This window comes from Pelmatolapia mariae, linkage group LG18 (assembly GCF_036321145.2).
Source record: "Pelmatolapia mariae isolate MD_Pm_ZW linkage group LG18, Pm_UMD_F_2, whole genome shotgun sequence".
Taxonomy (NCBI): domain Eukaryota; kingdom Metazoa; phylum Chordata; class Actinopteri; order Cichliformes; family Cichlidae; genus Pelmatolapia; species Pelmatolapia mariae.
In genome coordinates this window covers 31,737,634-31,809,722 of record NC_086243.1, presented here as the reverse complement: position 1 = coordinate 31,809,722, position 72,089 = coordinate 31,737,634, and the positions used below count along the sequence as shown (strand labels likewise).

The 72,089-nt window shown below is 40.9% G+C and overlaps 4 protein-coding genes across 10 annotated transcripts in view; 2 read left to right on the top strand and 2 right to left on the bottom strand.

The window, feature by feature from the left end:
• The first annotated feature begins 11,713 nt into the window (after positions 1-11,713).
• Positions 11,714-13,387, top strand: LOC134616972 (tripartite motif-containing protein 16-like). Its single transcript, XM_063462108.1, has one exon. The coding sequence runs from the start codon at positions 11,714-11,716 to the stop codon at positions 13,385-13,387; it is 1,674 nt and encodes a 557-aa protein (XP_063318178.1).
• A 5,210-nt stretch (positions 13,388-18,597) lies between these two features.
• Positions 18,598-39,655, bottom strand: LOC134616962 (piggyBac transposable element-derived protein 4-like). Of its 7 annotated transcripts, XM_063462093.1 has the most exons (10): positions 39,516-39,655; positions 36,745-37,003; positions 35,911-36,088; positions 35,523-35,764; positions 32,156-32,320; positions 31,605-31,813; positions 31,126-31,303; positions 29,287-29,419; positions 21,107-21,395; positions 18,598-19,072 (listed from the first exon to the last, which is right to left on the bottom strand). In XM_063462093.1, exons 2-9 carry the CDS (start codon positions 36,986-36,988, stop codon positions 21,143-21,145), a joined length of 1,602 nt encoding a protein of 533 aa, XP_063318163.1. In that variant the 5' UTR covers positions 36,989-37,003; positions 39,516-39,655; the 3' UTR covers positions 18,598-19,072; positions 21,107-21,142. The 7 variants fall into 7 exon arrangements, with proteins under 7 accessions (XP_063318163.1, XP_063318164.1, XP_063318165.1 ...); XM_063462094.1 differs by lacking the exon at positions 32,156-32,320; XM_063462095.1 differs by lacking the exons at positions 18,598-19,072; positions 21,107-21,395 and adding an exon at positions 26,234-26,295.
• Positions 39,656-43,853: 4,198 nt separating this feature from the next.
• Positions 43,854-53,116, bottom strand: LOC134616988 (zinc finger protein 771-like). Its single transcript, XM_063462131.1, has 3 exons — positions 52,992-53,116; positions 50,516-50,774; positions 43,854-46,096 (listed from the first exon to the last, which is right to left on the bottom strand). The coding sequence occupies exons 2-3, from the start codon at positions 50,757-50,759 to the stop codon at positions 45,111-45,113; spliced, it is 1,230 nt and encodes a 409-aa protein (XP_063318201.1). The 5' UTR covers positions 50,760-50,774; positions 52,992-53,116; the 3' UTR covers positions 43,854-45,110.
• A 2,343-nt stretch (positions 53,117-55,459) lies between these two features.
• LOC134616980 (zinc finger protein 664-like) overlaps positions 55,460-72,089 on the top strand; it is a 17,758-nt gene continuing 1,128 nt past the window's right edge. Inside the window, exons 1-3 of the mRNA XM_063462120.1 lie at positions 55,460-55,574; positions 57,146-57,409; positions 63,891-64,089. Coding sequence (XP_063318190.1) covers positions 57,161-57,409; positions 63,891-64,089 — 448 coding nt within the window. The 5' untranslated portion in view covers positions 55,460-55,574; positions 57,146-57,160. The remainder of the gene's footprint in view (positions 55,575-57,145; positions 57,410-63,890; positions 64,090-72,089) is intronic.

Below are 72,089 nucleotides of genomic sequence, written 5' to 3'. Positions count from 1 at the left end.
GGCTGCTGCCCCTGCGACCCGGCCTCGGATAAAGCGGATGAAGATGGATGGATGGAGATGGACTAAGCCAAGATAAAGTATCATGTTTCACACACTTTATATTGTCACAATATTGTACAAAGCTTTTTGCCAATAGATTTAAACAAATGTTATTATTTATGCACCTTTAATGTGCATATGACTGAAGAGGTCACTTGGATTAGTGACATAATGTTCATACTTTTTTTTTTAAAGATATGGAAATTGAGTACATACAATCTGTATATGTATTTTTATAATCACAGTGACACTCATTATACTGATTGATAAATTGACCAGTATCCAGGGGTTTTTTTTTAACTGTTGTCATGTGTTTTAAAGTGTAGATACGGCAGTCCTTTAAACATATCAACTGATCTACGATTGATGATGCCAAAATTGCCTTTATTCCTGAAGTTGGGCTGCAAGCAAAAACATTTGCATTTAATAAAATTGGATAAACAAAAACTTTACTTTTCTATAGATTTCTTGTAAAATAAACAACTTATGCACAAGAAATACTCACTTTTCTCCATAGCGCTCCATTAAGTGTAAAATAAGTATCCGGACCATGCATCTTTCATGCATGGATATGTGCTGGTGTTCCTCAAGACTGGCAACCTAAGATGTCCCCCTCAGGCATACCTCACGGATGTTCTAAAGTTAAACAATGAAAGTTAAAACATTTTTAATGTCAATTTTAGAATAATTGAATCTACTTGTGATGACAGTTACAGCCACACAGTAGTAATATCTACCAAACATCAGTGTTACAATAGAGGCTTAACCATAACACTACACTTATATTTTTCTTTCTTTAAATATAGGATTTAATTTACAGGTTAATAAAGAATTGGTTTTGGTTGGCTGATCAGCCACTGTTTAAGTTTCCCCTTTGTCTCGTTTAGGTAGGTTAGTTTGTTTGAGTTAGTAGTATTGTTTGTTACTAGCTTTTGAGAAGAGTTCTGTCACTTTGACCTCTTTTATATGGGCTCAAGATAGTAAATTTTCTGTATAATTTAACCAAGTTTGTTTTAGGGTCAAATAAAAAAACTTTTCTTGCACTTTAACCTTTGCCTGACGTTCCTTGACTGCTCGGTCCATCACAATACTCAAAAGTTAGCAAGGATAAAATTTCTCAATTTTAATTTTCATTAAAGTGAATGTACATAGATATAGGTTAAAAAAAATATAAGCAAGTGTGATTGCACAGCTTGTGTACCCTGGACCGAGCATTCAGACAATGAAGTCGATGACTTTCGTCTTTGAATTATTGACAGGCTGCTTTCACTCAGTGTCATAGAAAAGCTAGAACTGCCTCCATCTAAAGCTGGGCACACACTGTGCCAGATATATATATATATATATATATATGTATGTATATATATAAAACACCCATCTTGCCCCTGCGGGCGGTTTATCCTTCAAGCTCGGGTCCTCTACCAGAGGCCTGGGAGCTTGAGGGTCCTGCGCAGTATCTTAGCTGTTCCCAGGACTGTGCTCTTCTGGACAGAGATCTCTGATGTTGTTCCTGGGATCTGCTGGAGCCACTCGCCTAGCTTGGGAGTCACCGCACCTAGTGCTCCGATTACCACGGGGACCACCGTTACCTTCACCCTCCACATCCTCTCGAGCTCTTCTCTGAGCCCTTGGTATTTCTCCAGCTTCTCGTATTCCTTCTTTCTGATGTTGCTGTCATTCGGAACCGCTACATCGATCACTATGGCTGTCTTCTTCTGTTTGTCTACCACCACTATGTCCGGTTGGTTAGCCACCACCATTTTGTCCGTCTGTATCTGGAAGTCCCACAGGATCTTAGCCCAGTCATTCTCCACCACCCTTGGGGGCGTCTCCCATTTTGACCTTGGAACTTCCAGGCCATACTCGGCACAGATGTTTCTGTATACTATGCCGGCCACTTGGTTATGGCGCTCCATGTATGCCCTGCCTGCTAGCATCTTGCACCCTGCTGTTATGTGCTGGATTGTCTTAGGGGCATCTTTACACAGCCTGCACCTTGGGTCTTGCCTGGTGTGATAGACCCCAGCCTCTATGGATCTTGTGCTCAGTGCTTGTTCCTGTGCTGCCATGATTAGTGCCTCTGTGCTGTCTTTCAGTCCAGCTTTGTCCAGCCACTGGTAGGATTTCTGGATATCAGCCACCTCCTCTATCTGCCGGTGGTACATACCGTGCAGGGGCCTGTCCGTTCATGATGGTTCCTCGCCTTCCTCCTCTTTCTTGGGTTTCTGCTGCCTGAGGTATTCACTGAGCACGCTGTCAGTTGGGGCCATCTTCGTGATGTATTCGTGGATGTTTCTTGTCTCATCCTGGACTGTGGTGCTGACACTCACCAGTCCCCGGCCTCCTTCCTTCCGCTTAGCGTACAGCCTCAGGATGCTGGACTTGGGGTGAAACCCTCCATGCATGGTCAGGAGCTTTCTTGTCTTTATGTCAGTGGCTTCTATCTCCTCCTTTGGCCAGCCTATTACCCCAGCAGGGTACCTGATCATGGGCAGGGCGTAGGTGTTGATGGCCCGGATCTTGTTCTTACCGTTCAGCTGACTCCTCAGGACTTGCCTGACCCTCTGCAGGTACTTGGTGGTTGCAGCTTTCCTAGCGGCCTCTTCATGGTTCCCATTCGCCTGCGGGATCCCCAGGTACTTGTACCTGTCCTCTATGTCTGCAATGTTGCCTTCTGGTAGTTCAATCCCCTCAGTTCTACCTTCCCTCTCTTTGTTACCATCCGACTACACTTCTCCAGTCCGAACGACATTCCAATGTCATTGCTGTATAGCCTGGTAGTGTGGATCAGTGAATCGATGTCTCGTTCACTCTTGGCATACAGCTTGATGTCATCCATGTACAGGAGGTGGCTGACAACCGCTCCGTTTCGTAGTCGGTATCCGTAGCCAGTCTTGTTAATGATCTCACTGAGGGGGTTCAGGCCTATGCAGAACAGCAGTGGGGACAGAGCATCTCCTTGGTAGATCCCGCACTTGATGGTGACTTCTGCTATGGGCTTGGAGTTGGCCTCTAGTGTTGTACGCCACATCCCCATTGAGTTCCTGATGAAGGCTCTTAGAGTCCTGTTGATCTTGTACAATTCTAGGCATTCCAGTATCCAGCTGTGGGGCATTGAGTCATAGGCCTTCTTGTAATCCAGGCAGTGCACAGGTTGGTCAGTCTGGTCTTGCAGTCTCGACTGATTGTTCGGTCTACCAGTAGCTGGTGTTTTGCGCCTCTGGTATTCTTGCCAATCCCTTTCTGTGCCCCGCTCATGTAATGACCCATGTGCCTGTTCATCTTAGCCGATGTGATGCCTGACAGGAGCTTCCATGTAGTACTGAGGCAGGTTATTGGTCGGTAGTTGGAGGGGACCGGTCCCTTCTTGGGGTCCTTGGGGATCAGGACCGTCCGACCTTCGGTTAGCCATTCCGGGTGTCTCTCGTTAACTAGCAGCTGGTTCATTTGTGCTGCCAGACGCTCGTGGAGTGCAGTCAGCTTCTTCAGCCAGTAGGCGTGAACCATGTCGGGGCCTGGTGCTGTCCAATTCTTCATACTGGAGACCCTTTCTTGGATATCTGCCACTGTGATGGTTACTGGACCCTGTTCAGGGAGGTCGCTATGGTCTGCCCTCAAATCCACTAGCCACTGAGCATTGCCGTTATGGGTTGCGTCCTTCTCCCATATGCTCCTCCAGTATTGCTCCGTCTCCAACCTTGGTGGTGCTGTTCTCTTATTGTTCCCTTGCCACTGAGAGTACACCTTTGCTGGTTCTGTGGAGAACAGCTGGTTTATTCTCCTGCCTTCTATCTCTCTGGTGTACCTCCTCAAGCAGCTGGCCAAGGCTGTGAGTCATTGCTTTCCAGTTTCCAAGGCCTCAGGTATGGACAGCTTGCTGTATTTCTTATGCACCTTCTTTGTCGCGCCTTTCTGCAACTCCATTAGTTGGCTAACCTCCCTCCGTGCTACTTTGATCTTGCCCTCTAGCCTCCTTCTCCATGGAGGGTACTGCCCCTTGTGGCTGTTCAACTTGTAGCCAAGCATCTCACTGGTCAGCTTGTTAGTGTCGGTAATCGTGGTTGTAGGTATCATCCGTAGTGCTGCATTAACATCATCTACCAGCCCTTCTGAGGGTACTTCACGTAATCTTGGTAAGCGGCTACGGGGGGTCCAGGTTTCAGGATCCTATCTTTCAGGTCAGTTCCCTTTCGCACTCAACGATCCTTCTCCTATCGCACTTGGGGCTATGTACCCAATCTCGGGTGGGGGTGATAATATCTCCCCCCTGACCTGGCGTCCTGACTCCTCCTTGCCGTAGCATTTATGTTGTACCTCGTCAATCTCTAGTTGTGAGAGCAGTCCCTTCTTTCGAATGTTGGAACACTGAGCTACTAGTTGTTTCGCCGTCATTGTGGATGTTGGGTATCGAGGAATCCATAGGTTCCTCATCCTATTCATGTAACCCCTTCCGCCAGGGTTACTTGCGTAGTAGCATTCCAACAACGCCCTATTTTCGTCTCTTGCCCACCGATGCCTTCTTGTTCCAGTAGCCCACTTCTCGTCAGGGTGCCCTGGTTCCTCAACACCTGACGCGGACCTTGTTGCTCCGGGCGACGCCCGAGCCGGCATGCCTTCATATTTATCTGTCTCGCTCATGTAGGTAGGCTCAGGTAGGCTTGCTTAGCATAGGGGGTCTAGTCTTAGGACCCTTACTGGATACAGATGCCCCAGGCGGGAATCGAACTTGTGTATATATATATATATATATATATATATATATATATATATATATATATATATATATATATATATATATATATCTGTTTAGTTATATATATATAATCATTGTTATTTTTTTTTCCAGTCGCGTTATTCAGCTCCCGCTCAAACAGTATGATTGAATCACCACCATCAAATTTGCTAAATTGCTAATGAAAAACATTGACCAGGCAGCTGCAATTGAGCAGCAATGTCCACCTATTTTCACGGTTGTTGGTCATGATAATTTTGTGAGGCCACATCGAAAAGACTCGGATGAGCTTGCCAAAGTTCTGCAATTTGTGCCTCCATCGCTTGTGTCCAGATCACACTGCCATGCTATTCCATCTTTTTCACTTCCATTGCTGTGTTTGTGCTTGCGCAGTGTGAGAGGTTGCGTTAAATTGGCTTGTGGCACTGCTTCAACAGTGCGATACCCTCATGAGGGGCGACCAGGATTTCAAAAAGGTTTGATTTTCTTGCGACCATACGATTGCTGGGGAGCTGGTCGTGAGGTGTTAATCGCTTCTCCTTACCCCATGTATACTACACGATGCACGACACACGATTAAGGCGAAACTCGGGCCGATCCCCAAAACAGTCGCACGACTGAAAAACCATCTCAAAACGGGCCAAAAATCGCACAGTGTATGCCCAGCTTAAGTGAAGAGCAGATTAGCTGTATACTGAGGAGGGTCCGAATGCAGCCAACATTCCCAGCCCTGCCAGGTTAACCCTTTAACAACTTAGCCTTGTGTGTTGACTAAGAACCAAAAGGCTTAATACAAACGATATTTAGAGGGCATTAAAGTTGTGTTTTTTATTTTACTTTGATTACACGTAAACTTCGGAGAGGCGGACCTTAAAACTACCAAGGTCTCAGAGTGAGGATCGAAGATGGTGGCTAAATATTGGTGGTGGCAGTATAAATACTCACGTGTGTTGCTGTCACCTTTGCGCGCTTTAGTGAACGAGGTAAAAAAAGAAAAGGGGGGTCAAAGTATTAGCACAATCTATCTTTTTCAAAAAAAAATCTAAATGAGATATCTGAGTCCAGTGATATCTGATCAGGTCATTTCTAGTTGAACATGGCAGTTTGTGAAGACTAATGTGGCTTCTTCTGAGGCTTATCTTCAACCCAAACAATTGGGTAGAATTTTGACCCAATATTTGATAAAAGCTACCCAACCTATGACCCAACAGAATTAGTCAAGCTGTGGAGTGTGTATTATCTTAGTCTGGGTACCAAGCTTATTATTAAATGCACGCACACACCGATCTCTGCTGCGATTCCCACTTTATTTCTCATTTTTTCTTTTTCTTCTTGCTCGCGGGTAGAATACACACATTGCAGCAACACAGTGCCATCTAGTGGCTGATGCGAACATAGGTCAACATGTTACATCTCCCTTCTTAAAAAAAAACAACAACAACAACAAAAAAAAACTCAGGCCTGTAAAATTTGTAAGGCAACTGAAATTACGAGAATAACATCCTGAGTAACATCCATTAATAACATAGCATTCGACTCAATACTGGCTACATCATTACCATAATAAACAGATGCATTTAGTGACATCATTGGAACAACAAACATGTGAACAGCCTTTTCTTTCTTTTTTTTAGGGCAGCGATCCGCCTGCACCCTTTACAATATTACAGGTCCAGAACCTGTCTTGGTTTAGTAACACGCCCATATCGAGTCGTGTATCCGGGTGTTGTAATGTCTTTATCAGGGGGCTCCACAGACGGGGGCTGAGAAACCACAGCGCTGTCATTGCTGTTAACCGTTGGTTGAATGGACTGCTCACCTCCTATGCTGTTTCTGCTTTTGCGGAGGTGTCGGCGGTTACGCCGATAAACTTGTCCTGTATCTGTGGTTATGTTGTAGCTTCTGGACGTGTCGGCACAACTTGTGACCACAGCTGGTTTCCAGGAACCATCTTGTTGCCGGAACCGGACCGGTACGCCGGGACATAGTTGAGGCAGAGGTCGGGCTGCTCTGTTGAAATAAGTCTGCTGGCGCTGCTGACAGACTTCTCTCCTCTCACGCACTGTTTGCTGGCAAACTACTTGGGGTTCCAGCTGTTTTGGTGTTGCAGGGAGGATGGAGCGGAGTCTCCGGCTCATGAGTAGTTGTGCAGGCGACTTTAAGTTGTCCACAGGGGTGTTCCGGTATTCTAATAGGCTCAAGTAGGGATCCTTATGTTCAGCTTTGGCCTTGTCCAGTAGTTTTTTTGCTGTTTGGACAGTCTTTTCGGCTAGGCCGTTGCTCTGTGGGTAATGGGGGCTAGTAGTGCTGTGGGTGAAACTCCATGACTTTGCGAACTGTTGGAACTTACTTGAAGCATAGCACGGGCCGTTATCACTAATCACTGAATCTGGAATACCATGCCTGGCCATGGCTGACTTTAGTTTGTGGATCACTGCTTCTGCAGTGCAGCTGTGCAGTCTTTCCAACTCGAAGAATCTACTGTAGTAATCGACGATGATGATGTAGTCTTCCGAGTTCCAAGTGAACAGATCGGTGGCTATAACCTGCCATCGTCGTTCTGGTATTGCATGTGACAGCAGGGGTTCCTTGGGGTTAGCAGCTTGTCTCTCCTGGCATGTGCTGCAGGCTCCGACTGCTTCCTCGATCTGCTTTCCCATGCCTGGCCAAAACAGAAGGTCTCTGGCTCTGTTTTTACTCTTTTCTATGCCCATATGGCTGGAATGAATCCGATCTATCATGTCCTTTCTGAGCCTTTTTGGGATGATCATTTTCTCTCCTTTAAACATGATCCCGTCTATCAGTGAGATCTCATCCCTGTGGTTCCAAAACTCCTGGATGTCAGGCGGACATTGAGACCTTTTATCCGGCCATCCACTCAATGTGGTCCTTCTCAGAGTGTTGAGCTGAGGGTCCTGGGCTGTTTCGTTTTTTATCTCTGAGAGTCTCTGATCACTGACAGGCATGTAGCTGAGGACTGCGTGGATCTGCACATCCATTCCGTCACATAGCGATTTAACGTGGCACTCTATGGATTTCCGGGAGAGCGTGTCGGCTACCGGGATGTCTTTCCCTGGCTTGTGGATGATGCTGATGTTGTATTTTTGCAGTTGTAGTATCATCCTCTGTAGCCGTGGTGGTGCTGATGCTAGTGGTTTTTTGAGTATGGACTCTAGTGGCTTGTGGTCCGATTCAATGGTCACATGTCGACCGTACATGTACTCGTGGAACCGCTTGCAGCCAAAGAGAACAGCATACAGCTCCTTTTCTATTTGGGCATAGTTCTGCTCGGTGCTGTTAAGTGACTTGGATGCGTAGGCAACTGGCCTGCCGTCCTGCAGCATCACAGCACCGAGGCCACTTTTGGATGCGTCGACCTGGAGTCGTAGCGCTTTCGTGGGGTTGAAGAAGGAGAGAACTGGGCCTGGTTCTGTAGTGATCAGCTCCTTCATTTGTTGAAAGGATCTGTCATGGTTCTTGTCCCATACAAACTCACTGTCATGCTTTAACAGCTGGCGGAGCGGCGCGTTTATCTCTGACAGGTGTGGGGCAAATCTTGCTAAATAATTAACCATCCCCAGCACTGTTTCCAGTTCTGCCCTGTTCTGTGGGGGCGCCATGTCTTGGATTGCTTTTACTTTATGTGGATCTGGTTTTAGTCCTTCGTGTGACAATGTGTGACCGAAGTAACTGACCTCTTTGACGCAGATGGTGCACTTGTCAGGGTTCAGTTTTACACCTCTCTCCCTGCTGCGCTGCAGCATGGCCCTCAAGTTGTCGTCATGCTCCTGTTTGGTTGCTCCGAAGACTAACACATCATCCACAATGGCTGCCACGCCCCTCAGGCCCTCGTAGGTCTCATCCACGCGTCGCTGGAATTCATCCTGGGCTGAGATTATGCCGAAAGGAAGCCTGAGGAAGCGGTACCTGCCAAACACAGTATTAAATGTGGTTAACAGAGATGATTCGTGGCTTAGCTTAATGGCCCAGTAGCCTGATCTGGCGTCCAAAACACTAAAATACTTGGCCCCAGCAAGTTTTGTGGTGACATCCTCCAAGGTGGGTAGAGGGTAATGGGGTCTTTGTATAGCCTTGTTGAGGGGTCTGGGGTCCAGACATACTCTGAGTCTGCCTGTCTTGGGTTTTTCCACGGCAACAAGTGCATTCACCCAGTCCGTAGGATCTGTCACCTTGCATATGATTTGATTCCGTTCCATGCTGTCGAGCTCGTCTTTGAGTCGGGCTCGCAGAGCGATGGGAATCCGACGAGGTGGGCTGACTGTGGGTGCGACGTCTGGGTTTACATGGAAACTGCATTCACCAGGAAATTCTCCTATCCCTTTGAACACGTCAGCATACTCATCTAGTATTGCCTGTGAACTGTTGGTTGTCTTGTCTCTTTCCTCCGTCACTGCCATCACGATCCTGACCAGGTTTAGGTCACGGCAAGCTTTCATTGCTAATACAGGTGGGGCGCTCGTTTTAACAACGTGGAATTCCAACGTGCTAGTTTTGTCTTTGTGTTTGCATTTTAGCTGGCATTTCCCCTCCACGCTGAGTGAGTGTCCCCCGTAATCTGTGAGCTTGTGTGTGACAGGCTTCAGTGTCACATGTGGGAAGAGCGTCTGGAACATGTTGGCTGGAATTGTGTTTGCTTGTGCCCCAGTGTCAACTTTAAACCTCACTGTCTGTGGGGGAAAACCAAGTTGCATGTCTGCATATGCTTGCTCATCATTTCTTCCTTCATTTTCTATGGTGATGCTATCAATGTAGAAACAGTCTTGCTCCTCATCTGTGTCCTCAGTTGTCACTTCTATGTTCTCTCTCACAGTGTGTACTGATTTGAGGTGGGCTTTTGTCTGCGAAGAGAGTTTTGACCTGCATGCTCTTGCAAAATGGTTTTTTTTCTTGCATTTTGCACATTGCTTTCCTTTTGCTGGGCAGATGTCTTTATTACTGTGTTGTCCGGCACAATAGCTGCACGTTTTTAGTGTTACTTTAGCGTGTTCTTTTGGTTTCACGCTTCTTATTTGATTTTCTTGTCTGTGCGGTTTCCTGCCGATGGCGTGCACAGTTTCCTGGCCCCTAGAGTGGCCCGTAGATTTTAGCTGTTGCTTTGCTAGCTCGTGTGATCGTGCTATATCTATAGCTTTCTCAAGCGTGAGCTCTGCGCCTTGGCTGAGTAGCTTTTCTCGGACGTGTGGCGAATTAGTGGCAAATACGATGCGATCCCTGACCATTTCATCTGTATTTGGGTATCCACAGTCTTTAGCAAGCAGTTTCAGTTCTGTAATAAACTGTTCAAACGCCTCATTTTCACCCTGCATCTTTTCATGGAACTTATATCTGGCGTAGATTGGGTTCGCTTTCGGTGTGATGTAATCAGTGTACTTATCGTAGTACGTCTGAAGCTTTCGGGAGTCGTCTGCGGTGAGCGTCCACGTGTTGTAGACGTCCCGTCCTTTCTCACCGACCCATAGAAGAAGGTAGCTGCATTTGTCTGCCTCCTCCTTCCCCCGAAGAGGACCAGCGAACATTAGCTCGGCGTGCTGCTTGAAGCGCCGCCATGCCTCGGGCAGGTTGCTAGAGTCCCAATCCATGCGCGGTGTGGGAACGCCGTAAGCCTCCATGTCTGCGCTGTCCGACGGCGAGGGATTGCGTATAAAACCGCTACTCTGACACCATGTATTATCTTAGTCTGGGTACCAAGCTTATTATTAAATGCACGCACACACCGATCTCTGCTGCGATTCCCACTTTATTTCTCATTTTTTCTTTTTCTTCTTGCTCGCGGGTAGAATACACACATTGCAGCAACACAGTGCCATCTAGTGGCTGATGCGAACATAGGTCAACATGTTACAGAGTGAACTGAAGAACCCGGCACATCATCAACCCAACTCCTGAGCCATGACTTTTGAACCAATATTTGGTCACAATAACCCAACTTACAAACCTACAGCTTTTACCCAGAAGTTGAGTTATGAAAATAACCCAGCATTTTTTAGTGTGTATGAAAAGTTTGGAATAATCTGTAGATGAGACATGTAACTTTAACAGTTATAACGAGCATAATGCACTTAACCTGCCAATGAAATAACACTTACTGACTGATTAACACACAACACAATCATATGAAACTGCGTGACAGCTTCAATGTTTTGCAACCACCCCCTTACAAATATCCACTGTGTGCTAAGGGCATGGTCACTGAAGCAAAGTTCCTTTGAGTGCGCTTGATTATTGTCTCTAGACATCCTGAGGCCAAGTCAGAGGACGAAAATTTAAACACCTCCTGCTATGAACATTAAAGGCGTGTGCTCTATATTGTCACACAAGTTTTGTTACTATAAGAACTAACTGTCACAAGCAACTTGAAAAACAAACAGGGGACAAAGGAAGAGACGTTATAAATCTCTGTTAGTGTTGCTCAGTTTTCTTTTAGGAGCATTTGGAATTTTATGTTTTGTAACCAAAAATATAAAAAATAAATGGACTAGATTTGCTCTCAGCTCAGTTTTCACAAGTTATTCATTATGTTCTCTCTTTATATGGAGTATTTCAATTACTGAAATGAATACAAAGATGAATTAATTTAGCAGACTTAGATTATTTTAAAAGAGCTTTTAAAACACACTGTTTAAAACAGTTTAAAATGCAAAACAAGCTCTGTTATAAGAAGTACTAATCACACATTTTTCCTCTTCTTAGAATTAATCATAGCCTGATGACCCTCCCTCCTGTTCCTGCTCTCTGACTCAGCACCTACTGTCTGTCCATATATTTCGTTCCTCCCTCCCCTTCAGGTCTGCACTTTGAACAAGCCTGTAACCAACGTGCAGTGACGCAGAAGAGCTAACTCATGTTGTTTAGATAAGAGCTACGAATGCTTTCAATTATAAGGAAGTGAAACTCACAAAGTCACTGATACTGAGAGGAGAAATGGCGCAGAGAGGAGTTCAGCTGGACCAAGAAACCTTCACTTGTTCGATCTGTTTGGATCTTCTGAAGGATCCGGTGACTATTCCCTGTGGACACAACTACTGTATGAACTGTATTAATGGCTTTTGGGATGGAGAGGAGGAGAATAAAATCTACAGCTGCCCTCAGTGCAGACAGACTTTCACACCGAGGCCTGTCCTGGTGAAAAACACCATGTTAACAGTTTTAGTGGAGGAGCTGAAGAAGACTGGACTCCAAGCTGCTCCTGCTGATCACTGCTATGCTGGACCTGAAGATGTGGCCTGTGATTTCTGCACTGGAAGAAAAATCAAAGCTGTGAAATCATGTCTAGTGTGTTTGGTTTCTTACTGTGAGAAACACCTTCAGCCTCATTATGATGTGGCTGCATTAAAGAAACACAAGCTGGTGGAGCCCTCCAAGAAGCTCCAGGAGAACATCTGCTCTCGTCATGATGAGGTGATGAAGATGTTCTGCCGTACTGATCAGCAGAGTATCTGTTATCTCTGCTCTGTGGATGAACATAAAGGCCACGACACAGTCTCAGCTGCAGCAGAAAGGACTGAGAGGCAGAGAGAGCTGGAGGTGAGTCGACAAAACATCCAGCAGAGAATCCAGGACAGAGAGAAAGATGTGAAGGTGCTTCAACAGGAGGTGGAGGCCATCAATCAGTCTGCTGATCAAACAGTGGAGCACAGTGAGAAGATCTTCACTGAGCTGATCCATCTCATCCAGAAAAGAAGCTCTGATGTGAAGCAGCAGATCAGATCCCAGCAGGAAACTGAAGTGAGTCGAGTCAAAGAGCTTGAGGAGAAGCTGAAGCAGGAGATCACTGAGCTGAAGAGGAAAGATGCTGAGCTGAAGCAGCTCTCACACACAGAGGATCACATCCAGTTTCTACACAACTACCCCTCACTGTCAGCACTCAGTGAGTCTACAGACTCATCCAGCATCAATATCCATCCTCTAAGCTACTTTGAGGATGTGACAGCAGCTGTGTCAGAGGTCAGAGATAAACTACAGGACATTCTGAGAGAGGAATGGACAAACATCTCACTGACAGTCACTGAAGTGGATGTTTTACTGTCACAAGCTTGGCTGCAGACCAGAGCTGAATTCTTAAAATATTCATGTAAAATCTCACTGGATCCAAACACAGCACACACACAGCTGTTATTATCAGACGAGAACAGAAAAGTAACATTCATGTATCATCAACAATACTTTTGGGATCATCCAGACAGATTTACTGGATGGTGGCAGGTCCTGAGTAAAGAGAGCCTGACTGGACGTTGTTACTGGGAGGTAGTGAGGAGAGGGGGAGTTTTTGTAGCAGTTGCATATAAGAATATCAGCAGAGCAGGGACTCGAAATGAATGTGGATTTGGTCGTAATGACAAATCTTGGGCACTAGATTGTTCCAAAAATAGTTACACATTTTGGCATAACAACATTGAAATTCCCATTTCAGGTCCTCGTTCCTCCAGAGTAGGAGTGTACCTGGATCACAGAGCAGGTATTTTGTCCTTCTACAGCGTCTCTGAAACCATGACTCTCCTCCACAGAGTCCAGACCACATTCACTCAGCCGCTCTATGCTGGGCTTAGGCTTTACAACAATTATGGAGATATTGCTGAATTCATTAAACTGAAATAGACTGAAGACTTTCATTTTGTGGGTTTAAATCTGTATTTTAGTTTCCATTTTATTTTCTCTCCATCATTTCTGCACTGAGATCAGCTGTCAGTCAAACATTATGGGTGGTACCTCGACATCTTCTTTTTGTTCTCTTGATGTTTTTGAATTTTTGAAGGGGATCTTTCCTGTGTCTGTTTGTCCATGGAAGGTACCAGTGATCAATATGAATTTTATTTACACAAATATTTCTCCACCTTTTTTTTTTGTCTTCTACTTCATGGGCTTTAACAGAGAAATTAGCAGAACATTCTTTGTCAAGCAGTTGTTTTTTTTCCTTTACTTTAGAAAGAAACAAATAAATGTATCTGTTTGGTATATTTAAATGTATTAGTAAATACAAAAACAAATTAGTAACAAATGATATTATAAAAATATATTTTGAATTATTGTAATTGTTGTTGAGATCATAATCTTTTTGGTATTTAATATGTGAACAAACAAAAAAGGTTTTTATTATAAATAAAACTTTGTTCAAAGTCTCTTCTTCTGTCTTCATTCCAGGATCTCATTCAAATCTGATGCAGAGACTGTGAAATTAATCAGAGACAATCACTTGAGCACTTTTCCTCCTGAAGCACCACAAAGTTCATGTTTTTTATACGATTTGTCTGTCAGTTTGTGGATCAGAATCAGAATTGTGTTTATTGGCCATGTATATGTGCAGACACATACAAGGAATTTGGTTCTGGTAGATGGTGACTCTCAAGCACAGTAATGTAAATCACACACACACACACACACACGTGTCTATATATACATTACACATGCATACACATACATACACAAAGCTGTGTAAACCAACTATAAATAAACAATCTAAACGTATATACATTAAATACAGAAATGAAATGAGGTGGAATGAATACTACAGAATGTACATAAGGTGCAGTTGCAGTCTGGCAGTGGGAGCAGTGTGACAGGTCAACTGTTTAGAAAGGAGATGGCGAGGGGAAAGAAACTGTTCCTATGTCGGGTGGTCCTGGTCTGCAGGCTTCTGTACCGTCTGCCAGAGGGCAGCAGGTCAAAAAGTCTGTGTCCAGGGTGTGAGGGGTCTGTGATGATTTTCCCTGCCTGTTTCCTGGTTCTTGAGAGGTACAGCTCCTGGATGGAGGGCAGGGGGCGCCTATGATCCTTTCTGCTGCCCGTACAGTCCGCTGCAGTCTGCTCCTGTCCTGTTTAGTGACTGCACCATACCAGACTGTGATGGAGGAGCACAGGACAGACTCAATGACTGCAGTGTAGAACTGGATCAGCAGCTCCTGTGGAAGACTGTACTTCCCCAGTTGTCTCAGGAAGTACATCCTCTGCTGGGTCTTTTTGAGGATGGAGTTGTTGTTGGTCTCCCACTTCAGGTCCTGGGAGATGGTGGCACCCAGGAACTTGAAAATCTTCACAGTAGACACCGGGCTGTCTGATATCGTAAGGGGGAGCAGAGTTGAGGGATGTCTCCTGAAGTCCACTGTCATCTCTACAGTCTTGAGAGTGTTCAGCTCCAGATTGTGTTGACTGCACCAGAGTACCAGCTGCTCAACTTCCTGCCGGTATGCAGATTCATCACCATGAATGAGGCCAGTGACGGTGGTATCATCTGCAAACTTTAGGAGTTTAACAGCCGAGTTCTTGGAGGTGCAGTCATTAGTGCAGAGGGAGGACACATCCTTGAGGGGCACCAATACTGAGGGACCGAGTTTCAGAGGTGATCTCCCCCAGCCTCACTTGCTGCTTCCTGTCTGTCAGGTAGCTGGTGACACGCTGAGCTGGGAGAGTTTAGAGGAGAGAAGTTCAGGCACGATGGTGTTAAAAGCCGAACTAAAGTCCACAAACAGGACCGTGGCATAAGTTCCTGGGCAGTCGAGGTGTTGCAGGATGTAATGCAGCCCCAAGTGACATGAGACAAACTTAACTGGAGGACTAATTATAATATATAACAATATAAATATAATATTTCCTCCTAGAAGAGATGAAAGACAACATGCTTTTGTGTGGATGAGTGTAGCATTTTACTTTTCTGAGGGCCTTGCAGAAGCATCACTTGGTTCATAGGCCTTATCTTCTGAAAAGCTCTGGAATGCTTTACTGAATAATACAAATGACTGAGCTCATTTGACTTCAGTAAGGCAGACTGGGAAGCATTTCCTTCTAACTGTGAAAAAGCCACAGAAAAATTTGAGAAAAGCAGGATGGATGAATGGACTTACAGTTTATCTGAAAATATTGTTTAGTGCAAATAGCTCTATCCCTGCTAAGAAGAAAATTAGTGGAAATGACAATCATAGTAGCTGCTAGAGTGATTAAAAGAAGTCTAAAATGAAGTTCAAGTCTGTTCACAAAGGAGCTCAGATATGTGTTAAGGAGTGAGGAAAATGAATGAAATGATAAGGAAACATACAGAAACTTCAGTTAATGAAGATGACACTAAAATCAATCTAAAGGCTGGAGAACCTGTGGGGTTTTTTTTGTGGATACCAAGATAAGATGGGGAAGATCGGACTCAAGTTGTAGACATTGGAGCCAAGAATTTTAAGCGCCTTGAGGTGACTGTTGTTGTGATTTGGCGCTATATGAATAAAATTTAATTTAATTTAATAAGCACTGGGTCTTCGGAATGTGGATCCATCATCAAAGAAACAGCATGTGGCAAAACCAATAAGAGAATAAAAAGAATGGGTGTCATTACTTTACATAGCATAAGATAAGATAAGATAAGATAAGATAAGATAAGATAAGATAAGATAAGATAAGATAAGATAAGATAACCTTTTTTAGTCCCACGCATGGGAAATTTGTTTTGTTACAGCAGTGGACAGTGCAAAGTTGCATACAAAAATTAGAGAAAAACACTGGAATAAGACATCAATAAGATACTGTACACAATAGAATAGAATAGAATACTATATACAACTGAATAAAATACAATAAAATAGAATACAAATGCTATATACAATATGGGTATAATACAACGATGCCAGAAAGAGTATTGCACTTAGTGTTATTGCTATTGCACATGTGTGGATGTGTGTGTTTGATCAGTTGAAGTCTTTGCTGTGTAGTCTGACAGCAGTGGGGAGGAAAGACCTGCGAAACCTCTCCGTCCCACATCGTGGGTGTCGCAGCCTGCCACTGAAGGAGCTGCTCAGTGCTGTCAGAGTCTCCTGCATGGGGTGGGAGATGTTGTCCAACAGGGATGACAGCTTAGTCACCATTCTCCTGTCACTCACCACCTCCACTGGGTCCAGAGGGCATCCTAGAACAGAGCTGGCCCTTCTGATCAGCCTGTTCAGTCTCTTCCTGTCCCCGGCTGAGCTGTTGCCACCCCAGCAGACCACACCGTAAAAGATGGCTGAGGCCACCACAGAGTCATAGAAGGTCTTCAGGAGTGGGCCCTTCACTCCAAAAGACCTGAGTCTATATATTTATATTTATAATATAAATATATGTATAATATAAATATATGGTGTTTCAATATAGAAACACCATTGTTATCTGTAAACAGAGAGGATAGGGTGATTTTGACCAGACTAAGGCCAAAGCACTGAGGGTTGAATTAGGGGTGAGCATTCTGATGTAAAATGCACGTGTAGAAAGACAGAAAGTGTTAAACATGTTTAGACAGTCTGTTCCAGCTGTGCTGCAGAATATTACAGACTGTTTAAGTCAATATTCGGCTTCGCTCACTGGGGAACTAAAATTCTTTATTCAGGTTTCTGCAAAGCACTAGACTTTATGGAAGGACTTTTATTTGGACTACGAATGACCTGAGGAGGGCAGTAGTGCGCCAGTTCTACTCGAAATTCTAATAGAAGAAGTATAGACGTCACTCTAACTTCACAGCAATAGTTTTCAAACCAGTGGTTTGAGAGTTTGTCAAGGTAGAAATCTGCTCGGAGGTTAGGAAACAATCTCCCAGGATGAGATCAACCATCAGCGCAGACTAAATTCAAGCAGCAGCTCATCACATAAGTGCATCCCTTTGATTTAAACGGTAAGATTTTAGTATTAAACACCCGGACGAAAGAATCTGTGAGAGAAACCTTCAACTCTAACCACGTGGTTACCGTGCAGATGTTTTAGGTTATTTATTTTAAAACTGTGGAACGCGTGGTACTTGGGCTCTTTCTGGTGGTACGGATGAAATCTCATTTTTTTAAAACATTAAATAATATACCATTGTGGAGGTATGCAAAGACAACACGAGGGTTCTCGAGGCTCTTCTGGGAGTCTAAGTAGAGCCGAATAGTGGAATTGTAAAGCGCTCTGAGGGTCTCGAAAAGCGCTATATAAATGCAATCCATTATTCCCATTATTAAGTCGACCATAAAAACCCGAGCGTGAGTCCTCTATGACGAGCTACCTTTCCTTATCGCCAGTGGTCGCGGCCACTATTAAGGGACTGGCGGGCTCGTTTCCCTGAGCCTTAAACTGCGAAGGCTACAATGGCTGATGATCGTGCCGCAATCCCAGCCACCATCGATGAGTCGGAGGCTCCCGGGAGAATCTGTGGGGGCGCGGGAGATGCCGTCGGTAAGTCGGGAATGCACGAGGCGATCGCGAAAACGCCAAACAAATAAACGTCTCCACGTCGATGCTGTTCACAGGACAGGTGGCAGTAGTGGACTGACCTCCATTTGAGACTGCTCCAGCTGCTATGTGATAGTCAGTAGATCTGCTACAAACTGCAGATCATATGCAAGTTTTGGAAATTACATTATAAATATTCCTAACTTAGAATTTCTTGGTTTTAAAGCTAACTCTCCTCCACACTCAAAAACAGATGACACACCAACTGACACACCTGAGTCACTCACTTTCTTAAATGTACTCACTCACACTGGCTCTGCGCCACCTGTGGTCAAGTGCCTAAAACCTACAGTCAGATTAACCTGTGACACACATCTGCACCTCGTTTGAATTTGTTTCATGCACAATCCATTTGCCATGTTAATGTATTCCCTACATAGGCAGGCTATGCTAACAGGATCTGAAATATTAATGTGTCATATATTTGTTCAAGACGTATTTCTTTGTTACGGTAAAGAAAATTAAAATCATGCTGATCAACAGGAGTGGTGATTTCGAAAACTTTGTGTATATAATTTGGCATTTTCTACTGATGTAGGCCAAAAATAAATGCATAATATAATTATATAATATAAAGTTTATTTGCAAGACACAAAAACAGACAAAATTGAAAGTTACAAATGTATTGTGCATGAAACAAATTCAAACGTGGTGCAGATGTCTCAAGTCACAAGTTAATCTGGCTGTAGGCCATGGTGCTTGGCCACAAGGGGCACTAGCTGACTCAACTCCACTTGAGTGTACACAAAGTAAACTGCACGCTTTAGTTGTGAAGCGAAAACCATGTAATCATACATCACAGCAGGCCTCACTACAATCTTGTAGACCTTCTTTTTCCCTCTTGCTGCCATCCTCCACTCACAAATCACCTCTGACACTCATCTTCACCCACTCCGCCCTGCCTGCACTCTCTTCTTCACCTCTCTTGTACACTGTCCATTGTTTTGGGTGCTTGACCCATGGTATTTACACTCAGCTACCTTCATTGTCGGCTTCGCTGTTACACCGTTCCTCTCCCCACAGCAAACCTCAAACCTGTGCAGGGTCACTTCCAGCTGTTTCTCACTGAATTAAGAAGAAAACAATAATTTAAGATGAATTAATGACACATGGCTGGCATAATACTGCTTATTCACACATTCATGAATTCAGTTTTGCTTAAAAAAGTTGTGAAATCTTTCATATTTTAGGTGATAATAGGTTTCGTAAACTGCTACTCTATTAGCTTGTTATTTGCTTTTGAAAATAAAATGTCATCTGCTTTCATTTATAGGGTTAGTTATATAAGTCACTTAGCTTATAAATGTTATTGTTTGACTTTTTCAGTGTTTTATTTTTTCCTGAGTAAATCAGTTTGGCTGAGATTAAAGTTACAGTTTTCACACAGCTGAATAAACATCAAACAGAAAACTGAACAGAAATTTTACTTAGCACATACCTTAAACACTTTAAGCTGTAAGCTAATGATAGTTATATAAGAGCAGATGCATGCTGGTGCAATAAGCTGTACGTTTTATAACAATGGATGCATGATGTGATTAGTCGACTATCTCAAAAATAATCGTTTGTGGCAGCCCTAGCTGGAGTACCCAGAGAGAACCGACACACTGAGGAGCAGAACATGCAAACTCCTGAATCGAACTAAGAATCTTCTTGCTGTGAGGCAACAGTGCTAACCACCATCCCAACATGGTGATTCTATATTTTTACTTAAGTACAGTTTAAATAAGTTACATGATATTAATTAATTATTGTGACTGCAATTAATTCATATTTTGAAAATAATGAAAAACAAAACAAAATACTGGTAAGTGTTGCAACTTTAAACATAAATCAGTAAACAAAGTGAAACAGCTTTTAATTTGAAATTTGGACTCAGATCATAGTCAGATGGTGAGAAAGACTCTAAAATTCTCCATCTAAATAGGGCTGCCACAAACGATTATTTTGATAGTCGACTAGTCACCGATTATTTTTGCGATTAGTCGACTAATCAGGTCATGCATCCATTGGACGTAAAACGTACAGCTTATTGCACCAGCATGCATCTGCTCTTATATAACTATCATTAGCTTACAGCTTTAAGTGTTTAAAGTTTGTGCTAACTAAAAATAAAGACAAGATGATAGTTTATTAAATTTTAATGAAATTTGCAGATTGTTTCGGTGAAGTTTAATAAACTCCTTGCTATCTAAAATATAACAGGACACCGGAGTAAATTCTCGAGCATCTCACACTTCTGATAACCAGCTGTCTGCTTGACGTTTATTCAGCTGTGTAAAAACTATAACTTTAATCTCAGGCAAACCGATTTACTCAGAAACAAATAAAATACTAAAAAAGCCAAACAATAACATTTTTAAGTTATCTAAGTGACTTATGCATGTTTAACCTGAGTAGCGAAAGACGGCGGTGGGTTTGAAAACGATTTGCCGGGAGTCCGGTGTTCTCAGCGGCTCTAGTGAGCCTTGCCCCCGGCTAACTATCGAGCTAGTGGTTAACAGACGTCTCCGAAAACGTCGGAGCGCTTTTGAAAATATGTGGTGTCTTGATAAACTGAGCAGATATTTGAGGTTTACACAGTTACATTCTCGCCTGAAAATATGTTAAACGTTTATTTTGTGACCCAGAAAGAATAATAAGAGTAATATTAAAACTAACTAGCTGCCGCCATTGTTGACAACTGAGCTGGGCTGCGCTATGAATTCTGGGACAGAGCTACTTCTTCTTCTTCGGGGTTTAACGGCAGCTGGCATCCTTGTACATGCAGTGCTGCCATCTTCTGTTTCAGTCCGTTATTACACTCTTAAATCCTGCTACTTATTCCTGCGTCTTTTGGGATCTTACAAAGCTTCAAACGAAGCGTCGACTATTAAATCAGTCGTCGACGATTTTGATAGCCGACGTAATCGTGACTAGTCGACTAATCGTGGCAGCCCTATATCTAAATATACATTTTAATGATATATTTACTTTTGGTTGTCACTGTGGCAAGTTAAAAAGACAAACAGTTGCACAACTGTGAAGCTGGCAGCAGCTACCTGAATGTTTTTTATTCTTAATTTTGCTTATAAAAGTATCAGAACTTGAGTCACTCACACGGTACTCTTGAAGCATTTGTCACATTTGTTCATTTTAAATTTCTCCCGTTATCACTTGTGTCTCTTTGTCAAGACTTCTCAAAACAGAATGAAGAGTAAGGATGAGGAGGGTCTCGCAGACCATCAGGTCTATAACCAGGAGAGGAGCTCCAGTCTGAAGCAGGAGGACCCAGAGCCGCCTCAGATTAAAGAGGAACAGGAGGAACTCTGCACCAGTCAGGAGGTTGAACACATCATCGTCTGGACCGGGCAGGAAAGGCTCAGACTGCTGGATACCATCTGGAAACCTGAAATAAAGATACAAAGCAAAGGTATGTAAAACTCAGGAAAGCAGGAAATGACCAGTGAAGCATCAGTGATGTCTGCACTGGGAAGAAGGAAAAGGCTCGCAAGTTTGCTAATAGTAAAGCACAAATATTGCAAAACTAGCAACAGCTAGAACAATTTAAGGTCCAGGCGCAACACGTTTAAATGACTAAAACTAAAAGGAACAAGCTGAAGTGTGTTGGTTGAGAAAGTAGAAACAATCTTGAGTCTAGTTAATGTTAAAACCTGAAAATGAGATCATATTATGATGCTGATTGGCTTTATTTGTTAATGGATACAAATTTTCTACAGATACAACCCCAATTAAACCCGCTGGGACATTGTAGAAGAAAATGGGGACTTTTAAAAATGAAAAAAAACAACAACAAAACAAACAAATATACAAAAACATTTGCTTATTTTGAAATTGATGATAGCAACAGAAAAGTCAGGACGGAGCCATGTTTACCACTGTTTCCGTCTTCTTTTAACGACAGTCGGTGAACTGAGGAGACCAGCTGCTGTTTTGAGTTTCTTCCCATTTTTCTCTGATATAAGATTCTAGCTGTTCAACAGTCCTGGGTCTCCATTTTCATATTTTTCACTTCATCATATGCAAAATATTTTCAGTGGATGAAAGAAACATTTGCCATGTCTGCAGGTAGGCCAGTTCACCACCTGGACTCTTCTACTACAAAGCCATGCTGTTGGAATAGATGCAGTATGTGGTTTAATATTGTCTAGCTGATGCAAGGCCTTCCCTGAAAAGCCCGTCGTCTGGAAGGGAGCATTGTTGAGTTAGAAACTTGATCCGTAAGCTGCCAGTTCCATAGGCAATTCCATCAGAGAAGCAGGTTTTTGAACTGAGCACTGAGAACAAGCCAGTGATCCTCATTAATCCAAAGGATGTCATGTCCATGTTTTCCCCCCCAAAATTCAAATTTTAATTCATCTGAAGAGTTTCAACAGAAGAGTTTTCCACCTTGCCTCAGTCCATTTTAAGGGGCCTTAATCCCACAGAAGATGGCAGTGTTTCTGGATCATGTTCACATATGGCTTCTTCTTCCCATGATAGTTTTAGCCTGGGTTTGTAGATGGCATAGAGAAGAGTATTCACAGACGGATTTCTGGAAGTGCTCCTGAGCCCATGCAGTGATTTCCATTACAGAATCGCACCTTTTTTCACTGCAGTGCTGCATTAAGATCTCTCCAGATTCTCAGTCTCTTTTGATGTATCGTAGATGAGATATTGAAGTCCTTACAATTTTATCTTGAGGGACATTGCTGCCATTAAATTCAACAGGAAAATGTCAGTTTAATGTATGTTATGAGTAAAATATAGGTTTATTAGATTTGCACCTATTGTATTCCATTTTTCTTTACATTTTCCACAGAGTATGCCATTCAGAATTTCTAACCTAAAATGTTCCATTGTCATGACAGTTGGAGCTGAGCAGCCAAAATATTTCCCACTGTGTAAGAAAGCATACAGTTAGGTGCATATATATTTGGACACTGACACAAATTTTGTTTGTTTTGTTTTTTTTACCTGTTTTCTGAAACATATTCCACTGCTAATTATACAATCGACATGGACATAATGTATAGACGCTTGACTTTAATTTGGGTTTATCCATATTATAATTGGATGAAAGGTTGAGGAGTTTTAGCTCCTTAATATGTGCCATGCTCTTTTTAAAGGAACCAAAAGTAATTGGACAATAATTGATTTAAATACTATTTCATGGGCAGGTGTGGGCAATTACTTCAATATGTCATTATCAGTTAAGCAGAAAATGGCCAGGAGCTCTCCATGAAGGTGAAGCAAGCCACCCTTAAACTTAGAAAAAAACCCATCCAAGAAATCCTTTCTGAGCTACACTATTCGTAGTGGCAAACTCTACAAAAGATAGCCCTGGTGAACTTGGCAATGCAAAAAGACCTGGACATCCAGGGATGCCAACAGTGGTCGATGATTGCGGAATAATTTCCATGGTGATGAGAAACCTCTTCACAACACACAACAAAGTGAACAGCGGTCTCCAAGAGGTATCTGTATAAATATCCAAGTCTACCATAATAAGAAGACAGCATGAAAGTAAATACAGAGGGTCCACTGCAAGGCGCAAGCATCTCATAAGCCTCAAGAAAAAAAGGGGCTAGATTGGAATTTCGGCTAAACAAAACAAACACCTAAAAAAAAAGCCAACACAGTTCTGGAACAACATTCTTTGGACAAATGAAACCAAGATCAACCTCTACCAGAATGATAGCACGAAAAATGTATGGAGAAGGCGTGGAGCAGCTTGTGATCCAAAGCACACCACATCATTTTTAAAACATAGCAGAGGCACTGTTACGGCTTGGGTGTGCATGGATGCCTATGGCTCTGGGACACTAGTGTTTGTTGATGATGTGACAAAGGACAAAGGGAGCTGAATGAAATCTGAAGTGTTCAGAGACATACTGTCTGCTCAAATCCAGCTAAATGCAGACAAACTGATTGGGCAGCGTTTCATGATATAGATGGACAATGACAAAAACCATACAGCCAAAGCAACAGTCAACTTTCGGTCACCTAATCTTAACCCTCTGGGGTCCAGGGTATAATTAGCCATTTTTACTTTTGATTTGACCTCTGTATTTCATCTTTAAAAACTGCCTTAGCTTGCCTTGTTTGGTATCATTCTTTCAGAACAATCTCAAATATCTGAAATTGGAGTTATTTTTTGATTTTGACATACTGTATTCATACACTTTATCTAAATTCAGGCAAAAAAAACTAAAATCTGAGTAGAAAAAAGTTTGTTTTTTTTACTGTAAAAACAACAAACATGTTTAACAAATCATTTTCAAAACTTGAAATGCAAATAGAAATTGTACATTTCTAAAAAATTGTCAGAGTCAGAGATTCAAGGGTTAATTAAGATTAAGATACCTTGCCGACCGTACATACAATACACAAACATCACATTGGGGAGACGGGTCAGGCTAGGTAGCACTGGCCATTCGGCCACACAAGCAACGACCCAAACCGAAACAATGGAAAATGCACAACATGAGGAAAGATGAGGAGAAAAAAACTCACCCCAGACTGAGCTCCAACAGGGAGATCAGTTTGAGAGCAGAAAAAAAACACCTCAGCACATAGCACATGAATCATCACATCTCACAACATAGAAGACATAAGCTTCGAAGGCATTTTGGAGGGGGTGGGGGGGTGAGTGTAGGTCTTTGTCAGTCTACAAGCGTATGTGTCCGTGTGTGTGTGTTCCGTGTTCAGCCGAGAGAAAGTGTCCTTTAACTCGGTTAGGCAAAAGTCAACAATCTTCGGTCGACGCGGGTTGTTTTGGTTAGTGTGAACTAACATCAGGTCTCTCAATTCCCGTTGTTCTTCTCCAAGATCTTATCGATATTGCAGAGCCATGAGCTTCTCCAAGATCTTGTCCATATTGCATTCAATAAACAGTCTGAATACTCACAGCCCTACCATGTCGGCCAGCCTTGTGGGATTTTAAACAGCTGTAGCCGCTTCTTGTTCTTCAATAAGCCAGGTCCGTGCCAGCTCCAATCAGCAGAACTCTGTTATAGTACTTCCGCACAAAACATTATGCACAAGTTTTGCAAATAACATCGTTATATGGTACTGTTTACCTAGAAATGCAAGCCAAATCCATTTAAAACTATTTACAGAACAATCAGGTGTTCTGCATCAAATAATATACCACTCTAATTATTTATGCAACTCCAAAAAGTAGTTTCTGTCCACTATGAGACAGAGAAGAACACCACAGAGATAAACACTGCAGGTATGACAACATGAGGTGTATCACTCTTGTTTTCCACATGCGACAGCGTTTATACTACAATCTGCCTTTGGTGGCTTTTTGGAGCAACTGTGACATTCACCAGTAGAACTGACACACAAAACAAAACAACGACTACACTACACATTAACTATAGCCTCCAAACACGCTTACTGTCACAAATCTCTCACGTAGTTGAGCATGCATTTCTAAGGTTGAAGGCTAAGCTTAGGACAGAAAGGCCCACAAACAAACAGGAAATGAAAGTCACTGTAATAAAGGCCTGGTAGAGTATTAAAAAGGAGAATGCAAGCATCTGTATTAGAGATGAACATTTTTTTAGTTAATTTGTTCAATTACTTCTGAGTCCCTCTAATGAAATCACTGTTTTAAAAATGCTTTATTTTATCACATTTTTATGCAGTGTTTTTGTTCAGCCCACTGAATTGAAGCTGAAGGTCTGCACTTGAACTGAATCTGAGTGGTTTCATTTAAAATTCATTGTGGTAATGTACAAAACCAAATCTCAACATCCGCAACAAAGTTACTATGTAAAAAATGTGCCAAGATCTTTTGATTTGTATGTAGCTCCCCAAACTTCAATTTGTTCAGCTGTATTTAAGTATCAGTATCACTAGCATAACTGTTTTCCTGGTTTACGTGGGCGACATGCTCATAGAAAACTTCTAATAGTTGTTTAGATGTTTTGTTTTTTTAATGTTCGAGTTTTTGTTTTTTTCATTTTATTTTTTCGTTTTTGTCTCTTGAGACTTTTCAGATCAAACGTTCTGTAAGGAGGAAGAGGTTCCTGCAGACCAACAGGTCTCTAACCATGAAAGGATCTCCAGTCTGGATCAGGAGGATCGAAAGCCTCCAGAATTTAAAGAGGAACAGGAGGAACCCTGCACCAGTCAGGAGGGAGAGTGGCGTCTTCTAAAGGAAGAGACTAATACATTTATGGTGACTTCTACTCATGAGAAACCTGAACCGAGCAGTGACCTCCTTTCTAACAACTGTCCTCAGCCAGAGTGGAGCCAAGACCAGGAAGAAAGTGAGCGTGTGCACTCAGGATCAACTACAAATGCAAACACAAAGAGGAGAAATCAGAGAAAGAAAAGTGGAGTAGAGAGCCAGCTCATGTCATATAGTCAGTGTAAGCCTGACACCAGTAGAAAGTCTGTAAAGTGTGAGATTTGTGGCAAAAGCTTTCAGTATAAATACAGACTGACTGAACATCTAAGAGTTCACACAGGTGAGAAACCTTATTCTTGTAGCACCTGTGGGAAACGATTCAGTCGGACAAACCACTTCAAAACTCACATTAGAATCCACACGGGTGAGAAGCCATATTCTTGTAGCACCTGTGGGAAAAGACTCAGTCGGATGTACCACTTAAAAGCTCACATGAGAATCCACACGGGCGAGAAACCTTATTCTTGTAGCACCTGTGGGAAAGGATTCAGTCAGATGAACGGCTTAAAAATTCACATTAGAACCCACACAGGTGAAAGGCCATATTCTTGTAGCCTATGTGAAAAAAAATTCATTTACAAACCAGGACTGGAAACTCACATGAGAATCCATACAGGTGAGAAACCTTATTCGTGTGGCACATGTGGAAAAGGATTCAGTCAGATGTTCCACTTAAAAAGTCACATGAGAATCCACACAGGTGAGAAGCCATATTCTTGTAGTGTCTGTGGGAAAAGCTTTCGTCACTTGTCAGCATTCAGAGGTCACATGAGAAGCCACACAGGTGAGAAACCTTATTGCTGTAGTACATGTGGGAAAGGATTCAGTCAGATGAAGAGCTTAAAAGTTCACATGAGTATCCACACAGGTGAGAAGCCATATTGTTGTAGCGCCTGTGGGGAAAGCTTTCGTAAGTCGTCAGCATTCAGAGTTCATGTGCGAATCCACACAGGTGAGAAGCCACATTCTTGTAACACCTGTGGAAAAAAATTCAGTGACGTGGTGTGCTTTAAAACTCACGTGAGAAGTCACACAGGTGAGAAACCTTATTGCTGTAGCACATGTGGGAAAGGATTCAGTTAGATGAGGAGCTTAAAAGTTCACATGAGAATCCACACAGGTGAGAAGCCACACTTTTGTAATATGTGGTAAAACATTCAGTCAGATGTCACTTGAAAAAGCACATGAGAATTCACAGTGTATGAAAGTGTCAAAGATGGGGGGGAAAGAGTTCACGTGGAGCAGTGTTCATAGCAGTGCTTCACTGCAACACATGAGGGGAAAAGATGACCTCATATTCAGGTCAATTTGGTATTTTATGTCCGTAACGGTAACAACTGTTTGTTACATTAATTGGCTTGTTCCAATGATGCATGTTTTTCTAGTAACAGATAACTGTACATATAACAAGTATATATTAATTGTAGATTGTAGTTAATAATTTTTTTTTATCTAATCAACTCTGTTACAAAAAACATGATTTTTGTTTTTATTACAAAATTCAATTCATCAGTCATTCTGGTTTTCCTACAAAGGATTTGAAATCATGCAAGTAATACCTAAGACCAAAAATCTGGAGTCATTATCACTTCATGTTGTGATTTTGATTTAGTTAGTTATCCTTTTTTAATAGTTTAAATCGAAATGTCATAAAAATTATTGTAACCAATTCTTTGCAGTAAACAATATAACAATGTTCTACTGTATTTCACAATTTGTTTTTTGGTGTCTGACAATGTTTTATATAAATTATAATTGATTTAAACTCAGATTTTTACAATGGAATTTTTCACCCAGTGTGCTTGAATTTGGGTTTTATTTAAGAAAATCTGTTGTACTTAATCCCAGTACCATGTTCAAATTCTTTGGCAGTCTACAAAGTATTGTTCATGATCCTGTTATTTAAGCAGAAGACTATCCCACTACACAGAGTCCAGACCACATTCACTCAGCTGCTCTTTACTGGAGTCTCTGTTGAGTTTATTAAACTGCAAACGACTGAAATCTTTCATATTGCAAGAGGTTTCAATTTTCTTTTAGTTTGTCTTTCCATCATTTTTATGGTATTTATGCACTGCACATAAATTAACTGTCAGTTGACATTAGCTTTTAAATGTCTCCCATTTTTAATTAAATCTCACAGTCTAAAAAGGCTAACCTGCCACTTTTCATATCTTGATGTGTTTGTCCCAGAGTTAATGCGATCTGTGAACTGTGGTACGGTAACATTATATACAGCTGCTTTTAGTACCATTGATATTTATTTACTCCTTTTCTCCAATAGATATTTCTAAGTTAACTTAAGTAATTACTTCTTCCAAACCATCAACATGTCTTTTAGCCCCCCATTCCTACAAGACTGCTCAAAGAAGTCCTACCATTAATTAATGCTTCAGTCTTAAATATTATGTAATAATCGGCGATGTACCACAGGCCTTCAAGTTGATGATTAAACCACCTCTTGACCCAGATATTTCAGCTGATTAAAGGCAAATTTTCAAATTTGCTTTTATCTCAAACATTTGTGAAAGAGTAGTTGTAAAACAGCTAACCCAAATGGCAAATATTCATTGAAATAATGTCATAGTAATATCAGACAATTCAGTTGAATCAACATTGAAATCTGACATTGATTTTACATCACTTTTACATCCTCTGTTAATATTGAATCAGTGTTGAATTTTAGCATTGATTTTATATCAGTTATTACCCTCAGTTAATAATGAATCAATGTTGAATTCCGGTGTTGATTTTCCACCACTTTTCCACCGTTGGTTAATATTGAAACAACAATAAAATCATGATTAAAACAGGACTTAATAGGTATTTCCATCAATCCTAGACCACAGAAAACTACCATCAACACTTAAACCTGTGAAAAAGACAATTGTTTTTGATCTAAAAACAGGATAACCATTATATGTTGAACATTATCCTACAATTTATCATGTCCATAACAATAGCCCTATAATATTAAGCACTGGGCATTATGTAATTAAAAAAATGACAATAGACATATTTGCATCAATAAAAAAAACTATTTTATACAAAATTTGTTAAATGTATTAGTTACAAGTCATTGTTTTTAGTTTACTCTGGGATGGGGCTGGATATTGGGCGTCCTGCACCACCCATCCGATCTGGAGCACAGCGGAGCCATTTCTGCACTGCTTGGGCGAAGGCAAACTCAGAAACTGAGTTTACCCCCATCTGCTGAGTCAGGCCATCTAGGACAAAAACAAACAAGCAAAAAAATAAAGAGGAAAAAAAAAAGAGAGGCTCAATTAGAGCTTAAATATGAACAACCTCTTGCCAAAAGCCTTTAGCAGGGAGAAAGCCTATAAACCCCAACCCCCGGGCCACGGACCGGTACTGGAGACTCAGGTGTGAAATTTATGGTTAGGGTTTAGGTTTTTTTTTTATCGTAACTGTTTCCCTGGGTCTTTTCCCGTGTTTTAGTTGTGTGTCTTATTTTGAAAGAAATATTTACACGTTATCATAGTGATCAGAGAGCATTAAGGGACAGAGAGGATGATGTTACTCTCAGTGTTGTTGGTGCATTTCAGGAGGACGCTGCTAATAAAGTTGCACAATTTCACTGTGAATTAGCTTTTATTATTATACTTACAAAATACCACAGCTTTTGTCTTGGTCATATCATTTTAATTTGTTGTATTTATCCGTGATACCTTAAAGGCCAGTCCGTGAAAATATTGTCTGACATTAAACCGGTCCGTGGCGCAAAAAAGGTTGGGGACCGCTGCTATAAACTACTAGGCTGATTAACATGAAAGTCACAAGGCAGAAATCAGCAAAAGGTTACCTCACTTTGTTCACCGAGGTGCTATATTCCATGATCTGGTTGGCTGCAGGACCAAACATGTGGCCTGGAATTACAGTGTCCTAAGCATTTTCCTGTATCCCTCAGACAAGGAGGACTGGGCAAGCCACAATTATCACCTTGCCAAGGTTAAGGTAGAAATAAGTCTGCCAAATGTATTAATTTTTGCTTCCAAGGTGCCAGACTAGTTTGTTTCGTTCGCAGTAATAGTTTCCGGTCTTTCAACATTCTTTGGACATTGGCTGCTTTTTTGCTAATTTTCAGCCCAGTGCTTGTACCTCACCATTTTCAGAGAAATCTCAGGAGCTTGGGGAAAGAAATCGAGACTTCTTTACATTTCTTGAAGATGTTCCACCTCTCATCCAAGAAGCTTCTTCAGTTCTAAGACCAAATGGTTGAGAGTCCCAAATACTTAAACCCTGGTGAGAGCAGTCCTTTAAGAGGGTCAGCAACCCACTAATGATCATGTATCTCATCACATGAAAGGTGACTTTTTCAAGGTGTGAAAAAGGGTGTGGGTCATTATCAGCAGAGGTTTCAGGTGAAACCATTGTGAGACCTTGCCTCACCCTATTATGTGACCTATTGTGATCAGCTAACGTGAGATGTAGGTGGGCTTTAAGGTGCCTATGAAGAGATTTCAAGAAACTCTGAGCGTTATTAGCTAAAAGCTCAGCATGGTGGCTTGGCTTGTCCAAAGAAATTTTTGCCTGTCACTCCAATTCAGTGGTCCCAAATACATAATAAAACTGTCAAGTTGAATCGTGAAAAATGCCAGTGTGATGGACATAAAACTACATTTTTGTACCAACAAGGTGATTCCCACAGAGCTATTAGCTGAAAATTTGGCATGTCTTAGCATTGTGTGCCATGTATCCTTAAAAAAAGGAGAAGAACAAATGGAGGACAAAAAAAGTGGAAGACCTAAAACACTATCTCCAGATTAACAGGACATAAAAGTCATGTTCTTAAGAAAGAGGAAAAATCTAGCAAAGACCTGACACAGGAAATGACAGATGCATCTAGCACTTCAATTGATCCCTCTATTCTTCACTGAAGGTTCATAAAACTACAATACACAATAAAACTTACCAAAAATGCATCTGCAGAGCACTGTCTCTTTAAATGCCCTTTTTTGCTTGGTCTGGTCCTTATTTTTTCTCCCAGCCCAGTTAAGTCCAGAGGCCAGCTCATTTGTAATGGCATAGGCTAGTATACGACGGACTCGCACCTCCAGTGTGGTCCCTCCAATCAAAGAAAAGCGTCTCACCTGTCAAGATATTTTTAAAAATTGAATTATCGTTACTTGTGTTTTAAATGTGTATGAATATGCTTGTGTGTTGACATCATGAAATAGATGAAAGAGACATAATGATTTTTTCCCCAAAGCCTAATTTTCCAGAGATAAAAGGAATTAACTAAAATATTTCCTATTTGTTGGATCTTCCGATGATAGCGTGCTGATGTATATTCAAGCAGGACAGCAGCAGACCATTTTTAAGCAGTTTAACCAAATTGGACAATTTATAAAGTTCTGAGGTACAAAAGTTACATAACATTTAAGAACTTACCATTGTTTTATTTGCTTCCGGTAACTGCAGAGTTGCCTCTGCATTGTTCAACTCATCCATATTATGTAAAGGCAAATCCAGAGGCAAAACCCAGGCATCAACAGGTTCACTGCTGCAGGATTGACGGAAGGCTCTGAACTCCTCACGGAGGTCCCTGACTTCTCTGGTCAGCTCTGTCACCATAGCTATCAGTTTTTGGAAGGCTGCATCTGTTAAAAAGAACAATAAAACTGGCTTGTGATAAACCGGATAAGCATTGTGATGAGAAAAAACAACTATATCCATAAGTTATGGCTTCACATTTTGAATTTTCAAGTTTTAAGTAGTTCAATCAGCTCAAACTGTTTACAAGTTTATCCCTTTCGCATATAGATGAAATCCTATGTAAAATTTCAAAGTACAACATTTTAGAATTTGCCTTTTAAAAGTTGCCTCACAGACTCTCTAGAATCTAAAAAATAAAAATAAGATGATATTTAATAATATATATTAGTGTCTTGATGGTAAAATTACAATGAAATTGTGATTAAACTAATTTTATCAAAGCATACTTTCATTATCAAAGGCATTCAACGCAGACTCTATTTGCTGGGGAGGTTGCATAGTTGTGTAGGTTGGTGTGTTGGCCTGGAGCGGCGAAAGGAGCCGGTAGCTGCCCGGGGCATCGTGATGGTTGCTAGTAGTGGGTTGGGAGGCAGACTGCAAAGTGGTGGAAGCTGTTTAGAAAAATGTTTAAAAAATAAAAGATTACATAAAATTTATCTACAAAGGTCCATTTCCTCACACACACTAAACATTACAACATACTATACCTGGGGGATTTGGTCATCTACAGAGGAATTTCTTATTTGAAGACTTTTCGTCAGGTTTCAGAGCCCATCACAGTACAGAGATGGCTTTAGTGAAGGTCACAAATGATCTTCTTTTGTCCCTGACAGCGGACTCATGTCCTGCTAGACCTCAGTGCAGCATTCAATACTGTTGGCCATAGTATTTTATTACAGTGATTAGAGCAGGCTGTAGTTATTTAACTTGCTTAAATAACTACAGCGCTTCTTTTCAAAGAGTATATGTCCTTCAATGTGTATATTATGGGCTGGATTGTGTGACCCTAAATCCTGCCTTAGTTATGCTGCAATATGCACTTAGGCAACCCGGGGTTTCCATGATGCACGTTGTTTTTCACTCACTCTGTGTTTATACATCAGTCTGTGTCTAATCATTTGTTAAATTATATGGCTCTTTCATAGCTTGTCTTCCTGTATTCCTCCCCACACCCAAAACTGGTCATGGCAGATGGCCGCCCCTCCCTCAGCCTGGCACTGCCTCAAGTTGAGTTTTTCTTTCCCACTGTTGCCAAAGTGCTTGCTCATAGGGGTTCGTGTGATTGTTTGGTTTTCTCTGTATTGTTGTGGAGTCTTTATCTTACAATATAAAGCACCTTGAGGCAACTGTTACTATGATTTGGCGCTATATCAATAAAATTGAATTGATTTAGTTTTTTCTTGGTCGTTGTTGTATGTATGCCTTAGGGCCTCTATTGTCTCAATTAAATTAAATAGTATCAATTAAATGTATCTTTAGACATTATTTATTAGTTTAATGATTTGAATTTGTTACAAAGTTTGATTAATTTTCAGCTAACTCTAAGTCTGCCAGATTTTTTTTAAGGGTAAAGAAAGTTATCATAGCAACTATCAACTAAAATGCAGAAGCAGATACTGTGATCACAAGTTTGTACTTTAAAGCAAAATTTGAGGCTGATCGAGTTAACTTCAAGTTCAAACCTGGGTTTTCAGTATTATGAAGGTCATTCACATATGCTGACATGGTAACTTGTGGAACTAATCCAGGCCTACAGACCAATCTGTTGTTTGGAAAGTGACATCACCACCCTGGAAGATCCCTCAGACCTCAGTCTACAGATGGTAAGAGGGTTCCAAGTTGTTCTGTGATCTCCCATAGAATAAGTCTGCTACAGCTTATCCTTGTGTTTTTACATGCTGTGTGAAATGTCCCATTTCAGCTGGCTACATAATTATAACCTTCATTTCCCAAATTTTAATATGTAATAAGTTCGTAGTAGCTAATAAATGGGTAAAGTACAATAAGCCCAAAAAATAGATTTTTATAAAGATGTAATTTTCTATATACAAAATTTTTTTATAGCTGTAAGCCTCAGAATTATAAATGGAGAAAAAAAATTTGTCACAGAATCCTTTTGAAGCTCTCAAAATTTATTGCTAGTGTGTTTATAGCTTCATTTTTGAGATGCAATCATTTTTGATTGTATGAACTGCATTAAAAACTAAAACAAAATGCACATGTGAAACATTTGCAAAATTATAAGATATATATATATATATATATATATCAAAATAAACAATTTCCAACAGTCTAATCAAAGTTATAAGTGTCACGGAAACTTGTATACAGAGAGGCATAAAGTCAAACTTTAATTTTCAGTACCCTTAAAGGAGCTGTGATACAGCTTGTGACAGTTCCTGTCAACGATAACACACAGAGCCACTCTACATGCCTCACACATGAAGGGAGTGCACTTCCGACACAGTTTGCACTTCCTTCGCCCCTTTGAGGCTTTATTATGGCCAGATGCCCCCTCAACAATGGCAACAGGGATGTGCTGATACCTCTCTGGGACTGATTGTAGGGGCACCCCACAGAGCTCAGCTATCAGCTGTTCCAGGAAGGCCTGGTGCTTCACCGGCTGCTCCTCCAGTCTGCTACACAGCTCCTTGCTGAGTAAGTAGCTGTTTGTTACAGCAATGTCAATGAAATGATACAGCACCATCACATACCACGCCCTGCTCTTTCTCCATGAGGAATAGGAGCCAATCAGCTGGTCTGACAGGTCAGCTTCCCTCATAAAGCTGTTGTAGTCTTTCACAGCCAATGGCACAGGCACCTCGACTACTCTGCGTTTTCCACCAACCTTACACATCCTTTTCAGAGTGTCCCCTGAGAAGGCAGTGTGCATCGTGGAGCACACACTCACCTCCCTTGTGTCCATCCACTTGATGAAAATGAGGGCTCCCTCTCTGATCCACCTGACTGTCCCTCTTGGAAATTCTTTGGTCATGGTATTAACTTTGGTTTTTGGGGTGCCGATTCTCGTATCCCGAAATGTGCCGCATGCTCCGAACCCCAGGTCATGAAGGTGGCGGAACAGTGTTGGGCTGGTATAAAACTTATCACAGTAAATGTGATATCCAGATCCTAGGCAGTTTTTGTTGACGAGAGACATCACTGCATCGAATGACAGCCCCCTCCCGGTTGCCAGAGTGGACTTCCTTGTATACACCTTGAAGTCAAAAGTGTACCCCGTGTTGTCAGACAACACAAAAAATTTTAGCCACCTCTTTTTTTGCTTATTCTTTATGTTTTTCTTCAGGGCAGTTTTGGCTTTGGTCGGTACCATGCGCTCATCCACAGAGAGGTTTTTCTGGGGATGGTACACCGCTTTGCAGGCTACACGCAAACTGTCATACAGGGGGCGTATTCTGTGCAGGCAGTCATAATCATCGGTGCCTTTTTTGCGGTCGTTGAGTTCATCTTCAGCAGGGTCACTCATATGAATGTTCCAGGTGATGAGGAGGAACCGGGTTCTTGACATTACCTTGCTAGGATACGGCATATAAAAGATGGAACTGGCACGCCAAAAATCCTTGATATTTGGCAGCTTCAGAATCCACATGTACAGTGTCAGACCAATGTAGCGATAGAGTTCAGCCTCTGTGAGCTCAGACCATTTGAATTTTTTACCTGCAACAATATTTTTTGCTGCATTTTTGTTTGTGTTTGCACACAGTGTTTTGACAGCGGCCCAGTTAAAATACATCTTGAAGAGCTTAGATGGAGATGGACTGGTCAGATACTCTGAAAGAGGTGGTTGGATACCTGGCTTTCTCGTAGGCAGGAAATGTGGCAGGGGGTGTGGCAAGTTGTCTGGGTCCTTTTCACTTTTCCAGGCAGCTGCATCACCAGAGAGTGGCTCTGACCTAGAGCGCTTGGCTTTGTTTGCTGAAGGCCAACTCCTCTGACTCCTTAATCTTCTTCTGCCTCCATCCAGAGTAGTGGCGGCCTCGGTTTCTTCTTCCTCTTCCTCCTCCTCCTCATCATCATCATCATAATCATCATCACTTCACATAAAGAAGTTGCACAATGTTAGAAGCGTTCACCATGAGAATAATATAATGATGTATATTTAATGAAAAATCCTTTCTGCCGTATAGTTTTTATTTTCTCTAACTCAGAAACAAACAATATTTCATAAATGTATACGTACGTGTCGTAGTACGGATACATTTCTTCACTCAAGTCAGCTTCATCGTCACTATCGGCAGAGTCCAGCCCAGAGGAGTGGACAGAAAACCCATCTTCATCCGGCGCTGTTATGGAGTCAGAATCTTCGTGTTTGACGGGTCCATTTTCTTCTAGTTTAATAATATCATGTGTGTGCGGGCCTGTGGGAGAGTGTAAAAAGTCTGTGGTGAGTGTGGGCTGTACATTTCTAGTGGTGTGTTTCACATCTTTCAGATGGGACGTCACTCAACAGTTGGCGTGTTGCAGATGTAAATTTGGCAAGTCCCAAAGAGTTGATTCGGATTCACCTGGATGATTGTGCATGCATCAACACATAAATTTGAGAAAGTTAAGCCAAATTCCAAATTGTTCAGAAAGGCACCATACGTGTTTTTGTGAACGAGCACAAGATAAAAGGAGATGGAGAGTGCATCTGTGAACAGAGAACAACAAAAAAGTACGATCCCTTTGAAAATAGCAACACTTCCTGTTCTCAAAGTTCAGTAGGTTTTGCACTTGAAGGTCTGCTTGGGTCCCAATGATGTAAATTTTTGTCATAACACAATGATCAGAAGGGCCCGTGCCTGCTGGCTCAATATTTTGTTAAAACTGTATAAGTGTAGTCAGTATATTTCACACACTACTGTAAACAGTGAAAAAGCGTTCTCGGGTTAGGTTGTTAAGGTGAGCCTGACTATGAGCCTGGGCTCAACCTCAACCCAGGGGTTAAACAAGAGGTAAATGCACTATATATCCACTACATGATCCTACATCAATCATATTTTTCCCTATTAAGACTGTTTTAAGTTTTATATACCTGTGCAGTGTAAGTCTTCCTCATGTTTCCAGATGTTATCCAGCACTCTGAACCGCTCTTTCCCAGTCCAGACGTCTTCAGACTCCTCCTTCACTATAACCTGCGCTATTTCCTGACTGGTGCAGACTTCCTCCTGTTCCTCTTTAATCTGTGGAAGTTCTGGACCATCCTTATTCAGACCAAAGTTCCCCTCCTGTTTATAGACCTCTGGGTCATTCAGACTCTCCTCTTCCTCACACTTCATATTGCTGTAGGGGATCTTAAAGGATAAGGGGACATAACAAGAAGGTTACTAATATGATGACAGATCTGACGGCACATCTGAGGAAATATTTTCTAGAAAGCCTGTACACTGTGAGCATGTTGCTCACATATGTGAGTGAAATTTAGAGTGTACAAATGGGACAAATGTTTAAGAGCACCCGTGTGAGTGATTCGAGTTATGACACTTTTATTGACAAAGTTCAGAGTGCACAACATTCAGGTGGCTGCTGCCAGCTTCATTTAAGCTAGTTTGACTTTCACTGTTGTATGTTAAAATAAAACAACAGTGACTACATGAATTAAAATGCATATTTAGATTAAAGCAAATGGTAACAATTTTTCAACCATTATTAAAAAAGAAATAGAACAGTAGTAAAACAATGCATAAGAACAGACGGTGACACAATGTAACTTGATACAGGGTTCTCTCTGGGTAATAACAGAGACTTCGAAGAACACACATTCACACAGATTTTTTTTTTTTTTTAAGAAGAATAATGAGGTATTTTTAATAACTAAACTGTAAATATACAAAGGTGATTGTCTGTGTCTGCCTGAGGGATTTTCCTCTTCTTCATTCCTTTCCATTTACAAGTTGCTGCTCTTAGCACAGAAAAACTGCTAACCCAGCCAGTACTGACCCTCAGTGAACCACCATATGTATACGTTTGTCAAAATCATAACAAACATATACCAAGCTCCTGTCCCATAGCCGTCTTTATTATTGATAATTTGCTAATGATAATTTTACTTCTCTATTCCATTATTATTATTATTATTATTATTATTATTATTATTATTATTATGTCTGTGTGTCTAATCAAATTAATTAAATTTTCAATTACATTTTATTTTATTCATATACCACCAAACCACAATAACAGTTGTCTCAAGGGACTTTATATACTGACCCTACCATTCTGGCAACAGTGGGAAGGGAAAACGTAGTAGCCTAATGATCTTGGAAAGAAAGCTACTGGATTATGTTTCACCTCTAATCCTATAAACGTTTCCAGTTCTAAGGCCAAACGGTTGAGAGTCCCAGGTATTTAAAACCTAGTGGGAGGTGTCCCTTAAGAGGATCGTTGACCCACTTTAGGGAGTACTTAAGTGGGTCAATGATCATCGACAAGCCAAGGTGTGAAAAAAAGGGTATGGGTCATTATCATTTGGTTGGGAAGGGCACCTGTAACCAGAAGGTCGCCGGTTCGATCCCCGGCCTCTCTGTCCTGGTCGTTGGGCAAGACACTTTACCCTACCGCCTACTGGTGTTGGCCAGAGGGGCCGATGGCGCGATATGGCAGCCTCGCTTCTGTCAGTCTGCCCCAGGGCAACCGTAGCTTGCCTCCACCAGTGTGTGAATGTGAGCGTGAATGAATAATGTCATTGTAAAGCGCTTTGGGTGCCTTGAAAAGCGCTATATAAATCCAGTGCGTTATTATTATTATTATTATAAGAGATTTTGTGTGAAAGCATTGGGAGACCCTGGCTCAGCCCATCATGTGCCTACTGAAATCACCTCACCGGTTTAGACATTTCTGCTCAAAGATAGTCGTTTACCCCACATATCCAGATCACAATCACAACCCCTTCACACATGTGTGTGACACACACGCGCGCGCACACACACACACAAATGATGAAATGTAAATTATGTAACTGGGTAAAAACAAATTTTTTTCTCTTTTTCTACGTTTTCTTTTCCGTTTCCGTGCTTTGTCTCCACTCTACTTCCTGTTATTGGGGGAGCGCGGCGCCGTTTTTGAAGGCCACGAATCAAAACAAACCGTGTTGGAGAGAAGATTGCTACGAACCATGCTTAAAAGCAGCTCAAACGAAAAAGGACGGTATAGAGACAGATTGCGTCCGGGTGCAAAGAGACGGTACTTGCAAAAAATAGAGTGCATTGGAAATGTGGACCCGTATGAAATACGGCAGCGGAGTAGAAACCCCGAAGACCTACTGTCATTGACTTACCCTGATCACACTAAATACACTGTACATTCACCCAGTCTCTGGCCTGCTTACACAACGAAGGCACACAGTCACTTGGCCTTACAGATCTACAGCTGCACTGTGTAAAGTATCTAAATGCTGCAGGTCCGCAGAGATCTGAGCAAAAGCAAATGCAAAAACTGAGCTGCTATTGTGTGTGTGTATGGATAATAATTCAAACAATCAAATAATTTCAAACATTGCAATACATTTTTGCACGCAGCAGTGTTCGCTAAAAGTTAGCCTTTCTTCGCTCAAAATAAATTTGTCCTCAAAATGCAACACGTTTGCTGGCAAATTCTTTTCAAGAGCGCTCAGAATAGTGGCACAAAAATAACACCATAAAGAAAACGGTGAGTACATCTAAAAACATATGTTCGCTTTTCTTTAAAACTCCCGCCTTAGTGCTCAAGCGTTCTTTTTTACCAGTGGTTGTCGTTCGTAAGTCCTGCAGGGAAAGACGTAGGATACACGTTTCGTAGTGGATCTTTTAACATCACAGTTTTACATACCTGTTATCTCGGATATCCAATAGTCTGCATTCACGGATGATTTCTTCACTCAAGCTTTAGTAAGGTTTTAGATTTCATCGCCTGCTGCACCAAGTCTCTCGAGTCTCTCCGTAAATTCTACTGCGCCGAGCAGCGACAACAACGCGTCACTTCCGTTTTTCTTCTTCGTCATTGTGTTTCCGGCAGGCTAGTCGGTAATGTGTACTAGCGCCCTCCCAATGATTCAAGTTAAGCACTGTCTCATTTTACATCGTGGGTCTCATAAAGCACACTTTGATCTTAAGTGGGGCAGACCACTAATACTATGCTTTCTATCACTATTTAAGTTGATGGTGTTCGGCGCCGGGGCAAGAGGGGGCAACGCCCCCTTAAATCAAACTTTTAGAAGTTAAGAAAGAAAATAATAGATTACCCCAAAACTGAATATGGGTATGATTTACAACAGTAGCTGAAAAATCCACTGGAAAAGAACAAATGAGATAATAGGTTTCATGTCTTGCTAGTTGTTTCCCTCCGTCCTCTGTGCGCAGGCTGCCCCACTCACCCCTGTTAGCACTGTTAGTATGCAAATCACCGAGTGTCAGGTTTCTTAATAGGCAGCCAATCTCTGTCGTCACAATGTAACTGACAGTGAATTATTTTAATGTTTTAATTTTGTATTTGTTTGAAATATTTTTTTACATTTTTCCTTTAGTTGCGGGACTTTGTTTTAAACTTGGTGGAGCGGAAGTAACGCTCAACACGGACTGCTGTGCCTAAAGTGGGTGGACCGCGGGTTTTGACTCATCTTGCCACCGCCTTCAAGCTGGACAACACGTGAAAGTATTGTGGTTAAGCTAAATGCAATTTATCAACCTACCTTTAAGGTGAAGTGCAACTGTGAAAAACGCTACAGCAGGCAATGATGTGCGTTTAATGTGACTCTGTTAATTTGAGTTTACATGAAATGAATGTCTTATTTTATTCATACTTTATTTTGCAAATTTATTTGAGAATTAGGCCATTTAATTAAGATAGATTTTATGTTGTTGGTTGTAAAGATCTGGATGGAGCTTTTTTTTAAATTATTATTCTGTATTTCTATTTTTCAGTTTTATTTTTCAAGACTTGGTTTATTGCCTTTTTCTTTATAACTTGGCCTACTTTTTTAAGTTTTGTTAATATTTACATTTCTCTCTGCCCCCCCCCCCCCCCAATATATGCCTGTCTAGAACCGGCCCAGATGGTGTTACTGATCTGAAAGACGTAAACAGTAAATCACCGTTTCATACTCCTAAAGAAACCAAGCAGTAACTGTCTGCAGATTTTGCAAAAACTTATTTGATACTCTTCTGCAGTAGAGTCCGAAAATAACATGATCCTGAGAATGAGTTTGTCTTCTATGCTATGTAAGGTGACCTTCAGTATTAGACAGGTGCCCACAAATAAAGTGTAATAATAATAATAATATATTATTATTATTATTATTATTATTACACCAGAGTACTGTGTGAGAAATTAATCTTAAAATAGGTTCTGAATTTAAATAAAACATTAAAGATGGCAGAACAACGATTTCATATTTTAGGCTCCAATTTTAAGCTCTAAGATAAAGACTAACTGACTTTCACCTGTGTAACATAAAACCACTGTCTTTGAGTAAGACCTGGCTTTTTCAATGTAGTCAAGATCTCTGTATCACCCTTCAAATTAATGCAGGCTATTGGTTTAGTCTTCTGAGGTGAATAAATTCTAAAATATCAGTGAATTTATTTCATACTTATATTCTTTTTTTCTGATGATCAAAACCCCAATTTTGAATATGCACAGACTCTTTTCAATCCATGTATCATTAATTCTTTAATTTTTCAATGGACAATGAAACCAGGTCTCGTAAACCAGACAAATTAAATTTTAAAATTAAATTTGTTCCAGCAGTCCTTTTTTCCATTTCATATTTTTGATCCAAATCTCAAATTGAAATAATAAAAACAAGTACTATTTCCTTTTTGATAGGCAATTAAAAATCAAATAATATACATTTGTTCTTTGTCAATTAAAAAAAGAAAAGAGCGAGTGATACACTGATTCAGTCAGTGTTATAATATGCCTGTGCTCACATGTTTTGAATCCAGCAGTTTACAGGGAGCATTTAATAGTGAATAATATTTAATATTTAAAACAAACTCAGATACGTTTAATCTTCCTGAAGTTTTTTTCCCCCTAGACAGACGTTTTCTTTATTGTATGTGGATAAAAACTTGTTTGAATTTGTGTTTATGTGAAGAAATAATAACTATGCCATTTTCAATTTAAAAAAAAAATTATTTCAATACGTAATTTGCATTTAATGCTAATGGTTCAAAGAATGTCAGGCTGAATGGTGGGCCCCCACACATTTTCACCTCACCAAATCTGGCCCTCTTTGCAAAATGTTTGGACACCCCTGTCTTAGAGATTACAGTTCAGAAAAAGAGTTGGTCTCAAAAAGGTTTATTTAAGTTTTTATGTAAACTTTATAAACATAACTTTTAAGTGCATAATGAAATTTAACCTTACATCACAACATATGAATTGATAATGACTCGATATTTTTGTCTTGTGTGTGTCAATTTACAGCTTCTACTCCTGTGTAGTAAAACCTCTTTATTGAATGATAGAGAAATCTAGGCTATTAAACAAAAGCAACAAGCCAAAAAAAATTCATGCTTTATTTTGTACAACAAAGCTTAGTTTAGTAAAAACAATTAAGAACTTCAATCTACAGCTAATGTTTTAAGTATCACCTCTACAACTTAAAAGAATAACAAAAGTACAAATACAGACGAATGTAAAATTAGCCAGAGGGGCTTGTTTGTCCCAGTGATCACAGTGGCTATGATGTCAGAGGCTTGACCCTGGTAGGTTCTCCCAGGCAAATTGTTCCTGTGTGAGGGGCCAACGATGAGCGATTTAAGTGACCCCTTTGAAGCAAGAAAAACAAGGGACCAGTTCACCCTGCCCAGGACATGGATACTGGTGCCTATCCCTAATGCCAGGCCTAGGGAGGAGGCTCAAGAGAGAACACCTGGTGGGCACACCTTAACCCATGGGGCTTGAGCAGGCACAGCCCAAAGAGGCAACATGGGCTCTTGTGGACTCAGCACCTGCAGAAAGCACCGTAGAGGTCGGGTGCAATGCTCTTTGGGTCGCAGTGAAGGGCAGACACTCCAGGAGTTGTAACCCTGGCTCATGGTAGGAAAACTCAAGTTGACAAATAGAATGTCACCTCTCTGGTAGGAAATAAATCTGAGCTAGTGCATGAGGTTGAGAGAGACTCATAGACATAGTAAGGTTCACCTGAATGCATGGCTCAGGCTCTGGAGATGTTCCAGACTCTTCCAAACTGGAGATTCCCCATACGTAGAAAGGCAACAGGTAGGGATGGGTATACTCATATCCCACCAAGTTCACTGTCTGTACAACAAATTTCCCATGCGTGGGACTAATAAAGGTTATCTTATCTTATCCTATCTTATCTTTTCCCAATGGACAAGTGTGTCTTTTCCCCTGCACCTTTGGGTCAGGGAACCGGTCCTGATTATAGCTGAATGACAGTTCAGAATATCCAGCTTTGTCTGTGAAGGTTCTCAGTCATCCAGGTCATCGCAGTCTAAGGAGCTTGGAAAGAAAAGCGTCTGGACTTCTTGATGTTGCTTGAAGACGTTTAACCTCTCTTCCGAGAAGCTTCTTCAGTTCTAAGGGTCAAATGGTGGGGAGTCCCAGATTTAAACCCAGTGGGAGTAACCCCCCAAAGAGGGACAAAAGGACCCGCTGATGATCCTCTACCCTATCACATGAGCCAAGGTGTGAAAATGGGTGTGGGTCACAATCAGCCAGGGTTTCGGGTGAGCTCATTGTGAAACCTGGCCCCACCCTATCATGTGATTTCCTGAGGTCAGATGGCCCAGGGTGTGAACAGGCATTAAGGCGTGAACATTGGCATCCTCGAAAGAGTGACCTCTTTCGAGGATGCCAATGTTCACATTTTGGACAGAGAAGACAGATGGTTTGAAAGAGGAGTAAAAGAAGCCATTTATGTCCACTGTGAGCGACCATCTTTGAACAGAGGCAGTGGCTTACGACACCAACTGTCTGCCATCTATAATCCGGTTTTGAGTTCCCTTCCCAGACACTTTAATGCCCGTTCACACCCTGGGCCATCTGACCCCAGGAAATCACATGATAGGGTTGGGCTAGGTTTCACAATGACCTCACCCGAAACCCTGGCTGATTGTGACCCACACCCGTTTTCACACCTTGGCTCATGTGATAAGGTAGAGGATCATCAGCGAGTCCTTTTGTCCCTCTTTGGGGGGATACTCCCACTGGGTTTAAATCTGGGACTCTCCACCATTTGACCCGTAAAACTGAAGAAGCTTCTCGGATGAGAGGTGAAACCAGATGGTGAATAACCAAGGTGAAGGGAGTTGTCAAACTGAAAGAGCTCCTTTTGGGCTCGGTTATCCTGTGGGATTCCAAAGGAAACAGATTCCACTGGGCCAAGCAGAGTGTGGCTCTGGAAGAAGCTCAAACAAAAACTCTGGTGCAGGAGTCAGGTTAAGCCATGAAACAAGACTTTTGGTCTGCCTCAAAGGGATTCTGGCAAACTACCAAGTGACTCAGGTGGGCAAAGTGGTGCTGTACTTATATGGTGTATAGTATGGGTGGGGCGCTGCTGACTTGAACTGAGGAAACAAGAAATAGAAAACCTGAAGGATTTTCTGAATCCCACTGACATGCTTTCTGTACATGAAGTAGAGTCTGGAGACTAGGGGGATGACTTGCCCGTTACTGGGGCTGAGGTCATTGAGGTAGTTAAACAACTCCTTGGTGGCAGGGGTGCTGGGGTGGATGAGTTTCTCAATACTCTGAATGTTGTGGCACTTTCTTGGCTGACACACCTCTCTGCTTGGCAATCCAAGGCTACAACTCCTACCCTCAAAACTCACCTGTTTAAAATTGCTTATGTTTAAACCTCTGCATGCTCTTAGCATTTATCTGTTACTCTTATTATTGTGTATATTTCCAGTTTTTCTGTTTGTTTGTTTTTAATATACAGTGGAACCCCAACTTACAAAATTAATTTGTTCCAGAGGGTCTTTCGTAAGTCAAGAATTTCGTAAGTCAAAGCACCTTTTTCCATTGCCTTTTGAGTGAGGCGATGCTGGCTGAAGATGAAGTTCTTGGTGGAGGAGGAGGTGGCGGAGGCTGAAGAAAGCATAGATACGTACGTGTACATGTACATAACATTAAGGAATTTAATTCTAAACATTAAAACGAAAACTTACATTTCCGTTAATTAATGTACGGGCATTTTCGTTACGTGGGCATTTTGCCATACTACGGGCAGAAATATTGCCATTAAGTGCCTTTGTAACTTTAATTTTTCCTTAAATGGGGTCTTCATAAGCCAGGGTTCCACTGTATATATATCTTTTATTTGTTGTACCGTGTCCTTGGGTGCTCTGAAAGGCGCTATTTTTAAATAAAATGGCTCCTCATGAACATGAGGGCTCCACTATTAACAAACTGTTCCACCTAACAGCTTTCATACATTATCTAAGTAGGAAGCTTTTAACCAACATGGATTTTCATGTGTCTTCTCAACTGTATCCTATAAGTGAATCTTTTTGCACAGGCGCTACAGAAATATGGCTTTTCACCTGTGTGCGTTCTCATGTGAGTTTTCAAGTTTGTCCTATCACTGTATCTTTTTCCACAGATGTTACAGGAATATGGCTTCTCACCTGTGTGAATTCTCATGTGAGTTTTCAAGTTCGTCCTATCACTGTATCTTTTTCCACAGGTGCTACAGGAATATGGCTTCTCACCAGTATGGACTCTTATATGAGATTTCAAGTTCATCAGATCACTGAACCTTTTCCCACATGTGCTACAACAATGTGGTTTCTCACCTGTGTGACTTCTCATGTGAGTTTTTAATGCAGACAGGTAACTAAATATTTTTCCACAAGTGCTACAAGAATATGGCTTCTCACCTGTGTGACTTCTCATGTGAGTTTTTAACGCAGACAGGTAACTAAAAATCTTTCCACAAGTGCTACAAGAATGTGGCTTCTCACCTGTGTGGACTCTCTGATGTTTTGTCAGTTTGTATTTATATTCAAAGGTTTTTCCACAAGTGTCACATTTTAAAGACTTTTTACTTGTGTCAGTTTCACACTGACTCTCTGACACAGGACAGCTGTCTGCTTTGTTACTGTTTCTGTGATGTCCTCTCTTCTCAGGCTTTGCATTTCTATTTGATCCTGAGTCCACATGCTCACTTTCATCCTCATCTCGACTTTCTGGTTCAGGAGAGTTGTAAGAAAGAAGCTGGTCACTGTTTGGTTCAGGTTCCTCATAAGTAGAAGTCACCATAAAGGTATCAGTCTCGACCTTCAGCACAAGCACCTGACTAGTGCAGAGTTCCTCTGGTTCCTCTTTAATCTGTGAAAGCTCTGGGTCCTCCTGGTCCAGACAGAAGTTGCCCCCCTGGTTAAAAACCTGCTGGTCATCCAGATCCTCCTCTTGCTTACAGACATGTTGTTGCGGGAAGTCTGAAGGGACAAACATAATAGAAAAACACATCGGATAAAAGACTATTTTCACTTTAACAGATGAAAATAATAAAACAACTCAAAATTTACATATAAACATTTCTGACATGTCAAAAAAAAAATCAGTGACCAATATAACCACCCTTCTTTTCAATAACTGTCATAAGCCTTAATTTCATGGAGTCTGTTAGCGTCTTAATCGGTTGATGACCAACCTTTTGTGCAGCAGCAACCACAGCATCCCAGACACTGTTCAGAGAGGTGTACTGTTTTCCCATCCTGTAAATCTCCCGTTTAGCAGGGCCCACAGGCTCTCAATAGGCTTTAGGTCCGGAGAGGAAGGGGGCCATGTCATTATTGTTTTCATCCCTAAGGCTAGCCACCCAGTGGAATACTTCGAGGCATGCGATGGAGCATTGTCCTCCATAAAATTCATGGTCTTCTTGAAAGATGCAGATTTTTTCCCGTACCACTGCTTGAAGAAAGTGCCTTCTAAAAAAAATTCTCAAATCTTTGGCAGTTAATTTGTATGTTTTTGCCCCGATACATTTCTTTCGACGCTGTTTGCTATTTGCAACAAAACGTTTGATGGTCCTGTGGTCACGCCCCAATATTTGAGCAATTTCAAGAGTGCTGCATCCCTCTGAAAGACAGTTCACAATTTTTGACTTTTCAGAGTCTTTTAAATCTCTTTTTTGGCCCATTTTGCCTGAGGAAGAGAAGCTGCCTAAAAATTATACACACATTTATATAGAGTGTTGATTTCCTTAGACCACACCTTCACTCATTACGCTAATACACATCACCTGATATGCTTAAATCCAATAAGCACTCAAGTTTATACAGCTCAAAGTTTGAAAATATGCATAAAAAGTCTGATATGGCCAAAATACTCACTTGCTTAATAACTGTGCGCACACACTGTATAGTGGATATATATAGAAAGAGCTGTAAAGATATCTCTCTCTCTCTCCATATATATATATATATATATATATATACATATATACATATATATATATATATATATATATATATATACACACATATATACATATATATATATATACATATATATATACATACATATATATATATATATATATATATATATACATATATATACATATATATATATATACATATATATATATATATATACATATATATATATATACATATATTAGGGGTGCAACGATACACAAAATTCACGGTTCGGTTCGGTTCGATACTTTGGTGTCACGGTTCGATATTTTTTCGATACAAAAAAATGTTCATGCTTTTTTAATTTGTCATTTATTAAAATTATAAATATATATTTTAACTCAAAAGTACAGTTTTTAAATTTAATGTTGCTGAAACGACAAAGTAATAAAAAAATAAATATCCACTGAGCGCAAGCTAGCGAGACAGAAGTTGCTCGTTGCAACATGGCAAATTGAACCTCCCCCACCCTCATTCAGATCTGGCGTTTGGAACTATTTTGGTCTTCATGTGAAGTATGACCCTGAAGGTAAGCGCGTCATGGACAAAAGTAAAACAGTATGTCGGATGTGCCACGCAATGCTCAATTACATTGGTGGGAACTAGTGCGTTAGCGGAGTTAGCTTGTTAACGTGTTGACGCCGTCCAGCCCCACGCACGGGGCGATCCGCGGTAGCTCATTAACGGAGATTTGCCGTGTTGTGGCGTTTCAACGAGATTAACGCTGACAGCACTAGTGGGAACACAATGAATATGACTGCACATTTACTCCGACATCATCCTAGTGCGAAGACAAGTGGAAGCAGACAAAAACAACAAGCACGCATGCTACAGACTTTACCCGAGTCATTTAGACAGCCGTTAGCACATGATTCTCCTTATGGGGACCTGATATGTTTAATATGCTGCTGAGAATATACCCCAGAAGAAGCGTATAGTATAGCTTTTATTTTGGAAAGAGCCATTTCTCTGTAATAAACTCTCTTTTTCCAAAGATGAGGGATTTCTCGAGCAGATAGATTTATTACTTTGTTGTTTCAGCAACATTAAATTTAAAAACTGTACTTTTGAGTTAAAATATATATTTATAATTTTAATAAATGACAAATTAAAAAGGCATGAACATTTTTTTGTATCGAAAAAATATCGAACTGTGACACCAAAGTATCGAACCGAACCGAACCGTGAATTTTGTGTATCGTTGCACCCCTTATATATATATATATATATATGAATTCCCCTCTCACTCAGCGAGCAGTCTTTATCCTTCAAACTTGGGTCCTCTACCAGAGGCCTGGGAGCTTGAGGCTACTGCGCAGTATCTTTGCTGTTCGAACAATGTTTGACTGCATTGTTCTGGACAGAGATCTTGGATGTTGTTCCTAGGATCTGCTGGAGCCACTCGCCTAGCTTGAGGGTCACTGCAACAGAGTGCTTCAATTACCACTGAAACCAATGTTTCCTCCCCCTTTTCTCTCAGCCCTTGTAATTTCTTAAGCTTCTCGTTCTCCTTCATCCTGATGTTGCTATCACTTGGTATTATCTACCTTTATTACTATGGCCATTGTCCTCTGCTTGTCCACCACTACTATACCAGTTGGTTAGGACTACTACGATTATATTTAGAAATATAGATTTTTGTATATTTCTTGTATATTTTGTATATAAAATAGCAATTGGTGAAAATTTTATATTTATTCCAAGAGTTGCAGAACCTAAAGTTTTACACTGTCAAGATGGAGGAATATGATCACATTACACCACGCGGTGATCAAACCCATATTTTGTTCACCACATGAAAGAGCTGTTAAGCATTTATGCACACAGTGTGAATGCTCTCCACCACAGCTGACATCTTTCTTAGTCCGGTAGCCAAGATTCTCTGCTTTTGTCAAGAGCAGCACTTTCTTCTCAGCCAGCATGGAAGTCTTCTGCAAAGTAGTACCCCTGCATAATTTAGATAAACACAGAGTTCCTAAAGAAGGATTCTAAAGAACTCTCACGATGAAGCAAATTGACCAGCTCTGCTTGGAGAGCAACACCTATCCAAAAGAACCTCCATCTCTCCGGCAAAGCGCATGTATATTTGACCAACAGAATAAATATAACAAAAAAGTATTATTGCTTTCAGACCTCCTTTTTTGAAATTCCAGATGAGCCCCCATCTGTTACATTCCCCTATAAAGTCCAGGGGCTGTGGGAAAGCAACAAAAAAGTGTCCGGATTAAAGCAGAAGACAAGGGGGCATTTAAAGCATTAAAATACAGGATAACTAAATAAATACTACTGCACAAGGACAAAAACTATAATGAAATGAAGTGATATTTCTACTGTCCACGAATAATAAAGAGATGAAAATATTCCGGAGATGCGAGCCAATCAGAACAATGTCATTTGTTTAGAAAGGCCGGACAAATTTGTAAGTGATGCAATCAGAAGTAATCTTCTTGACGTTAGATGTGCACATTTAATCTGCACCTGGTAAACAGGTTCGGAGAGTGGGTTTAGCCAACTCCCATGCCTCCAATTTCTCATGAAAATGCGACGAAATCTCAACATTTAGGAGGCAGAGAAAACTACATGCACGGAGACATTTCAGATATGATGTCAACAAAAATAAGATGCTTTGCAAACCATGTGGAGCAACACTCTCCAGTAAAAACCCAACAAACTTTTACCCTTTATAGTTTAGTCAATTAAATCAACTTTAGATTTAGTCCATGAAAGTTTTATGATATTTAGTTAACTTAAACTAGACTAAAACAATTTAAATGTCTAAATTATGACCAAAACTGAATGATGTTTTACTTGAATAATACTAACTCAGAATTCAGAAGTTAAAAGATGAATTAAACAAAAAATATTTATGTATGCAACATAATATTTTATTGTTTGTTATTAAAATATTTGGATCTTGTCCTGTTTTCGCTATCTGGAATTAAATTTCCTATCCTTGGAGTTTTCAAGGCAGTAACAATGTTTTTACTATGTTTACTGAGCACAAACATCTAACTGGGAATAAATTAAGTTCTATCTTATGTTATTTTCGGGTTGTACCATTAATTACATTCTCAAGATTATTTCTTTCTAAACTTTTAGCAACATTTGTGGGTAAATATAAAGAATTTCAAAATGATTCAGCTTCAATAAGCAAAGTATTGTATTCAGTTTGGACAAAATGCTGCATTAAAATCTAGTCTCAACTCTTCAGTCTAAGAATTTAAGTTCTTGGACTGAAGAACTTAAATTCTTCAGTCTAAGTTAGTTTATCAGCTGACTGACACAAAGTATAGATTTAGCTTAGGAAAGAGAGGTATAATGATACTTGCATTTGGCTCTTAAATTCATCCTCTACCTCTAAAAGTAAAAGTAATTTGGTGTTTCGTTTGGAATCCTACACGAGTCATATTTGTTTTTACTAAGAACATTACATGCCTTTGTCGTGTTTTTCACATTTCCAGATGGTATCCAGTAGTCTGAGCCGCTCTTCCCCAGTCCAGACGATGATTCCTTCGGCCTCCTGCTTCACTACAAGCGAGTCTACATCCTGACTGGTGGAAACTTCCTCCTGTTCCTCTTTAATCTGTGGGAGCTCTGGGCCCTGCTTGTTCAGACTGGAATTTCTCTCCTGGTTACAGACCTGCTGGTCATCCAGACCCTCCTCTTCCTCACACTTCATGTTGTTGTGGGAGGTCTTGAGGGACAAACGGACACAACAAAAAGGTTACTAATGAGATGACAGGGAAACACAAATGTGACAAATGTTTCGAGACAAAATATGAAACAATAAATAAAGTGGAGGAATGATAAGATTGTTTTTATATATATTGGCGATACATTCTTACGGGGGGTTGTATTAACTAGTACTCCAACAGCAGTGAAAAGCTTTAAGTTGCAATATTCTCATTTGCATCCATCTCCACATTAGTAGCTCAGTGAGTGTGCACAACTGCGAAGACAGTTCATTTAAGTTCTGCCATGTTTCATCAAAAACCAACATTACTGAGGAACAGCAATATGTGCAGTTCCACTGTAAACACTTATAGTGAGGACTCTGTCAAAAGTAACATAATAGAAATAACGTTTTGGTGCTGTACTCACAGCTTTGAGGCATCTACCTGCCAATTACACACTCTTTTTGACAACATATCCCATATCGCTTATGTGGTACATGTGGGTTCTCTCCGGGTACTCCAGCTTCCTCCCATAGTTCAAAGGCATGCAGTTAGTGGGGTTAGGTTAATTGGTGATTGGTTGCCCATAGGCAAGAATGTGAGTAAGAATGGTTGTCTCTCTCTATGTGTCCAGGGTGTACCAAGCTTCCTGCACTATCACAGCTGAGATAGGCTCCAGACATAATGCCACTCTCCGATAACAGACATCAGTGCAGTGATGTCTGTTGTGGTGATGAGAGACCTGAGCGTAAAAGCAAAGCCGTCAGTTTATGGTCCCACCCTCACCTACGCATCCATCTCCACATTAGTCGCTCATGAGCTCTGGGTAATGACACATCACATTACAGAGAATAACTTCCTCCCACAGTAACAAAAACTGTAATTTAATGACATCTGGAATCCGTTTCTGACCTTGATCAGACACCTGGGGCTGAAGCCATGCACATCTCCACAAACACATAAGAGATACACAACAGGTTACTGCTGTTATGTGGTTGTTTTTTCACCATCAGTGGTGTTATTTTTAGTAATATATTATTTTTATTACTGTTACGACTACTGTCAAAATAAATTTCTCTTCAAATTTACATTGTAATATAAGATAGCATATCATAATAGGTATATAAGATATAATATAATCTATACAAATTTAAATAAAATGACATTGCATAAATTTATATTACATATTATAGTCTAAGGAGCTTGGAAAGAAAAGCGTCTGGACTTCTTGAAGTTGCTTGAAGACGTTTCACCTCTCATCCGAGAAGCTTCTTCAGTTCTAGGGTCAAATGGTGGAGAGTCTCAGATCTAAGCCCTGTGGGAGTGTCTCCCCGAGAGGGACAAAAGGACCCGCTAATGATCCTCTACCTAATCACATAACATATTACATATTATACAACACATTGGGTAAATTCCCTGCTTAGAGTCTAGGGGGAACCCAGCAAGTGCCATTAACTGGTCTAGACTGGTTGCTCTTAATGATCTGTTACTCTATATTTTTCACATGTTTGTACAGGATATTGTATTTGTTTTAATTGTTATGTGCTTATGTGGTACATGTTTTTTTGACGTTTGCTGCCATGATTCCAGGACTCTCTTTGAAATGACATTTTTACCTGGATAAAAAAAGAACTAATAAATATAAGTAGAGATGTATATGTATACACCATTGTAATTTATTGAATACATAACAGAAACATTGCTGACATGGCGAATATTGAACCCCCTGTAAACCTCGTTTATAAGAACCCAGTTGCGGGATTTGTAGTCCATCTCTTGCACACTGGAGTCAGCACAGCGTCACTCTGTGATGGAGTCTGGAGTCACTGCAGCTCTCTGAACTGTGCTTCTCTTTTAAAGTGCTTATTAATTCTCACTCACACCTTTTATCGACCTCGTTACGCTTTCCTTCAAGGTCAAGAAAAAGTAGCTAGAATAAGGAGACATAATAGGAGGTATTTCAGGACTATTTGGACCTGCTCCACTTTCTCTGTAGGTATCTTTGATTTAAATGTGTAAAGCCGCCTTTTTACTAGTCATGCTCCTCCCGTGTCTCACTGAACTTTGGGCTGAAAGGTTTTCGTTAAAAAGAGAGAGCGAAAGAGAGAGAAACTTGTGTTATTGCTATTATAAACAGCTCGTAGCTCCTCGCTGATTTGAGCCTGCAAACTGAGCTCTGATCAGGGTCCTACAGGAGTCGCATTCCCGCGTTAGCTCATTGACGCCGTTTTACACACCTGTGTGTCTTTATCTCTGATATCCAGCAGTCTGCGTGGACAGCTGATCTCTTCACTGATGTCTTTTAAATTTCTGAGATTTCCTCGGCTGCAGTTCGTCTTTCCTTAAACTCTCGGATAGTGAAGACGCTGCTGAATAGTAAGAGTCGCGTCACTTCCGCTTTCCTTCTTCTATTGCATTTACGGCAGACTAGACCCATCAAAGGTGTGTTGCTGCCCTCCTTACACGAAAAAGTCCGCATTCTTATTGTCCTGCATTTTTGTGCTTCAAAACTCTTTTCGACAGCAACCTTTTTTCACGGCAGCATATAGAATAAATCCAATAAAAAGGATATAAAGAACATAGGACGTGCTAAATTGGCTTTTGCTACGGTGTTTGAGTGTAATTATGACTAAAAAAATGCATATTTGCCTTTCTGCAGTATATTTTAGTAGAAATGTTCATATGTTTATGTTTATGACACAATGCACTTTATTATAAAGTAACCTTTATTATAAAGGACTTGTTTATCCTAAAAACATGGCAAATTGTTAAATGTATGGACAAACTAAGGTGCAATGCTTTACCTTCCTCTCCACCCCAGTTAGCAGGATGAAGGCAGCCTCTTGTGTTCTGCATTATTGGTTTTCAAATTTCAGTTGTTAACTGAAGCTTCAACATCATCAGTAAAGACAGATTTAAATGTCTGTAATATCACACTGTGTCAGTTTGTTCACAGGAGTCACAACCTGTAACACTGATGCTGCGTTAAGGGATCATGGGAAAGATGGGAGAGAAAAGTGTCCACTACAAAAACCCTGAAACCCTTCACTGCTGAAAACTGTGGATTAACTTCAATCCACAAATTTCAGGAAATCAAAAATCAACTTTAGGTGTCAAATGAATAAATGTGGAAAGCCATTAACTCTCCTGGGGTTTGAGCTTTGATGCAGCCTTAGTGTAAGCCATGGATTTACTGGTCAATCTATGGTTCCACCCTCACCTACGGTCATGAGCCCTGTGTAGTGACTGAAAGAATGGGTTCACAGATACCAGGAGTGTAAATGACTTTTCTCCAAAGGGTAGCTAGTTTCTTCCATAGTAATAGGGTGAGGAATTTGATCATGTGGTGAGAACTCGGAGTACAGTCGCTGCTACTCCACATCTAAATAAAATACTACATTTTTAATTGGAAATCAAAAACCTCACTACGCATAAATGAGTATATTAATTTTCTTTGAGAATACATCATATTAGAGAGAATAGCTTCCTTCCAGACAATAAACTGTAACCTGATGCTCTGGTCGCGTCTATCAAGTTCGGTGTGTACGCACCGTAAGTCTATTAGGAAATCTGAAATCGGAGTCTCTTTCACAGAGTGGAGAGCACACACAGCTATCCAGTATTCCCTGTTATAACCTTTCTCCTCAGTCTGCTGAGTATCTTTGGCAACAGCAGCTGAGTGTGAGAATGGATTATACACTCTGATAACAAGTGCAGCAACATATTGCAATGCTCACAAAGTTTCTCTCTAAAGATTTTCACGTAAATGAAAAGGAGGCCTTTTCACATAAATGAAAAGTCTTTCCCTTTTCACATTTATGTGAAAAGAGAAAGACCATCTCTGAATCGACGAGGGGGCCTAAAGGTACATCTTTCGCCATCTTACAATGCTGTGAGCCATTCCCCAACTCTCTGTGAATGGTACTCATGACCAGTGATCAGTGGGCTTTGATCAGTGGTTGTTGACCAATGGTCATGGTATGTCTGTGAAGATTCTCAGTCATGTCATGACCAATGGTCATGAGAATTTGCATAATCATGATGAAGGAACTGACCTCCCAGCCCATTGTTCATTCAATGGGCTGGTTTCAGTCATTATGCAAATGTACTGTTTATAAGATTGGGAAAACCTGTAGTCAGCTGAGACTGAAGAAGTCACTTGGATGAGTGACGAAACGTTTCTCCCACTGAAAATGCTACATCCAGATAAACAGAATCAACCTTTGGAGATTTACCTACCTGGATGATTGAGAATGCATCAAGACGTAAAAAGCTAATAAAAATAAAATATAATTAAAAAACGACTTCCTGCAGATATTTTTTTGTCCTTACTCTTCTGCAGCTCCGTCAGCATATGTAAAATGTTTTGGGTTCAGTTGCACTAATTTTAGTTTCTGTTAACAGGGGATCATGTTCAGCTCAGCTTGTTTTATTTTATTTCAAACTGATACTAAAGTGTGTACTTAAATCTCTGTTCACTGATAGAAAGCAGAGTTTCACTGGTCTGGCTCACTCAAGATTAAAATTTGGTTTATGTTACCCACGATGTAAAATGAGTTTGAGATCTCTGTCATTCACTATTCCTTTAAGTCAGTGCTCGATTTGAATCATTAGGGGGCGCTAGTACGCGTTTCTGCCAGAAATGCAATAGAAGAAGAAGAAAAACGGATATGACGCGTTGTTTTGGCTGTTCGGTGCAGTATCCGAGAGTGTTAAAGGAGAGACTTGGTACTGCAGGCGAAGAAATCTCAAATGTTATTAAGCTATGATTGAGGAGGACCAGCTGTGAGCGCATACTGCTGGATATCCGAAATAAACAGGTATGTAAACACGATGGACTACAAAACGTGCGTCTTACTTTAATAATATGTTTATGACAGACGTGCAACAGGAAGTAGTGTGAAGGCAAAGCACGGAAACGGAAAAGAAAAGGGAAAAAAAGAACATATTTGTACACAGTTACATAATTTACATTTCATCATTAAAGTGGGTGTGTTAACACACACTTAAAGTGTTCAGTGTATTTTATCCACTGTAAACGACCATCTTTGAACAGGTGATTTCAGGTCATATGATGGGCTGAGGCAGGGTCTCACAATGGTTTGACACAAAATCTCCTATGATATTGACCCTTTTTTCACACCTTTGTTTTGTGACGAGAGACATAATCCTCTTAATGGGCAACTCCCACCAGGTTTTAAATACCTGGGACTATCCACCATTTGGCTTTAGAATAAAAAAAAGTGTATCGGATGGGAGGTGAAACATGTAATCTAGCCGCTTTCTTTCCAAGCCCCTTAGACGACTGTTACCTGAATGACTGAGAACTTATACGGACATATTGTTAAAAGAGTTTTTCCTCCCCACTGTTACCAAAGTGGTTGCTTCTGATTGTTGGTGTGTTCTTTGTATTATTGTAGGGTCTTTATCTTACAATATAAAGTTCCTTTAGGCAACTGTTGTTGTGGTTTGGTGGTATATGAATAAAACTGAATTTAATTAAAAATTAAATTGATTTGAATTGAACATCAGCAATTAAAGAAGGAAAATAAAGACAAGCAGCCTTAAATAAGAATGGAATAGACAATTAAATTTTATCAATAAAAAAGACGGCTATGGGACAGGAGCTTGGTACATGTTTGTCATGATTTTAGAGAGCAGTGATGGCGCAGGATAATCCTCATGGTGGTTCACTGGGGGTGAATACTGGCCAGATTAGCAGTTTTTCTGTGCTAAGAGCAGCAACTTGTATATTTTTTCTGTGTTCGTGGCGGTGTGTGTCTTCAGCCCCGGGTGTCTGAACCAAACCAAGATAGGTCAGAAATGTGTTCCAGATGTTATTAAATAATGGTATATTGATTCTGTGGAATTGGCGAGAGAAAATGAAAATATTGTAAAATAAATCTCGTCAAAAGTCACTAGTTAATTCAAATACATGAAGTGACCCACTACCCTAACCCTAACCCTGTATCAAGTTACATTGTGTTACCGTCTGTTCTTATGTATTGTTTTACTGCTGTCCTATTATTGTTTTTTTCAATAATGGTTGAAAAATTGTTACCATTTGCTTTAATCTAAATATAAATTTTAATTCATGCAATCACTGTCGTTTTATTTCAATATACAACAGTGAAAATCAAACTGCCTTAAATGAATCTGGCAGCAGCCACCTGAATGTTGTGCACTCTGAACTTTGTCAATAAAAGTGTCATAACTCGAATCACTCACAGAGGTGCTCTTAAACATTTGTCCCATTTGTACACTCTAAATTTCACTCACATATGCGAGTAACATGCTCACAGTGTACAGCCTTGCTAGAAAATATTTCCTCAGATGTGTCTTCCTGTTATCATATTAGTAACCTTCTTGTTATGTCCCCTTATCCTTTAAGATCCCCTACAGCAATATGAAGTGTGAGGAAGAGGAGAGTCTGAATGACCCAGAGGTCTATAAACAGGAGGAGAACTTTGGTCTGAATGAGGATGGTCCAGAACTTCCACAGATTAAAGAGGAACAGGAGGAAGTCTGCACCAGTCAGGATGTAGTGCAGGTTGTAGTGAAGCAGGAGTCTGAAGAAATCTTCGTCTGGACCGGGAAAGAGCGGTTCAGAGTGCTGGAAACATCTGGAAACGTGAGAAAGACTTACACTGCACAGGTATATAAAACTTAATAGTTGTTCGGGTATTTTTCTCTGCTCACAGACACACTCTACCTCTCCTTTTATTTTTTGTTCTTCAACAAAAAACATGTATGGTGCTTTTTGAACAGTTCTTGCTGAACAGAATCAACTTTTGGGAACCAGGTGCAGAACGACTCTTTGCTGAACAGAGGAGAGTGTTCTGGATCCTTTGTGGTCATGAAGCTGTCAGAAGAGAGCGGTTCTCTTGTCCTTATTGCCTAAGCTGGAGAGCCCAACCAGTCAACCCTAAGATGGCTGATTTGCATCCTCCTCAGCTCAAATTGCATAAACCAGCCTTTTTCTCAACAGGAATTGGTTGCTTTGGACAGCTGCAGGTCAAAATTGACCATCGACATGAGAAACTTTGGGGTCTGCTTTTCAAATATCTCACAAGAGCAGTTCATATTGAGTTACTGTTTAACATCAATACAGACTCCTTTCTGATGACCCTGAGGAGATTTATCTCCCAGAGTGGAAAGCCAGCAGAGTTGCTATGTGACCAAGGAACCAATTTCAGGGGTGGGAGCATCATATAAAATTCCACTTACTCCACCTAGTGGTCATCATTTTGGCCTCCAAAATGATTTCACACTGCTGGGAGTATGAAATCCAGTCTGTCAGTGCTGCCCTGACTACAGTCCTGGGTTTGCAAGTCCTCAGGGAAGAAGTGCTAACAACAGTCCTGGTTGAGCTTGAAGGTGTTTTTAACTAATAACTGTTATCCACCCTTTAGGCTATGTTTTATCTGATTTGGCAGACCCAGATCCAGTCACCCCCAATTTGTTGATGATGGGGCAGCCAGATCCTTCGATGCCGCAGGTAGTGTATTTCACGATTCAGAGCTGCTTTGATGTTGACATTGGAGGCCCTGCGATTTAGTGCATCTGAACCAGTTACGGCCATTTCAGCCATGCTACTGGTCTTTTAGTTCAGGGCTTCATTCAGGCCCCTGTGTGTACGTCCAGATAAATGTAAGTTACAGTGTAGCAACTGTTCATTTTGGAATGCAGGCTTGAACAAGTTTTCAGTTTCTGGTGAACTGTGGCACACCCTGTGGTATTGTAAGGGGGAGTTTGTATCATCCTAGCCTGTTACACTGTGTAGCAGCTGAGCTATACCTTGTATATAGCTGTAGAGATAAAATATAGTACTTTGTCTGAATCAAGCCTTGGGGGAACATAGGAATAATTCACTTACAAATAAGTAGGATGTGTAATGTTTGGCTTGTTTAGGGAGCCTCAGGGTCAGAATATTGATTATGATATGATCTAAGTTTCTTGTCATCACATTAGTCACAATTTTCTTGCATCCCTTTGTTGAAGATGAGGGTCAGGATGATCAGCAGGTCTCTAACCAGGAGAGAAGCTCTGGTCTCGACCAGGAGGACTCAGAGCCTCCACAGACTAAAGAAGACCAGGAAGAAATGTCCACTAATCAGGAAGGAGAGCAGCTTGCACTGAAGCACAAAGCCAAAGATATCATCGTGTGGACTGGACAGGAGCTGGGCATCATGTGGAACCCTGAAGTAAAGTTGCACATCAAAGGTAATCAGAGCTGTAATAGATGGATTTTTACTACAAAACTGAATATGACTCGAGTTGGGTCCTAATCAGACCTCAGAAATACATTATAGAGGTACATAAAGACTTTAAGGACCAACTGCATTAAGCAGCATTTGTTTTGTAAACCACTTAAATTTAACATACATGTATAAGAAAAAAATTTACATTTAGTTTGTATAAGACAATTTTGGTCTGGAAAGCCCAATGGCTCAGATACATATGATTTTATGTGCTGTCTCTTTGGTGGCATTCCAAGATTTGCAATATACGTTTGGCAAAGAAGACAAAGGACCAACTTTTGCTGCACTTTGTACTGCAATAAATCAGCCCGATAATCCTCCCTGTGAGAAACCCCACAATCTTTGGCAGAGAGATAAGAAACGACACAGAAAGGACTTCCAAGAACGTCTTGATGCATTCTCAATCATCCAGGAAAGTAAATCTCCAAAAGTTGAATCTGTTCATCTGGACGTAGCGTTTTGTGGGAGAAACGTTTCGTCACTCATCCAAGTGACTTCTTCAGTTTCAGCTGACTGCAGGTTTCCCCAAACCTTATAAACAGTACATTTGCATAATGACTGAAACCAGCCCTCTGAAGGAACAATGGGCTGTGAGGTCAGTTCCTTAATCATAATTATGCAAATTCCCATGACCATTGATCAACAATCACTGACCAAAACCCACTGATCAAGGAACACTGATCAATGGCCATGAGTACCATTCACAGAGAGTTGGGGAATGGCTGCAATCACAGCATTGTAAGATGGCGAAAGATGTACCCTTAGGCCCCCTCCTCGATTCAGAGATTTGAAGACCAATTGTCTGCATGATCAACTCGGTCACCTATAACATCTCCAAGTTTCTGGCTTCAATCCTCAACCCGCTGGTGAGCAGCTCTGAACACCACATCCAGAATACCCTGGATTTTGTTGAGAAAGTGAGAGATGTCATTATGGAGGCAGATGAAACCATGGTCTCGTACAACGTTACATCTCTCTTCACTTGCATCCCAGTCACGGAAGCGTTGGAGGTAGTCCGTAAGAGATTACAGGATGACACCAACCTCAGCAACAGGACCACTCTCAGCATCGACCAAGTGTGTTTGCTTTTGGAACTGTCTTCATTCCACCTACTTCACATACAAGGGTCAGTTCTACAGGCAGAAACACGGGTGTGCCATGGGCTCCCCAGTTTCACCCATCGTGGCCAATTTGTACATGGAAGAAGTGGAAAAGAGGGCTTTGCTATCCTACCCTGGAACACCACCAAGCCATTGGTTCAGATATGTGGATGACACCTGGGTGAAAATCAAATCTCAGGACGTACCACAATTTACGGATCACATTAACTCGGTGGACTGACACATCACATTCACCAGGGAGGATATGAAAAGTGGCAGGTTAGCCTTCTTAGTCTGTGAGATTTCCATCAGTAATGGGGGACATCTAAAAGCTGACGTGTACCGTAAACCTACACATACGGATCAGTATCTAAGGTTTGACTCTCATCATCCACTGGAGCACAAACTGGGTGTCATCAGGACGCTACAACACAGAGCGAACACCATCCCCACGGACACAGCGGCCAGGGAGGCAGAAGAACAGCACATCAAGAAGCCCCTGAGTAAATGTGGTTATCCCAGCTGGACTTTTGTCAAAGCTGGAAAGGCACCTAAAGAAAGCTCCAGCCGATCCAGGAGAGAAGGACAACCGCTGCCCAAGCGAAAACCTGTAGTGATCCCATATGTGTCAGGAGTATCGGAACAGCTGAGACGCATTTTTTCTAAACACCGGGTCTCTGTGGCTTTTAAACCCCAAAACACGCTGCGCCAAAAACTGGTCCACCCCATGGATCGGGTCCCCCGACACAAACAGAGTAACATAGTGTACGCTGTTAAGTGCCAGGAGGAATGCCAGGATTTATACATCAGGGAAACCAAACAACCTCTAGCGAAGTGGATGGCACAACACAGAAGAGCTACCTTGTCAGGCCAGGACTCTGCAGTCTATTTACACCTACAGGCCAGTGGACACTCTTTCAAGGATGAGGATTTACACATCCTGGACAGGGAGGAACGCTGGTTTGAGCGCGGAGTCAAGGAGGCCATTTACGTGAAAAAGGAAAGACCATCTCTAAATCGAGGAGGGGGCCTAAGGGTACATCTTTCGCCATCTTACAATGCTGTGATTGCAGCCATTCCCCAACTCTCTGTGAATGGTACTCATGGCCGTTGATCAGTGTTCCTTGATCAGTGGGTTTTGGTCAGTGATTGTTGACCAATGGTCATGGGAATTTGCATAATTATGATTAAGGAACTGACCTCACAGCCCATTGTTCCTTCAGTGGGCTGGTTTCAGTCATTATGCAAATGTACTGTTTATAAGGTTTGGGGAAACCTGCAGTCAGCTGAGACTGAAGAAGTCACTTGGATGAGTGACGAAACGTTTCTCCCACAAAACGCTACGTCCAGATGAACAGATTCAACTTTTGGAGACTTCCAAGAAACTTTCTGTTGTTCGATCTGTTTGGATATACTGAATGTTAATATGTAACTTGACCTGTTTAGATGTTTTTGATTGAAATAGCTTTTGATTTCAGTAAATATGTTCTCCTAATGCTGCATATTCAACAAATGATCATTTTTTAGCTCTTTACAACCTATAAAATGTTTAGAAATTCTGTTGTGCGTAATAATTTGGAACGGTGTATTTTAAGTTTTTTATTTTTGAAAAACATACTGTTTTTATTGGGAGATTGGTTCAGTAACATTCGAATTATACTGTAATGGTTATGACTCGAAAATTATGCTGACTGTCATTTCAATCGACTATTTAGGAAAATGAGAAAAAAAATATCGTTTGGATAAAAATTTGAAACGCGGTGTATGTGCAGCCTTGATGGGAGCTCAGCTCACCAGTCTGCTGATCAAAGGGCTCAACCTACCACTATGCAGAGTGGTGTTGTGGACAGATTCCACTACCATCCTAACATGGATTAAGTTGGAATGTAGTTTGAGTAAGTTAACAGAATACGTTAAAATGTGACCAACATATTTATAATACTTCAGATTACTTAATATATTGTCATGCTTTTTACAACTACATGAATGTAGCAATCACATCCTGCAAATTCTTGTTTGTTTTTCTCTACCGATTGGCTGTTAAGACCAAATCTCCCTGAATAGATAATATATTTACTGTAGAGGAGCAAAGACTTGTTAAAGACTTGGTGTGTTAACATAAAATGTTTTGTCTGCTTAAAAAAAGCCCTGTCTTTACTTAACCTTTTTTTTTTATTTACAAAGCTGAAAATTGGAAGAGAAGAAAAAATGCCAATAGAAAAAATTATGCCATTGCAAAGTATTTACTGTTATGGTCACCAACATATTCCATCATTTAGTTACAATAAAAGTAGCTTTGCACAAGGGAAAAAAATCAGCATTTTCAATGACCCTTTTCCTTATTAGGACAAAAAGGCAATATATAAAACAATTCTCAAATATGAAAATATATTATTTTGGCTTTTAGTGTCAATATTATTCTTCCACCAATAATTTCAAATTACTTGATGTGACAATGAAAAAATGCACTTCAAACCTTGCTACCAGATATAATTTTAAACACAAGACAATATGTTTTAATGCAACCCAGCAACATTACTTCATGGTCATTTAACAAAGGCATGTAACAAGAACCATCCAAGGTTGTCAGTGTTGAACTGCTTGGTTGAAAAACAGGTCACCTCTGGTGTCTGAACACTGAAGACGTTATCGTCATCATCTTCTGGCTCATTTCCCACTGAGGGATGTCTAGTGGTGCTGGTATCATTAGAAGGTCCTGTGTTGAAGACACAAGCTTCTTAGACCATTTTTCTTCTCATGGATTCTCTCTCATCATCAGCCACCAGAGTTAAAACTTTGGGATGGTGGATGCTGCCATCCTTGCCTCATGGGAGGCCTGTACTGCTGCAAATCAAGTGTCAATTGCTTTGATGATCAGTTGAAAATTGCAACTTGGCTTTCACACCGAGAAGGATGGGAATCACATATCAGAAATAACAGTTCTTTTCCCCCTGGAGCAGGTTGACTGACTAGGCAAGTGGTTTCAGAATGGCTGTATAGTCTTTGAGAAACGCTGTCTCTTGAGGATGCAGTTTTGCCACCTTCAGTTGGTCACAGATTTCTTTTAGGTGACTTTCAGGTAGACTCATTAGCTTCTCGACTGCATGGTACTCTGAGCTCCACCTAGTCACTGAAGGTACAACATATGTCATTTGAGCAATTTCTTACGTCAGAAGCACCTGATGAGCGTTGAGCCTTATTCCAGGTGGCAGCACAATTTTCCTTTGCACTCCTATATAATTTTCTGGAAACACCCTGCTGTGAAGCAGCTTTATCATGGTCAGTCGTGGCAATGAGATTTAACGTATGCACATCGATGGTGTGGTGGCAAAAAGAAGTTTAGCCTCCTCGTGCTCTTGCTCTCCTCAAGTACTGTAGTGACATCAGCCAATTCTACATCATTTGTGTCTTCCAGATCATCTTCTGTTTACGAATCTCCATATTCTTTGAAAGCTTTTACAAAATTACTCCCATTGTTTGTGACTGTAGCATTAACCTTGCCTTGGATTTAGAAATCAGCATGAATCTGACTTATTTTGGGAGCAATAACATTATAGGTGTGACGGCCTCTTATCCTCTCACAGACTTGCAGTCCAGTGTGTCTGACTCAATCCAGTGAGATGTGATGCCAATGAAATTTCTATGATGCGCAGTTCATATATCTGCTGTTGTGCACACATTTTGAGTATGTTGAAGAATTTCAGTTCCTGCTTCCTTGGATATGTGTAGGCAAAAGAAAAAAGATTTATTTTTTATTGTCTTTCTTTTTCTTTAGATTCATGGCAGATCTGTAGCCAGGAGAGGAACTCCAGTCTGGACCTGGAGGACACAGACTCAAGAGGAACAGGAGGAAATGTCCATCAATCAGGAAGGAAAGCAGCTTTCACTGAAGCAGGAAACCAAAGATATCATCATCTGGACCAGGCAAGAGCTGGGCATCAAGTGGAACCCTGAAGTAAAGTTGCACAGAATAGGTATGCAAAACCTTAATAGATAGATTCAGTTTTGTAGTAAGAAATCTAACTCATGTTGGGTCCTAATGAGACCTCAGAGATATGTTATAGAGACACATGATGAATCTAAGGACGAACTGCAACAAGAAAACTGAAGTAATATTCTAAGAGCCAAAATTTCTAGCCCTCCCAGTTGGAAATAATTAAGTTGAGTACAAGAGAGAGGAAGACACCCTACAATGAGTTGAAACATTATTTATTCCTGCAACTTTGCAGGTATGCAAAGCTGTAATAGATGGATTTCTTACTACAAAACTGAATAAAACTCATGTTGGGTCCTAATCAGACCTCAGAGAGACATTATAGTGGCACATGAAGAATCTAAAGACCAACTGCAATAAGCAGCAATAATGCATCTGTTTTGTAAACTTTTTAAATATAGTTGACAATTTAAAATTAATTTAAAATTGACAATTAGTGCCAAATATGCAATTTGAAAATAAATTATCGATTTTAAACTAAGCTTTTCACAAACCACACAACACTATGGTAGGTTTTCCCTGTGCCACATGTTTCTGGGTCTTCCTGTCTTTCCCCTTGGATTCCAGCACAAGGCCTGTGTAGTAATGTTATAAGTGGACTTGCTCCATGTTTATGAACTATAGAGAAGCGTAAGTTTGACCATGATTTTAAAATGCCCAGCTTGGTGGATGTTCTGATCTCTCTTTAGCTCTTGAGGTCAAGAGAGGTCAGAAGAGGGTTCCAGACAATAAAACTCATGGAGGATTCAGGGTCACCTGATCCAGCCCTAACTCTATGTTTTATCAAAAAGGAAAGTTTTAACCCTAATCTTAAAATAGAGAGGGTGGTGTCTCCTGAATCCAAACTGGGAGCTGCTTCCACAGAAGAGTGGTCTGAAAGGCCCTGCCTCCCATTCTACTTCAAAATACCAGAGGAACAGAAATTGTTGAACATGTTCAGGCAATGTATGGCTAATCTACAAAAATAAACAAATAAATGCTGCAGTAAGTGTCCTGTAAAGGTTCAGAGTAATTTTACATAAAGATCTAAATGTAACCTTTAACCAAAGTCTTTCTATATCAAGTATTTTGTTTTTCTCATATATTTAGTTTTATAATAAATTGTCTTTATTTTCTCATATTGGTGGCTTTTAATTATTATTTATTTTTAACATATTTAAAGCTTTTATGTTTTATATGTTATAAATTAATAGATGTTTGATGGAACGCAAACCCTGCACTTGTTCTCTCTCCCCCCCCGTTTTGGTGTTTGGTGGTTCATGTTATAAATCTATAAGTCGTCCAGTCCCAATCCTCACCACCACAAACACACACAGTGTTGTATTGTCAGTCAGCAGATTGCCTTTAACAGATTATCTCTTAAGTAAAGAGAAACCCCCATCCACTTAGAGACTCTGTCAGCTCCCAAACAGACAAAAAAGAAACTAAAAAACATAAAAAAAAAAAAAAAACTTAAACCAAAAAAAATCACAAACAAAGAACAATTAGGTATCCACATCTGCACCAAAGAGCAAAACTGTGAAATGGGGATTCCTAAACATTAGGTATCTCTCTTCCAAATCTCTGTTAGTACATGAGTTAACAATTGATCAGCAAATCGATCTACTCTGCTTTACCTAGTAGATCGATTACCTGGTTACAGCAGGACGATTGTGTCAGTTTAAATAAATCAACACCACCGAGTCATACTAACTAACTGAATCCTGGAAGCGCAGGCTAAGGGGGAGGTGTGGCAGCAATTTTCCACACCAACCTATTAATCAACCAAAGACCAAGACAGACTTTTGATTCGTTTGAAAGCCTGATGCTTAGCCTTGTCCACCCTAGCTGTAAAACTCAAAAACCGGTCTTATTTGTTATCATCTATCGTCCACCTGGGCCTTACACAGAGTTTCTGTCTGATTTCTCAGACTTTTTATCTGATTTAGTGCTCAGCTGAGATAAAATAATTATTGTGGGTGATTTTATCATCCATGTAAATGTGAGTGGGCGCTAAGGCGTATAGGAAGGGATCTCAAAACTGGATTATAGATGGCAGATGGAGAAGACTCTCCTGAGTTTCTCTGATAAACCTGCTATATAAGGGATGACAATATCAGAGAAACCCAGGAGAGTCTTCTCCAAGCACAACATTCCAGTGTACCCAGTCATACATTCAAACAGAAACTGGTTCATCCCAAAGACAAAGAATCCCAAACACAAGCTTAATAACGTAGTGTATGCTGTGCAGTGTAGTGAGGAATGCTCAGACGTCTACATTGGAGAGCCCAAATAGCCACTTCACAAATGCATGGCACAGCATTAGTGATGGTAAATTTGATTCTTTTTACTGAATCGAGTTTTAATGAGTCACTCACCAAAGTGAATCGGGTTTTTTGAGTCATTTGAGTCTCTGAGTCAGTTGACCAGAGAGTGCAAAAAATGTACATTTTCACTCAAACTTAAATTGTTTCTCTTTTCGTGTATATCCTACTGCTAAGATGAGTGATTCTAAAAGAAAACAACTATTTTATAGAGCAAAAAAAATCTAAAGGGAACATTTATTTTATTTATTTTTATTTTATTTTATTAGTATTTTCCTTAAATGTGTCAAATATATATTTTCTCATCTAAATGTCCACTGAGCTGTGAGCCAGGGGACGGTAATGCGCCTTAACAGTGGTTGCCAACCAAGAAGAAGAAGAAGCTGTGAGCCAGGAGGGATGGGGTGGGTGAGTGAGTGAGTGAGTGATTAGTTTATGCTACGATTCAGCACAGGAGGGAGGGGGTTAGTGAGTCATGAGTGATTCGTTCGCGCTATGATTCAGCACAGGAAGGGAGGGGGTGAGTGAGTCCTGAGTGATTTGTTCGCGCTATGATTCAGCACAGGAGGGAGAGGGTTAGCGAGTCCTGAGTGATTCACTTGCGCTACGATTCAGCGCAAGAAAGGAGGGGGTGAGTAGCTCAAATGTGCTGTTAGCATGTTAGCAGAGCGACGCTACTGTGAACTGAGGAGCTATTGTCTTGATGTGAGCTTCTACTCACGGTTTTTTCTTCCAGTTCAGAGCAGAAATGTTTTTGTTAAGATACTGGATGTTGTGTTTTTCTCCACAATTTTAATTATAAGCTAGATATAGTTCTACTAATGAAATTAGTTTGCTAACAGCAACAGGGATGAGTCAGTGAGTCAGTTGGGCTTGTGAATCATGATTCATGAGTCAGTAAAGTGATTCTCGAGTATTGAACGATTCGTTCATGATTCGCGCATCACTACACAGCATAGAAGAGCCACCTTGACAGGACAAGACTCAGCTGTACATCTAGATCTAAAGGACAAAGGTCACTCTTTCAAGAATACCAATGTTCACATTTTGGACAGAGAAGAAAGATGGTTTGAAAGATGAGTGAAAGAAGCCATCTATGACACAAACTTCCCAGACGTCTTAACGCCCACTCATATCCTGGACCATGTGACCTCAGTGAATCACACGATAGGGTGGGGCAAGGTCTCACAATGGGTTCACCCGAAACCTTGGCTGATTGTGACCCACACCCGTTTTCACACCTTGGCTTGTGTGATTAGGTAGAGGATCAGTAGGGTGTCCTTGACCCTCTCAGGGACACTCCGAATAGGACTTAAAAATCTGGGACTCTCCATCAATTGCTCTTAGAACTGAAGAGAGGTGAAATGTCTTCACGAAACTTAAAGACGTTCAGATGCTTTTGCTTCCAAGCTCCTAACACTAACAGGCCTCAATATGGCATTCAATCTGTTATTAGACTCAATTCTCTCAAGATGTAAAAGAACCCACCCAACCCTTTAATCACATTCTAGATCATGTTATGACATATGGCATAGAAAATGAACATTTAACAGAGTTTTTTGAAAACCCTCTCGTCTGATCATTTCCTAATAACATATAAATTTACAATAATTGATTACACAGCATTGGTGAGTAGATTTCATCACAGTAGATGTCTTTCTAAAAGTGCTGTAACAAAGTTTAAGAATATTTATTCACCCACTGTTGTTATCCTTAATGCCCTGTACCAACACAGAGCAGAGCAGCTACCTGATTGCTACTCCAACAGAGGTCGATTATCTTGTTAATAATTTTACCTCCTCACTACGTACAACTCTGGATACTGTAGCTCCTGTGAAAAGAGAAGAATCAGAAGTACTTGACTCTGTAGTATAACTCTCAAATGCGCACCTTAAAGCAGGTAACTCATAAGCTGGAGAAGAAATGTGTGGGCTCAAATTGTGGTCATAAACATTTTGTACTTGTAAATCAAATGCATATTTGTGTACTGAGTTTTTGTAAACTTTGTAAACCAAAATATGTGAAAATTTTATGTTTGTGCATCTATAGGTGTGTGTGTGTGTGTGTGTGTGTGTGTGTGTGTGTGTGTGTGTGTGTGTGTAAGATTTTCTGTTTGTAAAAAATATTTACACGACTTTGAAATTTTTTGTTAAGGCAGATACAAAGCGAAAAACTGTGTAAAACTCTGCGCTCAGGTTCCCTGGGTGCATGTGGATTTGAACTTACAAGTACAAATTTTGACCCAATTTTTCTTCCTTTCAGCTGATTGGTCAATTTCATGTCAATCACAAATTTAACAATCCAATTAGAGAACAGATGGGTTTGGCTGTCAGAGGGGTGCTTTACTGAGCTTCGGGTCCTGGAAGGGTAATACAGTTTGAACATTTGAAGATAACACAACACAAACTCTAGTAGAGGACATAAAGTCAGAGATAGAAACGACAAGGAGCAGGCGCATCTAGTGCACATAGAGCTGTCGCAAAAACCCACAGAGCTCAGCAGCCAGCGCAACAAATTCTGGATCCTTGGCTTTTAGTTAGCAGTAGCAGCTCATGCTCCGTCCGCTGTAAAAGGGCCTTTATGCTGCACAATGTGACTCACAGCAGGGGTCTCAGGTCAGCCCTGACTTTGTTAAACTAATCCTAAAGTAATAATGGTATTTCCAACCACTGATATACAACAACTTTATCCTTTTAACAGCTACTGAAAGTTAGGGGACCTAGCTTCTATGGGATATTCATACAGAGATCCTCCAGCTTCAAACTGTATTACCCTTCCAGGACCTGAAACTCAGTAAAGCACCCCTCCGACAGCCAAAACCATCTGTTCTCTGATTGGATTGTTAAATTTGTGATTGACATGACATTGACCAATCAGCTGAAAGGAAGAAAAATTGGGTCAAAATTTGTACTTGTAAGTTGAAATCCACACGCACCCAGGGAACCTGAGCGCAGAGTTTTACTCGTAGTTTTTTGCTTTGTATCTGTAACCAGACCTTAACAAAAAATTTGTAACTTGTGTAAATATTTTTTACAAACACAAATCTTTTTTACACACACACAAATTCTCATCTGTAAATGCACAAACATAAATTTTTCACATATTTTGGTTTACAAGGTTACAAAACTCAGTACACAAACACACACAAAATACTAATAGTACAAAATATTTATGACCACAATTTGAGCCCATAGAAATAGCATATCAAAAATTTAGAAGATCATCATTTCACTAACTCGGGTGTGAATGTGAGTGTGAATGGTTGTCTGTCTTTGTGTGTTAGCCTTGCAACAGACTTGCGACCTGTCTAAGGTGTACCCTGCCTCTCACCCTTAGACAGCTGGGATAGACACTGGTTTGAGCACGGAGTCAAGGAGGCCATTTACGTGAAAAGGGAAAGACCATCTCTGAATCGAGGAGGGGGCCTAAGGGTACATCTTTCGCCATCTTACAATGCTGTGATTGCAGCCATTCCCCAACTCTCTGTGAATGGTACTCATGGCCATTGATCAGTGGTCTTTGATCAGTGGGTTTTGGTCAGTGGTCATGAGAATTTGCATAATTATGATGAAGGAACTGACCTCCCAGCCCATTGTTCCTTCAGTGGTACTAGGTTCAGTCATTATGCAAATGTACTGTTTATAAGATTGGGGAAACCTGCAGTCAGCTGAGACTGAAGAAGTCACTTGGATGAGTGACAAAACGTTTCTCCCACTGAAAACGCTACGTCCAGATGAACAGAATCAGCTTTTGGAGATACTCTGGATGGCATTACCTTGGCCTCCAGTAACACTGTGAGGAACCTTGGAGTTATTTGTGACCAGGCTATGTCCTCCAATGCACATATTAAACTAAATATGGAGGACTGCTTTCTTCTATTTGCACAAGATCTCTAAAATTAGAAATATCCTGTCTCGGAGTGACACTGAAAAACGAGTTCGTGCATTTATTACTTCTAGGCTGGACTACTGTAATTCATTATTATCAGGATGTCCTAAAAACCCATGAAAAGCCTTTAGTTAATCCAAAATGCTGCAGCAAGAGTACTGACAGGAACTAGAAAGAGAGCATATTTCTCCTATATTGGCTTCCATTTATTGGCTCCCTGTTAAATCCAGAATTTAATTCAAAGTCCTACTATTCACACACAAGGTCAAGTACCATATCACCCCATTGGATCACTTCGCTCTCGCACTGCAGGCTTACGTGTTGTTCCTAGAGTATTTAAAAGTAGAATTGGAAGGAGAGCCTCCAGTTTTCAGGCCCCTCTTCTGTGAAACCAGTTTCCAGTTTGGATTCGGGAGAAAAACTGTCACAGTTGACGCTGCCCAACCGTGGGAATGTGAGGAAGGAGGACCCAGGCGCAGAGCTCTGAATGCAAGCAGTGTGTTTATTTACAGTGCATGTAAAATAACAATAAATCCAATAAATCCGTTCCCGACTCCCGTGACATGTCCTCTTCCCAGTGTTAGTGTTCTTTGTCCCCGCTCCTCAGTGTCTGAGCACCCTGTGCTCGCTGCCCTCTCGTCTCCACATTTCTCCTGGGGAAATAACAAAGAGGCAGCCGTCAGACACACCACAATGCAACAGGCTAAACTTACTAACTGGCCAAGAGACTAACGTGAAGCCACGCAATGATCCAGCATCGGAGAGCGCTCCACCACACTCTTAAGTAGCTCCTCCGACGAGGCTTGATCAGCTGCAGGTGTGTGATGGTCTTCAGGTATGGCCAACCACCTGGCAGGGCCACACCCACCAGGCCTGAAGGTGCCTGTAAACAGGTGCTCCCAGATACACCTGCATCCACACGCACGCACACACTCACACTCACACACATATACTTGCAAGCAGGAAGAACGAGGGACAGCAACACCAAAACGCATATAATATAATACAGGTCCATAACTGCTCAGGGACCCTGGGTCACTCAGATCCAGGTCCCTGACACAGACACTATCTCTACTTTTGAGATTTGGCTTAAAACTTTCCTTTTTGCTAAAGCATATAGTTAGGGCTGGATCAGGTGACCCTGAATCCTCCCTTAGTTATGCTGCAATAGGTGTAGGCCACTGGGGGATTCCCGTGATGCATTATTTCTTCTTCAGTCACCTGTCTCACTCACTATGTGTTAATAGACCTCTCTGCATTGAATCATACTTATTATTAATCTCTAGCTCTCTTCCACAGCATGTCTTTTGACCTCTCTTCCTTGTCTCACCCCAACCAGTCGCGCCAGATGGCAGCTAGGTTCTGCTGGAGATTTCTTTCTATTAAAAGGGAGTTTATCCTTCCCACTGTCACCAAAGTGCTTGCTCATAGGGGGTCATATGACTGTTGGGTTTTTCTGTTTGCATTATTGTAGGGTCTACCTTACAAAATAAAGCCCCTTGAGGCGACTGTTGCTGGGATTTGGTGCTGTATAAATAAAATTGATTTGAAAAGAGTCAATAGTCAGCTGGTAACACAGAAAATACAGCAGTAATATTTATTTAGAAGCATTACACTTTGTCTGAGAATCTCAGTTATTTTACTGCAGAATTTTTGTCCTGTTTTTTAAATCTCATCTGATGCATGATCATCTTTTTATTTACGTAAATTAGATTTCCAAAATGTCTATCACTGAGTCAGCAAAACAGCTTCTCCCCACAACATGCCTTTTACTAGTACATGTGAGATC

Bases quoted from the DNA above. Each gene is read 5' to 3' on its own strand.
- LOC134616972 (XM_063462108.1), top strand. From the start codon at position 11,714: ATGGCGCAGAGAGGAGTTCAGCTGGACCAAGAAACCTTCACTTGTTCG.
- LOC134616962 (XM_063462088.1), bottom strand. From the start codon at position 36,988: ATGAAGTGTGAGGAAGAGGAGAGTCTGAATGACCCAGAGGTCTATAAA. The intron at 36,089-36,744 runs GTATATAAAACT...ACTCTCCCACAG, and splicing joins GGAAGACTTACACTGCACAG to GCCCGCACACACATGATATT. The intron at 35,765-35,910 runs GTACGTATACAT...CTTTATGTGAAG, and splicing joins ATGTATCCGTACTACGACAC to TGATGATGATTATGATGATG.
- LOC134616988 (XM_063462131.1), bottom strand. From the start codon at position 50,759: ATGAAGTGTGAGGAAGAGGAGGGTCTGGATGACCAGCAGGTCTGTAAC. The intron at 46,097-50,515 runs GCATGTAATGTT...TTGTCCCTTCAG, and splicing joins ATGTGAAAAACACGACAAAG to ACTTCCCGCAACAACATGTC.